Source organism: Argopecten irradians, chromosome 1 (assembly GCF_041381155.1).
Source record: "Argopecten irradians isolate NY chromosome 1, Ai_NY, whole genome shotgun sequence".
NCBI lineage: Eukaryota > Metazoa > Mollusca > Bivalvia > Pectinida > Pectinidae > Argopecten > Argopecten irradians.
In genome coordinates, this window is record NC_091134.1 from 32,606,690 (window position 1) to 32,662,380 (window position 55,691).

Consider the following 55,691-nt stretch of genomic DNA (forward strand, 5'->3'; position numbering starts at 1 on the left):
CATATTGTATTTTGGAATTGATCAGTCAGCAAGATGGCTGAGAAGTAGCGATCTTGGATTTTAATAATTGAAGTTTGTTACTGCAATACATCTCAGAAAGTACTGAAAGGATCGTTTTCAAATTTAATATATAGTATGTAGTAAAAGGGAGAAAAAAATCCCTCTTTCCGTTGTCAGACATAGATCATTCTTTGGTGGGCGCCAAGATCCCTATGGGCTCTCTTTTGTTAAGAAACAAAACAAACGATATATTAAGTTGTATCAAGTGACTTTTATTCTATTGAGAATTGTTTTCAAAGACCAGAAAAATGGAAGTTTGTATACAAAAGGGTGACACATATGCCAAGATACATTAAACCACACAGAAATAATTATGACTCATGAAAAACAGAATATATTACTATTGTCTACCTTCTCCACAACAAAATGCTGGCCATTCAAACATTTACTACAATCATGTTCACTTTATAAACCCTTAACTAGCTGGAAAATAGACACTCATAAACTGAGAGGTCTGTGGTAGTTACACTTTGTCATACAGCTATCAAGTCTGTGGTAGTTACAGTTTGTCACAAGGTTATCAAGTCTGTGGTAGTTACACTTGGTCAAACAGCTATCAAGTCTGTGGCAGTTACACTTTGTCACACGGTTATTAAGTCTGGTAGTTACACTTTGTCAAACAGCTATCAAGTCTGTGGCAGTTACACTCTGTCACACGGTTTTTAGTCTATTAGTTACACTTTGTCACACGGCAATCAAGTCTGGCAGTTACACTTTGTCACACAGCTATCAAGTCTGTGGTAGTTACACTTTGTCACATTCACTGCCAAGTCTGTGGTAGTTACACTTTGTCACACAGCTATCAAGTCTGTGGTGATTACACTTTGTTTCCCTGTCAAGTTTGTGGTTTTTACACTTTGTCACACAGCTATCAAGTCTGTGGTAGTCACACTTTGCCACACAGCTATAAAGTCTGTGGTAGTCACACTTTGTCACACAGCTATCAAGTCTGTGGCATTTACACTTTGTCACATTCACTGTCAAGTATGTGGTAGTTACACTTTGTCACATTCACTGTCAAGTCTGTGTTAGTAACACTTTGTCACAAGGCTATCAAGTCTGTGGCAGTTACACTTTGTCACATTCACAGTCAAGTCTGTGGTAATTACACTTTGTCACATTCACTATCAAGTCTGTGGTAGTTGCACTTTGTCACACAGCTATCAAGTCTGTGGCATTTACAATTTGTCACATTCACTATCAAGTATGTGGTAGTTACACTTTGTCACATTCACAGTCAAGTCTGTGGTAATTACACTTTGTCACATTCACTATCAAGTCTGTGGTAGTTACACTTTGTCAGATTCACTGTCAAGTCTGTTGTAGTTACACTTTGTCACACGGCTATCGAGTCTGTGGTAGTTACACTTTGTCAGATTCACTGTCAAGTCTGTTGTAGTTACACTTTGTCACACGGCTATCGAGTCTGTGGTAGTTACACTTTGTCACAAGGCTATCAAGTATGTGGTAGTTGCACTTTGTCACACAGCTATCAAGTCTGTGCCAGTTACACTTTGTCACATTCACTGTCAAGTCTGTGGTAGTTACACTTTGTTATAAGGCTATCAAGTATGTGGTAGATGCACTTTGTCACAAGGCTATCAAGTCTGTGGTAGTTACACTTTGTCATACAGCTATCAAGTCTGTTGTGGTTACACTTTGTCACATTCACTGTCAAGTCTGTGGTAGTTACACTTTGTTATAAGGCTATCAAGTATGTGGTAGATGCACTTTGTCACAAGGCTATCACGTCTGTGGCAGTTACACTTTGTCATACAGCTATCAAGTCTGTTGTGGTTACACTTTGTCACAAGGCTATCAAGTCTGTGGTAGTTGCACTTTGTCACAAGGCTATCAAGTCTGTGGCAGTTACACTTTGTCACATTCACTGTCAAGTCTGTGGTAGTTACACTTTGTCACATTCACTGTCAAGTCTGGTAGTTACACTTTGTCATAAGGCTATCAAGTCCGTGGTAGATGCACTTTGTCACAAGGCTATCAAGTCTGTGGCAGTTACACTTTGTCACACGGCTATCAAGTCTGTGGTAGTTACACTTTGTCACATTCACTGTCAAGTCTGTGGTTGTTACACTTTGTCACACGGCTATCGAGTCTGTGGCAGTTACACTTTGTCACACGGCTATCAAGTCTGTGGTAGTTACACTTTGTCACATTCACTGTTAAGTCTGTGGTAGTTACACTTTGTCACATTCACTGTCAAGTCTGTGGTTGTTACACTTTGTCACACGGCTATCGAGTCTGTGGTAGTTACACTTTGTCACAAGGCTATCAAGTCTGTGGTAGTTACACTTTGTCACAAGGCTATCAAGTCTGTGGTAATTGCACTTTGTCACAAGGCTATCAAGTCTGTGGTAGTTACACTTTGTCACAGGGCTATTAAGTCTGTGGTAGTTACACTTTGTCACACAGCTATCGAGTCTGTGGTAGTTACACTTTGTCACATGGCTATCAAATCTGTGGTAATTACACTTTGTCACATTCACTGTTAAGTATGTGGTAGTTACACTTTGTCACATTCACTGTCAAGTCTGGTAGTTACACTTTGTCATAAGGCTATCAAGTCCGTGGTAGATGCACTTTGTCACAAGGCTATCAAGTCTGTGGCAGTTACACTTTGTCACACGGCTATCAAGTCTGTGGTAGTTACACTTTGTCACATTCACTGTCAAGTCTGTGGTTGTTACACTTTGTCACATTCACTGTCAAGTCTGTGGTTGTTACACTTTGTCACACGGCTATCGAGTCTGTGGCAGTTACACTTTGTCACATTCACAGTCAAGTCTGTGGTTGTTACACTTTGTCACACGGCTATCAAGTCTGTGGTAATTACACTTTGTCACATTCACTGTCAAGTCTGTGGTTGTTACACTTTGTCACACGGCTATCGAGTCTGTGGTAGTTACACTTTGTCACAAGGCTATCAAGTCTGTGGTAGTTACACTTTGTCACAAGGCTATCAAGTCTGTGGTAATTGCACTTTGTCACAAGGCTATCAAGTCTGTGGTAGTTACACTTTGTCACAGGGCTATCAAGTCTGTGGTAGTTACACTTTGTCACACAGCTATCGAGTCTGTGGTAGTTACACTTTGTCACATGGCTATCAAATCTGTGGTAATTACACTTTGTCACATTCACTGTTAAGTATGTGGTAGTTACACTTTGTCACATTCACTGTCAAGTCTGTGATAGTTACACTTTGTCACACGTCTTCAAGTGTGAGAGGTTGATGGTGTCTTAGCTGTCAAATGAGATGGTCAGTAGGCACTTGAGCTTTACAAGAGTTAAAGGACTGGTAATTATAATCAAACTAATTCTTGGAGGTTGACATTATTTTGAAAAAAAACCTGATGCACTTTTTAGTTATCGACAAAAATAAAACTATTCCAGTAATTCAATATACATAGCAACTTGCAAATCATAAAGAATAGTTTCCACAGATGTGAATGTCATCTTTTTCAAGTCTTAAAGAGTATGAAAATATGTTCAAATATCAACTGACACAGGAACTCGAAACTTATCTTTAAGACAAAGGATGACAACCTTAATGAAACTGACAAAAACTTCTTGTTTTAAAATGAAATTGAGTGCTACTGCTATTTAGTATATACCAATGGTTGCTATGGTTATAAAAGCTGTTAAAGAAAAACAGGTGAAACACATGTATTTCTTAATTGTTTTATGGTCTTAACATTTATACACAAGTGCTCTACAACAACCTCAAAAGACACCACAGAGTTTGTGATTCTATTCATCATGACAAAGTACGCGACTGACATTTCTTGGCTCACCTTGGTGACTTCAACCTTGACTACTTGACTAACATCAGTGACATGTGATACTAATAATTGAACTGGCCTTGGTGACCTATAACCTTGTCTAATTCCAGGTTTGTGACTTAAATGACTTGGGTCACGAACATGACATGTGACCTTAGATGACCTTGCTGAATTTGAGATGTCTTATCAAATGGTGATCTTCATAACTTTAAGGACCTTGGAGAAGATTGATATACATTTAAACAATGAAACATTGGAACGTCAGTCAATCTCAATTAGTGACAAAAATTTATCCTAATATGATTTTGGTTGCCATGACCTACATCATCCATTCATAGGATACAATTTCCTGTGAAAAGTAACTTATTCTGCAATCTATTAAGGAAAATTGAACTGCCCCTACATCAGATGTTTCAGCGTATGTTTTTTGATGTGTAACATCAGGCCACTTCCACATGGGAACTCTCACAGTGCCACACTCTGCGTACCACCACAATAAATCACAAAAAAAATGGAATTAAAATCACACAAGCCAATAGCAAATATGTACAATTGTCGGAGTTATGTTGAGATCTCACATATTGTTTCAAGTATGAACATGCTCACAACTTACATACATAAGGAAGATCATTTTCTCGTCAACAGATCTGGGTCAAAAAGGTGAAATTACAGATAATTCAAAAATAGAACAAAAATATCATAATTGTGAACAGTTTTTCATTCTGACAGATGTTTCGGTAATAATTGGATAAAATGTGTCAAGGTGCTAACATCATCGTTTGAATTTGACCGTTATTTTCTGTGAGTTAACATGTTCACTTGATGTTGAAAATGTTGGGGCAGCTCCGTGATTTAAACACGTTTATTTCTGTAGCTGCTTCTTGGTATCTGTCATGCACACAATAATTGGTTATTTCAAGAAAATAATAAAAGTTAATAAAATATTTAGCTAATAATGACCACACACATATTGGAATGACTGTGCGACGTGCAATCAATGCACATGAGGATGCACATGCAGCAACACAAAGTTTTGAAACTGTACGTAATATTACCAAAACTGTGGTTCTCTCTAGAACTCCTTCATTATAATATGTCATAAGAAAACCAATTAAATAAATTAGAACTTTTTCAGAATTTTCTTTATTCCACCAGGAACTAATTGAGATTTTTGCTGCTGTTTTCATTCTGGAGTGAACCCCAACTCATAGGTGACCTCCCTTGTCTATATTAACCAAATATTGTCAATAGAGTTATCTCCCTTAGTACAGTTCCACATATACAGCTTTGCTTGCTCATGTGCATCAATTGCCATTTAAGATTTTATATTATCTATGTTTTTTTCTGTATACATGCACTATCTTACAAAACCATACAACAGAAAGAACATTGATATAAGCATCAACAACATAAATATATCTTATACTAGGACTGCAAGCAACTATAAAAGACCCTGTTTTGTGAATTCAGGGATTCCTTTAAAACTGTGAAGCAATATAATCTTAACATTACACCAGACTTGGGTAAGTGCCGTCTAGATTTCAAGGGATGACAATAATCCTTGTACGTTTGACATAAATAAATTTGACTTGATAAAGTTAAGAAATAAGATGAACATACCCTGTATTAGTGTGCAGAGTTTAAATGTAAAGTCAGTGTGTAAATGTTTGTGGTGTAATGAAAGAGGTAAAGATAGAGATTTCAAGGGATGACAATAATCCTTGTACGTTTGACATAAATAAATTTGACTTGATAAAGTTAAGAAATAAGATGAACATACCCTGTATTAGTGTGCAAAGATTAAATGTAAAGTCAGTGTGTAAATGTTTGTGGTGTAATGAAAGAGGTAAAGATAGAGACAACGCCTTCTACATTGTAAAATTATAAAACAAACACTTACAACAAATCAAACTCCATGAAATGTTACTCTAGTCATTTCAAAAATCAACCATTGAAAAAAAAAGTATTCTTTTACATGTTAACATACTTTCAATCGACATTTAAAGCTTCTTTTCAAAAATTATTGATAAGATAATGGATATTTGTAATGAATTTTTTAAATATATATTAAAAATCTGAACAAGAGTGACGATACATGAAAGATAAAATTAAATAAGGGGGACTACATGATGATTGATTCCCTGCCACTTGATATAGTATAGTGAGACAGATTACAACGTATCAGTCAGGACTACTTAGCAACCGAAGCAGTATAACCCTATATATCACAGTTTGTGGTCTCTCATTCAGCAAAATTATACATGGATTCCTTATTGTACGAGAATGTCTCACTTAATTTTGCTGAAATAAGAGGCCTTTTCTACATACAAACTAAATAAATGATTCCCTACAATCCCAGCAATTACCTACATACTACATACAATTCTGACGTCTTCAATTTAAATGTGAAATTCACTTCATGTTTAAGAATAAGCATACATAAATGCCAACTTTAGAATGTATTATTTCAACAGGATATTTTTGCTTATAATTCTTGAAGACATCAATATTTTTTTTTCATTCTTCTAACTTGATGTGAAATTTGTTGTAAACATTTTCATAATAGAATAAGTTTCTCTAAATATAAGAATCAGTGGTACAACATGAACGCATAGGGTAAAAATACATGGCCAAAGCTGCTTGTAACGGAAAATATAGCAAAAATACATCTACATATTATTGCATCAAATGGGTTAAATAAAACTAAATAACTAAAAGTAATGTATTCCTTGTAATTAGCAACCCTGTTTTAATTCAATATACTCCCCTTTAGCTAAAACAACTGAAAGTTATAAAATCATGATTTCTGATAGAACTGCTTTTAGCAGATTTTATTCACCCCCATCATTTCTTAATGAACTGTTCCACATGTAGGATTGGAAGGGGTTAAATTTGAAGTAAGGGGTGAATGAATAAAATTTGCTGATACACATCTCGTAATACACACTGCCTTTATTAAGATGATAAAACTTTTTATGGCCCATTTAAAATTTTCACTGTGAGAAACACAGCTACTGAAACGTTTTAACAAATATTGGATTATTAGCTATGATTAATATGTGTGACTTAGTATTTCAAATATTGGAAAAAACACATCTGGAACTAAAAATTAACAAAATAAGAATAAATCCATAAAATTAAAATAGGTTTTAAAAAAAATATTTCAAATTCAATCATTACACTGATTAAGGCAAGATAATATTAATATTTTGTTGGATAAACTACGACTTAGAAACAAGAAAGTTGTCATTTGATTTGAGCCTTTTGAACAAGTATAACTATATATATTTCTAACTAAAACAAAAAACAACTGAAATATTATCATCTAAAATGACAACATAACAAAATGTCAGTTTTGGAACTGAAGGATAGAAAAGCTATAAGGATATAGATTACATATTTGTCCTGTGTTCAGTAATATACCTGTACACAAGTGATTGCATTTACCCGATATGAATACATTTCCAGGTGTAAATGACCTAGAATCTCATCCCTCGACATTTCCCTAACAACTTATCAACTGATAATATTCCTTTATTTTCAGTAATCTTACTTAGCTAAAGCAGTATTTGTTTCCTATAGTACACTCAGAATCTTTCATTCAATTTTTTTTTTATGATAGCTTGCGAAAATTCTAATCTTCCCACTAATGATAAAATAAAAAGTACTTTTTAATAAAACTGGTATAATTGATGCCAAAAAGTAAATGCCCAATCTTCATTAAAATGTCTGCTTTCCTTTAAATTTGACAAATTCACAAGTATGTTAATTTTAAAATAAGGGACTTGGCTTTCTAAAATTTATTCATAACGGTTCATTGTATGTATATTGCACTTTTTGAGATCTTTCAGTCAGTGTAATTAATGAAGATGTTGTTTAAAGGGAGATAACTATCTTAATTAAAAACATTGGAGTATTTTACCTAAGCATAAGCATGAAAGTAATGTTTAATTAACAATCTGAACCTCATAAGGGAGGAGGGGGGGGGGGGGGTTAGTTTGTCCATTTGAACTTAAAATCGCTCTTGAACTAAGCTTAAGCTGTTGCAGGGCTTAACAGCCACCTGAGGTCTGGCACAGCTAGTTAAATGTAAAAAAGAAATGTTGACCATTTTTGGTCATGGCGTTGACTTTACTTAATATTAATAAATATGCAATATTTCAATAAATGACCTTCAGCCCCTTTCATCTATAAAGTGTAAAGGATTGAGTTGAAAAATTAAATTTTGGAATTTTAATCAATTTCGTCCCATCCCCTGTGGCCCTAGGGTAGAGACCATACTAATTACCATCTTTGTTGACTCTTTCTCATGTTTTGAAATTGGCTCAGCAATTTGAAGGAAGAAATTTAAAATGTTAATTGTCTAATGGAAAAATAATGATGGTTGAAAGACAATTAGAACAGGTCCCTTCACACTTTGAATAAGGTGAACACTACCAAAATGCCTTATTAGGTAATTAATTTTATCTGTTAACAGTGTAAGTTTGTTATCATAAGACTTCAATTGAAAACAATAGAGATAAAATACTGGGCAACTGCACCACTAGGCTAGCTACATTATGCAAACTGCAAAATAAAAAGCCAAGAAATTTGCGACGACAAGTGAAAATATGTTGTAAAATGTTACACAATGTATTTGTACAGTGTATGATTGTGGTCCAAACAGTTTCCCACTCTGTCATTTAAAATGTAAAACGGTAAAAAAATGTCTGCGCAATAAAATTCTTGAACGCAATAGGTATTACATATATAGGGAAAACGAAATCCCTTAACATAACAAAAGTAATCATATTATGTCTCTTAAAAAAAAATTTTTCTCATGGTTAAGCAGAATCTCTGGAGTACAATAAATGAATGTGTAGTCTTAAATGGCGAGAATTTAAAAAAGGGAAATAACTTACATTTATTACGCAATGGAAAAAAATAGTCAAAGCTTCCCCTATTTAAACTGTAAAAACATAAGGAATCTGCTCAGATCTACGGTAGTAGCTGAGCGCTAGGACTCGGTGTGTCCGTACTTGTGCTCCACCACGAAATAGCACACCTCGCTATCCACCATTTCCTCGTCCTCGTCCATTTGGAGGTCCTGTGACTCGTGACTCGTACTCATGTCCATGGGCGTATCCACTATAGTGTCACTATGGATGATGTCACGTGTAACCCTAATGGGAGGAGTCCGTACCGGCTCTGACGCGGGCGATTCACTACGGCTATCTTCAGAAAACACACTATCCACATCTGACGAAATGATATCCAGTGCGGCTCCTTCTGACGATGCCTTAGTGACGGAATTCCCTGAACTTTTTGCGACAAGTCTTTCATGTTCACGGGTGTATTGTGGGAATGAGGTTCCTGATTGGCCAGCCGTCTGACCATTACTAGATTTCTGACCATTCCCTGGTCCAAGGAACCAATCGGATCTCTGCCGTAACCGTTCCAGTTGCTTACGCTTGACAGAATTGAAGCGGCTCAGACTACCCTTTGGTGGTGGTGCTTCTGCGGAACTACTGTCATTCAAATTGTCTTCTAGTGATTTAGGTCTCTGGAAAATAACACAAAAAATATATTATTTCATTGCATTGGTTTAAGTTTCCTGGCCCCGATTTCTCAAAATAAGCTGACTTAAGTCATAATTTTTCATATTAGTGAAGAAAGAAAAAACCTTTTGACTTAAGTCTACACTTTTATTTCAAGAATTCAGAGTCAGGTTTTGAGAGCGCATAAATCACAATCTTTAATCAATCAAGGATCAGTGAATTTCAATAGAAGTTTCAGAGTCAGTCATGGTCTAATTTTGCTTGTTACCGTTACTGTATTTTGAAAAACAGAATCTGAAGATACAAGAAAACATGTATAAACAGCTAAAGTGGGAGTCATTGTTGCCTATACATTGAGTCATCTTACCTATTTTATCAAGGGAGATTGACTCTTATCCCATATTTTACAGATTACAACACAAGACTGCTAGGGAATACATAATTATACAAGAGGCCCAGCGGGCCTGTATCGCTCAACTGGTTTGTAATGCCAAGTTATGCTCTGAATACAGGTTCATTGTTCCTTTTCTTTAAATATTTACCTCTATTTCCCTTATCAGGCCCCGCCCCTCCTACCTCCAGAGGGTCAGAGCCAAAATTTATACAAACTCTAATCCTTTTCTCCCAAGGATGTTTCTGGCTAAATTTCGTTACATTCCATGCAGAACTCTATAACTAGAAGCGTTTAAAGGATTTACCCTTTTTCCCCTAGTTGGGCGCCCTGCCCCTCCTGCCCCTGGAGGGGTCTGGGCCAAAATTTATACAAACTCTGTTTCCCTTCCCCCAAGGATGTTTCTGGCCAAATTTGGTTACATTCCATGTAGAACTCTATGACAAGTAGCAATTAAAAGGAAATGTTGAAGGACGGACAACAGATCAGCGGACAGAGGGACGGATGATGGACACCGCGCCATGACATAAGCTTAAAATCATCAAAGATAGGTCTATCAAGAAGATAGATATCTTACACAAGCGTGAGATTTTGGCTGGTGCTGACCAGCCAAAGTCTTTCACTTGTGTAGGGATATCACCATCTAATAACCTTAGCTATAACCATGGCCAGGAGAGGCTGTGCCAATGTTCCCTGGGGAAAATTACTCACCTTGTCAATGTTCCCTGAGGACATTGACTCACCTTGTCAATGTTCCCTGAGGACATTGGCTCACCTTGCCAATGTTCCCAGAGAAAATTGACTCCCCTTGCCAATATTCTCTGAGGAAACTGACTGGTCTTGCTAATATTCCCAGAGGTAATTGACTCCCCTTGCCAATATTCTCTGAGGAAACTGACTGGTCTTGCTTATATTCCCAGAGGTAATTGACTCCCCTTGCCAATATTCTCTGAGGAAACTGACTGGTCTTGCTTATATTCCCAGAGGTAATTGACTCCCCTTGCCAATGTTCCCAGAGGAAACTGACTGGTCTTGCTTATATTCCCAGAGGTAATTGACTCCCCTTGCCAATGTTCCCAGAGGTAATTGACTCCCCTTGCCAATGTTCCCAGAGGTAATTGACTCCCCTTGCCAATGTTCCCAGAGGTAATTGACTCACCCTGCCTGTCTTGACAATGTTCCCTGAGGAAACTGACTTGTCTTGCCAATGTTCGCAGAGGAAATTTACTCCCCTTGTCTGTGTGACCTGTATATTGACTCACCTTGCCAATGTTGCCAGGAGAAGGAGCTAATGACACTTCAGGTGCTGATATTGTAGAGGCGGCCATAAGGCGTGAGCAAGTAGAGTCACCATCCTCTTCATCGTCGTGTCGTGGGGAAAGCAGATATTTCGGGTCCAGCTGTGGCGAATGATCTGGTGTATGACTTGGTTCATGTACACCCTCTCTCTGGGCATGCATCTCGTAAAATCCTTCCTCAGATATAGCTGGTAACAAAAAGGTATCACTGTTAGTTCACTAACAGCCCTCTTTTTTTCTGAGATATTGATGTTCAGGAGTGAAACTTTTCTAACATGTTGGAAAAATTTCTCCTGTGAGTCTATGCAAGGGGGAGGGGAAGTAAAACTTTTGACGTAACAGATGTTTCATATTTATTTCTAAATAAAAGTAAGTACATGTAATGATCAATATAAGATTTAACCTCTTAACCACATTTAACTGATGATTTGACAATGATAAAACTTAATAAAATGATAAAACACAATAAATTGAGTACATATATAAACATCATAGTTACTGGCTACAGACATGTTAGGCTAGCAATAAGTAATGGGGAAACACAACACAACAAGCATGCAAAAAAAAAAAATCAAAAACATCAATTTTCTGGTTATATAGTTTCATTTTCCAGATGATTTCACTGTTAAATTGTGAAAATCTGCTGAAATCCATCCAAATGTTAGATAAAGAAATGTTTTAATCAGGAAAGATTCCATCTTTTTAACACTTATTTTTTACTTAATATAATTTTAATGATTTCAAATGATTTTTTTTTATTTTCTTTTAATGATTTTTTCAAAATATTTCTGATAATTGCAAATGATTTCTAAATATCTACCTGGTAATTGTTTTTAAATAATTTCAAATATTTTTCCAATTTAAACTATTTCCATATTTTTTTCTGTTGATTTTGATCGACATCTTTTTTTCTGCTACACCATGATTTTGAATGTTTATCCGTTTTTCAATAATTTCCATTGTTTTTTCAGATTTTTTCCTGTCAGTTTCCAATGTTTTTCGTCCGAGAGTAGATTAGATGCTGATTGATAAGTGCAGTCCTTACCATGCTTTACTGGGTGGAAGGCTCGTAGATGAGCCTCGTGGACCAGGAACAGGGAATACCACTGTACTGCCTGATCACCTGTAGGAACATGCACCAGACTGTCATGCAAACAACGACAATGTGGGGAGGGTAGTGGAGAGGGGGGGGGAGCCAGATACAGGGGTGCTACTCCCTGTGGGGTCGGGGGGAAAGGAACATTCAGTTACTGTTCTATAGGGAGTGCAGGGGGATACATGGGATAGGGAAGAGGGGCATTTTGTTACAGTTCTACAGGAACAGTGGGAATATTGAAGTCATTCTATTCAAAATGGGGGAGTCATTCATTTTACAATTGGAATTATGATGTTGGGACCTATAAATTAGATAAGGAATTTATTTCTTCTTTATTTTAAGTAATGTTATCTTCATTCAGTATGATAAGTTTCTATTTTCTTATTTTGAAAATCGACAGCATTCTGTATACAGTAGTTGGATCTGTGTACTCAACTGATCATGTTCCGGCATTTATAAAGTGTTCCTGACACTTTATTCTTCGCTAATTGTGAGCCAGGTTCTGATCTCTTGGTTCATACAGTTTTCATTGTTTTTTGACACCTGAACAAACCTATATAGAGAGGGTAGGTGTAGGTGCAGGAATATGGGAGTGGGTGCAGTAAGGGAGGAGGATGTCAGGAAGTGGTTAAACCAACACAATGAACATGGTGGTTGGAGGATGGGGTGCAACAAGGAAACAAAACAAAATGTGGGGGAGGTTCAAGGAGGGATTTAGTTGTATATGGCAGTTTGGAGATTGTGAAAATAATGTTGACGATGATTGTGACATCACATTTTGGATGGACATCACAAACACCAGAAAGTGGAACAATTCTTAAATAAAAGACGTCATTTTACAATCTCAAAACTACCATATTGATATTCAATAACTATTGGTTTATAGGGAAAGTTTAAAACAACACCCCTGTTTACAAACATGCAGAAAATATATTGAAAATTGGGAATGGGACTAAGATCAAAGGTAAACAACAAAACAAAACATCAATATCAACAATCCCCATACAGAGACAAACATTGAAAAAACAAGGACATAGTCATTCAGATCCCCCGCCAATGGAGATATCAAAGCTGAAGTAAGTTTGATTGTGGAGACTTATGTGTATGAAAAAAAACCAGGAAAAAGTGCAAAAAATGAAAACCTAAAAATAGCAAAAGGTACTACTAGACCATAAAATGAATGTGTCTATGAAGTGGAAATATCTCTGCTGGTTTTAGAGTTATGCTCCGGAAATGAACCTGCTACAAAAATATGATATTTTCAGCAATGTTTCTATGGTTACAGAAAAAAGCACAAAAAGTGAAAACCTAAAAATAGCAAAAGGCACTACTAGACCATAAGAACAATGTGTCTATGAAGTTTCATGGAAATATCTCTGCTGGTTTTAGAGTTGTGCTCCGGAAACGATTCTTACACAAAAATCTGCCATTTTCAGCAATGTTTCCATGGTTACAGAAAAAAGTACAAAAAGTGAAAACCTTAAAATAGCAAAAGGCACTACTAGACCATAAGACTAATGTGCCTATGGAGTTCCGTGTATATATCTCAACCGGTTTTCCAGTTATGCTGCGGAAACGAACCTGGTACAAAAATATGATATTTTCAGCAATGTTTCCATGGTTACGGAAAAAGTGCAAAAAATGAAAACCTAAAAATAGCAAAAGGCACTACTAGACCATAAGAAAAATGTGTCTATGAAGTTTCATGGAAATATCTCTGCTGGTTTTAGAGTTGTGCTCCGGAAACGATTCTTACACAAAAATCTGCCATTTTCAGCAATGTTTCCATGGTTACAGAAAAAAGTACAAAAAATGAAAACCTTAGAATAGCAAAAGGCACTACTAGACCATAAGACCAATGTGTCTATGAAGTTTCGTGGAAATATCTCTGCTGGTTTTAGAGTTATGCTCCGGAAACGAACCTGGTACAAAAATATGATATTTTCAGCAATGTTTCCATGGTTACGGAAAAAATGCAAAAAAAGAAAACCTAAAAATAGCAAAAGGCACTACTAGACCATAAGACCAATGTGTGTATGAAGTTTCGTGGAAATATCTCTACTGCTTTTAGAGTTATGCTCCGGAAACCATTTGTACGGACGGACAGACGGACGGACAGACAGGCAGAACCCATTTGTATATCCCACGCCAACTTCGTTGGGCGGGGGATAATTAATAGTAAATATCTTCTCTATATGCTTTTGTCTATCTCTTGGTTCTGCTTGCTTTTCATAATTACATGTTTCTTGAAATGTCTTATATATTGGTCCAAAGTATTTCTAACAAAATATCATAAATATCCTGTTGTCAAGCATAGAGATTTTCAGAAAAGTGTGTTGCCATCAACTTGTAGATATCCTTGATACACGGTAATTGCATAAATCAAAGATTGTGCTTAAACCTTTACAATCTCTCTGAACATAAAAATATGAGTGCCTATATCCTGACACATTAACACTCATTTCAAGGGAACTTTAATTTGGCTACATGCATTAGTAACTGGTGAAATGTTTTGTTGAAAACACAGACTTCGAGTTCACTTTATCACAATACTAACAAAGAGCTACATTAAACTACTACAAACATGCAAATGAAAATTCCTCTTCTAGTTAATGAATGAAAATTCTGAGCTTCTACAAATCTTGAGTCCGACCTCTACTTACTTACCATATATTTTGTAATGATAAAGCTCCCATTCCAAATATACAAGATATGTTAAAATATGCTAAAAATACCACCACCAAAGTTATTTGGCCAACTAATTATAACATTCTGCAAATTTTGATCAATTGTTTAGTGAGTCCAAATATATGCACTAAAATATTATGCATGTGAGAAAAAATGACATTTTTGTAAAACCTAATACCAATAGTGCAGATTGAAAAGTAAACAGCATTGAATGATACTAGCTGAAAAGTTCATCAGCTGGCCCTGTTTCAATACTTACGAGGTAGTATTTCCTCGGATAAGTACTGGAACTCATAGCGAAATTTTTCCCGTATATGAATCCCTGTGCGTGTGGTGTCAGCGAAATATTCTATATTCTCCTGGCCAAACATACTAGCCACACCAAAGTTCTCAATGAGCAACTGCATTATACGGCTGGCCTTCTCCACTTTGCCGGGGTCAGCCGCGCAGGAATGGAACACGCTCCCAGCAACGCTACGTGACAATGCCTCTGTTGTCATGAAATTGACATCACAGTTGTTGATCATCGTGAACCAGATGCCAAACAATAAGGACACTAGTTGCTGGTGAGCTTGTTGTAGGGAGGTAATGTACCTGGAGAAATAGACAAAAGGTCAAGGTCATTCAAAAATTACTTAACTTTGACAAAAGACAGGTAAAAAGCATTGTTAACCAAACAAGTCAGGTCAATATTGTCAAGGTCAAACATATCAACAAGGTTAATATACAACATCATGGTCATTCATACATTGCAAAATGTTACATGTTTTCTATAAAGGTCACACATACTGTCAAGGTCAAATATTTATCATCAGGGTCACCCATACAATGTCAAGGTTACACATATTTGGTCTATGGAAGACTTGTACATCAAGGTGACATCTGTACTGTCTCGAATACTGTATAAACACTGCCATGGTTTTTCAATTGCATGGTCACAATGGTCAGAAGTAAACTTTCTTGTCTTCCTGCCATTACAAATTCATTACTTTATTACCAATCAAAGATTCCATTCATATTTTAAACACCTCAGCCATGAATTTTATTTTGTTTACACCATCCAATCGGCAATAATTTCTAGTACATACTCATGCACGGCCTCGTACTGCTCCATCTTGTGGCCTAGACTGAGAACACTCAACAGTGTCTCCTCTCCGTTCTGACCAAATATTCCATCAGGCAATCGCAACAGGAACTTCTGGAAACACGAATTAAACATTAAATATTGTTCTGTAGCATCCAATCATATATACCACTGTATGTTATATTACATAGTTCAATAAAATATTTTACAGAAAATTTGAATTTCCACAAAGTTTTGTTTAATTTTTATTCTATAGTTCAATAAAATGTTTTACAGAAAATTTGAATTTCTACAAATTTTTAAGGCGTGATTATTGGAAATGCATTTTTTGTGGTCTACATACCTTGACGACTGAGGCAAGTGTGTACATGTTATAGTTCTGATAAATGACAGGCTTGCCCTCAGTCATTCTCTTCACTATGTGGCGTGTGTCTGAAGGATTCCCTGGACGTCGGAATAGGTCAGCCGTGCTCATGCCTTCATGGGCGATATATATAAGTATTTCCTAGAAAACAAAATGCAAAATGTACTAAAAATGATCAAAAGGTATTGGTAGTGTTGATAATGCTTAATTAGGCGTAGCTAGGGAACAAGGCGACTTACATATTGAAATTCATAAAGATCACTACAGAAATTTCTTAAAATCTGAAAATAAGTATTGTTTTGTTTACATTTAGATGATGCAACAGGGGTCGCAAAATAATGTAATTTTGAATAGCTCACCATCTGAGAGTGATGGGCTAATAAAACATGTTTTGAGATTGGACATTTCCTACATGAATATGGAGGTATTACCATTTTAAGACACCTGGTCCGTGGTGAAGATATACGTACCACCAAAGGGACCGGCAGGTATCCATTTTTTATGTTGTGGGAGAGTGGAGCTCCAAACTTGATCCTGAAAATAGCAATTATGTACACATTATAAAATGTGTAGGATTTCTTGAAATTTTTAATATTTACAATTTGTTATTAATCAATTGTTATCAATTTTTTTCTTTATTTAAAAAGTCTGTATGCCTAATCACTCTATAATTTATTTACCCCTAAAAACCATTTTCATTCAAAAGCTGGAACAGTCCATTATAATTTTTCAGGGAGGAATAAGTTAATAACAGTGACCTTCACCTTAATAGTAAATATTGGTATACGATTTCCTCCACATTCTAAATATCTCAAGACATACATTGACATGTCCAATAGGATATTTAACAAAAGTAGACCACCAAATCAGCATGACCTTGACCTCAAGGTCAAACCTATAGATTCTTAAAGCATGCATACACTGTATCTTTTGAACAGGACTTACTTTTGGTTGCGCATGGACTCGGTACTTCTGTCAGATACACAGCCTCCAAAAACGTTTCTCAACATGGCCATGTTACTGTGACATGATCATTGCCATGGTTACTTGAACAGGCCAGCAACCTCCATCCAGGACTGCAGCCTCACATTTCACCCCAAAGTTGAGGTCAAAGTCATTTAGGTCATGGACTCTCTTGTCATGGCAACATTGCCGATTCCTGTTGATTCAGAGACCTGCAATGGATAATTACGAAACTTTGTTAAGATTCACATGACTTCAGAACGGGATACGAAAGGTCAATATTGCACCGTATTGTATATGCTCCACAGAAACAACAGTGGCTCCCTTGTGAAGAAACAATGGAGGACAAGTTGTGTACACTCTCAAAAGTTTTAATGAATGGACGGGCACGCAAGATTACATAACTTGATATTTTTTTTTAGGATTATTGCAAGAGACAGGCCTACATACCATGCACATTATACGCGCACACAAACACACACAAACAGATATACACTTTACGTTTTTACTACAAAGACAGCATATGCACAGAGGCATGACCTTTGACCCCTGGTATGCTTCCAAAACTGCTATTGTTTATGTAAGGCCTTTGACCTGCCCTTTATATGGTTTCATGGCACTGCTGCATAATTATATATATATATTGTTATATTTCCTGGTCTAAGGTTGCGGGTGAACCTCCCTCCCTATCAATTGGCAGAAGCAAGCTGTAGAACACTGGCAGGGGTACTACACCGAATAGTTTAGCTTGCTATTCTTGGTAGCTGCTGAAGGGACTCCCGGGGAGGAAGGGGCACAGCTGTTTTCTATTCTCAGTCCGCAACATATGCATAAAGAACTGGTAATTAAAATGGAGCATTTACTTTTTTTGTCTGTATAGTTCTCCACTAGGTATATACATTCCATGGTAATGTCCGTACATTCTTTCCCACATTCTCCCAGACACTAACCAGACAATACAAGCAAAGCTATCTCTAGCTAATTCTAATATTAATATGAACATGTAACCTAAAAACCATTAAGAATTAAATTTGGTCACTGCTGACCTTTTTAACTAGCAGGTGCTCTGGCTGATATTATGTACACTGTTTTGATTGATACAATTGTTTGCATTAAGTTGATCATAGCTGACAGATCCATCTAGGTTTAAATTCCACTTATGCTGAAGTCACTTTCAATTTAACCTCAAACCCATCATGGAATGTACGAAATGCAGGTAACCTGCACCTGTCAGCATATGAGACAATATTCATATATATTGTGGTCAGCTCACTGGACAGGTAGCGGTCTGTATATATCTGACCGGAGAGGCGTACAGCTGTGCTAAGATAAGGATATGTGCTACTCCTGCTGCTCATTTACCAAAGGATATGTGCTACTCCTGCTGCTCATTTACCAAACGGCCTACGATGGAGGATATTTTTGTTTTCACCATCTTCACATTCTTATTTCAAAGCTTTGTTAGCTTTACCATGGGTTATAACACAGATAAGTTAGCTTATTCCTATATTTATACACAGACATGTTAGCTTAACTAATTGTTGATGAATCTTTACTAGTGGTTGAAAGATATATAACAGAAGACCAGCCTTTACAAGAAATTTGGTATTCAGAAATCATAGTAAAGGAATTTGATTTGCTGACTGATACTATTTAAGTAGCTACCTGCATGGTTCTTACCTGTGTAGCTCAGAAAAACATGTACACATGTATGACATTTGCATATAGATTTTGACTGATCAATTTGACCTGATTTTCGATTAGATCAATATAGGGAAATATCTGCTCAATCAAACCTGTCTTTAAAGACCACCCAAGAGCCCAAGAAAAATTGTTTTTATAACCAAGTGGTCTTCATGAACATAGGTTGAATCATGTTGAAATTGATCATTTGGGACACTGAGAAAGTGGCCTTATTAAGCAGATGGTCTTTATACAGAGGTGGTCGCTAAGGCAGGTTTGACTGTATATATATCATAAGACGCTAACTTGTAGGCCCCAAACAAGCTGAGTGTTTTAACATCCTAAACACTAGTTGAATCCCGATAATTGACCTGTTGGCTATTGACACAGCACTAAGATACCTCCAGCTGTCTATAAATAAATCTACACACCTTTTTTCTTCATTAGCCACACCTCTGTCTGCCGCTAACGAAGCTTTTATTAACGATGATAACTGTACACACATCTAACAGCAGGAACAGTAAATAAGCAGTAATACAAATTACACAGATTTGTGAATGTGAAAATCTCCACATAAAAATTAAATGCTTTCCACTATGAACTAATTGCACTTACGTTATGAGGCAGCAGCAGTTATCTCCCTCGGAAAAATTTCCTCAATTTCAGAAATTATACATCATAGATTAGGGAGAAATTTGCACTCAGTTTCATCCGAAAAATTCTAATTACTTGAGTGGCGAATCAACATTTTTGTTTGCTGAAGTAATTTCATCGTGTCTGACTAAAGGAAAATTATTATCTTCATAGCTAAGAGTATGTGAAACCACTAATTTGATATGATTGAGTGGTATCATATTTAAGTTTTAGATGCTGAATAATTTTGTCTAATAAACTAGATGTTGAATAATTTTCTCTTAAAGACTTTTTAAGAATATTTGCACAAAATAACTAAGTTTGCAACACGAGGAGTTTATCTGGGGCTGGTTATAATCACCTATGATAAACCAAATGTCTATCTATACATATATAGATCAAAATTTTTGAATCAACAGCCATAACAATGAAATGTTTTACAACATCCTGAAATAAGAGTAATTTTTACAAATCATTTCATTGTAAGTTTCAAGGTCATATATACAGCTATACATACTTTATACAAGTCATTTCATTATAAGTTTCATGGTCATATATACAGCTATACATACTTTATACAAATCATTTCATTATAAGTCTCAAGGTCAGAGTAATTTTTACAAATCATTTCATTGTAAGTTTCAAGGTCATATATACAGCTATACATACTTTATACAAGTCATTTCATTATAAGTTTCATGGTCATATATACAGCTATACATACTTTATACAAATCATTTCATTATAAGTCTCAAGGTCAGATACGCTGAGATATACCTACTTTTATACAGAGAAATAAATCCATAGCAGAGGAAGCAGTTAGGGTACTAGAGTGGGGCTATAGGGGGTCAAAGTCTGTGTGTTTTGTGGTGTGTAGGGAATGTAAGTGTCTATTGACCCCTATTATCATACCAGGGGGTGATTATCACCTTAATTGTAACATGATCTACAAGCTTCTCATCCACAAACATCTGTCACCAATTACACACACTATTGTACCATGAAAACTCAAATACAACTTTCAACTGATGACAAAGCACCATGTATGGACAATCGAAAATTAGAACATGACTTATTCCTAAAGAAAAGCCAAGGACCAAAGCAAGCCTTAACAGAAAATCAAGTGAAAGCAAAACCTAGTTAAAACACAGCTTAAGTTTTATAACAAAACCTTTAATCCATTAACATATTTTTGGTTAGCGACCTAGCTATAGGACAGGTTTTCGGAAATTATCCATTACATAATATAGCTATAGCTAGTGGTTGAATTATTTGAACATCATATCGTTAACAACTAGCTATCTTTCTATAGACTGGAAGTTTGAGGCCTACATGCAACAGTTGACAGCTGTACAGACTAGTACTGTAGGTCAGTGGGTTTTCTATGGGTACTCTGACTTTCTACATGCTGCTGCCTCTTAACCCTGACATGTACATGTCCTAAAATGGACTTGGTTAGTAAAGGATCGACATAAAACAAAATTTATAATTTATCTATACAACTGACTATGAATTCTTCTTTCATATGTTTACTAAGATTTCCTTTTGAGATCTACACATATGAAATCTTGTGATATGTTTGATAACACGCAGGCAAAAAGGTATAAAATGTTACAAAATATCCAGTCTGAAAAGTGAAGTTTACTTACTTTATGATAAGACTGTCAAAACTTTCTTAAGGTTCCATAAAACTTTTGTAAGATTTAATATACAGCAAATCATTATATATTGTATCTAATCAGAGATTTAAAGTTTGGATCTGCAGGAGACATCACCTAATCATAAATGACGCAAGATGACAAAACATCACAAGTTCATGTTTGTACTTAAAACTTCCTCAAGCAAAGTCTATTTTACCACAGAATTATGAAATGAATGTGATTTTATACATGAAGTAATCACATGATTATTTTAACAAATCTCACATGATTGTATATGATGTCATCATGAGAACCGCCATCAGAATATCGCAGTATGATTATATTATCATACCACATTCAACCCAATAAGCGACCTTCCAGGGATCCCCGGGTATTTAAAGCCTCGATTTCACTTATGTCGACTTAAATACAGACCAAAACTATTAAAACTGTAAGTTTCTCTAATTGATTTCTTTTGTACATTTACAAATGACATACTTGTGCAACAATTTTATGAAAGATAAGCCAAAATTTGGTCCTATTACCGGTACTTAATGTAAGCCCAAACTTGGTCTTATCAAGTGCCCCTTCATTTTTCCTTTTTAACTGCACTGGGCACTTATTGGGCCAAATTCAGTTTAACCCTGCCTGGTGACCTTGGGATGGCCCTTACTTTATATAGGTAATTACCAGTGAGTACTTTATGATTATCCATCAATTAGCCCTCCCAATCATTTCCTCAAACTTAATTTATGTGCTAGCTGTACACCTCAGAAACAGGATGGTGTGTAATAATCTCTTTATATCCTACTTACAGCTATGGTCATCATTTAAGGACATTTCAGGTTTTAGCGATACAGGGAAGCCAGAGTTTCCTGAGAAAAAGCATCAAACAACAACTGTGTCACAGGATTCAAATTAAAGAGTCAGAGAGTGGTATATATGGCTAGCTGATAAATCCATTATAGCATATGATTAAAACATATTTTGCCATATAATTGTACCTGTGAGTACATCTACAAAATCAAGATATTATTAGTGCTGAAAGGTCAAGCCATATCAGCCTAATCAGATATACCCTTTCTGACTCATATAGGACAGAGGTGCTTATTGTGTTGAATACAGTAATCTATTAAAGATAAATCAAACAACAAGCCAATTAAATATTACGATTTTGTCTTAACATTTGAATGAAGAACAACCAGAACTGAAACAAAATGTGAATTGATTTACTCCCAAACCCTTATATTCTAAGGATGGAATAGGAGGCATCATCTTCCTGTTATCAGGGGGAAAATGGGAAGTAATGTCTGCAATTACATACCCCTGCATCTAAGTGAAATGTGGACTACAGTTTGGACATGTGGGAGAGAATGGGCATGCAGCTAGGGTAACATTATTTTCCTCCAACTCCTCCCCCTCCCAATTTCATGGAGGAGACATGAAATCCACATTATTGTTTCAACTAATAAGTCTGGTATATTGTCAAATCAGTGTAGCTACAACATCTCCCTGATAGTGAAGCTACATGTCCCCATACCAGTAGAGTCAGTAATTACAGCCCCAAATTGTTACACTATTATAAACATCATGTACCATAACCTGGTACAGATTGAAGACCAACATCAATAATAGCTAGCAAATTATTTTTTCATTCTAAATTGACCTAAATTCCTGTTTTATTTAACATTCTTGGCATATCACTACTGATGTGATACAGTGTTTGGCCTGGCCTCTGCCCATTTCTAATTTGGTTCAAGGTCATGTACGGCTATTTATAGATATTGGTTGGAATACATACAGTACTAGGATGTATGAACAACTACAGCAGAACCATATAAACCATATGTACCCCAGAGATTTCAATAAACTTAAAGTGCTGATAAAGAAAGTCAGATTATCTTAGAACTTTTCTTGATATGAAATGGGATACTGACGTAAAATATGCATGAGTTTAGAAAATATATGCTACACTAAGGTACCACATTTTGAATTTCACCGTCAATGCATATCTATATTGTAACCAATGAAGTACAATTCCAGTTGGTACATTTGATGTACAGGTAAAATATTGAATATAAAGTACACAGTACATATTCTTTGCTGTAAATTTTGTAATTTTATCTGTTTAAGATTACCACCACAACTTATATTTAAATGATGTACATTTTTTTTAATAAAGATATATATATGATGCAGATTAAAATCATAAATATGATACACATGTGTTGTACAATAAAATGATTACCTCTTGGATGATAATTAAAGACATTTTGATGAGTACTTACTAAATGTACATACAGGTAAACAACAGAATGTATATATATAAGTAATCCCATCTCACCTGACACACCTGCACAGGTGCAGCAGCTGTTCAGGTACAAATCACACACCTGTATAACATCTACAGGTATCTTCAAACTCATTAATAAAGTATGATGTAATGAATCCCAATGATATATATATATATACAAAATAAAAATGTATACAGTAATATTGACTATACTTGTGAATCTTCAAACTCATTATCGAAGTATAATGTAAAGAATCCTTAAAATATACGTAATGAAATACAAATGCATAGAATGATGTTGACTATTTTAGATAATTACTTGCTCTGACGTCCTAATTACAAGTTCCACCATCAAGCATCATCTTGAACTTTATTTGACAAATTGCTACTTAAGACTAGGTCGGTTGTTTGTACAATGTTACTAATACGTCATCCGAAGAGCACCACAGGTAAAGCTTTAGCTAACGAATTATCACCAGGTGAAACAATGGCTGGTCTCACTAAGGTCATTAAATGGAAAAATACAAGTGCAATACCATTATTTATTACACCTCATAATGTCACCTGGACAAATAAATCTGTCACCAATATTTTATTATACGGTTAATTTTGAATTTACAAATGAGTTTTACTTTGTCTATATGGTTGAGATCAATTTGTCCACACTAATTATAACACTGTCACGTTTGTGGTCAGCATAACCTGGTTGGTGAATGAAACATCTTACAAGAAGAAGATAAACCAAGTTCAGATCCGGTATCCACTAATGGATACAGGGTTAAATCATGCATGCAGATTAACTTTTCCATGGTAGCATGAAATCCAGAGTTCCATGGGAAACATCACTAACCAATATGGAGCAATGACCACACAAACTGTCAGACGCCGTACAGGTTTTTTCATAGAAGAAATCCAGAGTTCCTAGGAAAACAATCATCTACGGTTGATTTCAGTTTTCTAAATACTTTAAATATTGCACAGATATAGAATAAGTGTAATAATTGGTCTTCTGCTGTATTCCTACAAATGATTTTTAGAAATTGAAATTCCACTATAGCGAAAAGTTTCCATATGACAAAATAATTAATATAGGCCTACCAATGATATCTCTAAATCAAGTTATAATAAATAGCTAATCTAGTTCCTCAAATCTAAGGAATAAACACATGTACACCTGACAGATAGACTTACGTTAATATCTGAATTCCACTCTCACCTTCCACAAACTAGTGCACATGTAAAGTGTGGAAAGACGATTCCCATCACAGCCACTGTGTCATAATATCACTAGTGGTGAAAAATAACTTTGCTTGGGAAGTTCAAATCCATTATCATTGAAAACACAAACATCAGAATTAATTCATTAGGAAATGTTTCTACGTAGTTTGACAGGATAAGTTGTAAACACATCTTCATCAACAGCATCAACAGCATCACGATCATCTGTCAACAATCCAGACATTATAGTACACACAGAAACAAAAGGGTAATTATATGTCAATAAGGAAGTACCTAGACCAAACAATGGTCCTATAACAATAGTCAGACCCAGCCTATACAATAGACCCAGCCTATACATGTACAATGGTCCTATAACAATAGTCAGACCCAGCCTATACAATGGACCCAGCCTATACATGTACAAAGGTCCTTTAACAATAGTCAGACCCAGCCTATACAATGGACCCAGCCTATACATGTACAATGGTCCTATTACAATAGTCAGACCCAGCCTATACAATGGACCCAGCCTATACATGTACAATGGTCCTATAACAATAGTCAGACCCAGTCTATACATGTACAATGGTCCTATAACAATAGTCAGACCCAGTCTATACATGTACAATGGTTCTATAACAATAGTCAGACCCAGCCTATACAATAGACCCAGCCTATACAATGGACCCAGCCTATATATGCATGTACAATGGTCCTATAACAATAGTCAGACCCAGTCTATACATGTACAATGGTCCTATAACAATAGTCAGACCCAGCCTATACAATGGACCCAGCCTATACATGTACAATGGTCCTATAACAATAGTCAGACCCAGCCTATACATGTACAATGGTCCTATAACAATAGTCAGACCCAGCCTATACATGTACAATGGTCCTATAACAATAGTCAGACCCAGCCTATACAATAGACCCAGCCTATACATGTACAATGGTCCTATAACAATAGTCAGACCCAGCCTATACATGTGCAATGGTCCTATAACAAAAGTCAGACCCAGCCTATACAATGGACCCAGCCTATACATGTACAATGGTCCTATAACAATAGTCAGACCCAGCCTATACAATGGACCCAGCCTATACATGTACAATGGTCCTATAACAATAGTCAGACCCAGCCTATACATGTACAATGGTCATATAACAATAGTCAGACCCAGCCTATACAATGGACCCAGCCTATACATGTACAATGGTCCTATAACAATAGTCAGACCCAGCCTATACAATGGACCCAGCCTATACATGTACAATGGTCCTATAATAATAGATAGACCCAGCCAATAAAATGGACCCAGTCTACACATGTACCATGTTCCTATGCAATGGACCCTGCCTATACAATGGACCCAGCCTTTACATGTACAATGGTCCTATTACAATAGTCAGACCCAGCCTATACATGTACAATGGTCATATAACAATAGTCAGACCCAGCCTATACAATGGACCCAGCCTATACATGTACAATGGTCCTATAACAATTGACCTAGCCCAAACAATAGAAGCCTAGCCAAGACAATGGCACTTTGATAAGAATGATCCTATGGTCACAAATTGAGATTAGGCCCAGCCTAAACTTAGACAGAAGTCCCACGACAATAGGCCCAGCAGAATTAAAGTGCTATGCCAATAGTTCCTGAGCTAGGTCCAATAGCTCTGAGATCTGTACCCAGTGACAGTGTATGTAAATATGGTGATACTAACCCTGTGGTCTTCCTTATCACTGCCATGTCAACTCGTACATTTATCCCACCGCCGACACCAATTATTACCACAAAACATCCACACCTTTTATAATTCAATTTAAATTAATTTGGTCACACACATCTCAGTCAAAATATTCAATATGAATCGTAAATGATACAAACAGAACAAATTTTAATTGTTTCATAATTTTAATAAGGATTTTAACGAGATCTCAATTGTATCTTTAATTGTTTTGAAATCAGATATTTTTTTTTATTTCTATTGTGACAAATAAGGGTTATTCAGTACAAATGAACATTACATATACCGACCATTTTGTCTGAAACCTTTACCTCAGCCGGGTGAAGTTAACAAGATTTATATTTCTGAACCCCATCTCTATTCTGGTAACATTTAGTCCTTTTGAACACTTCAACCCAAGTGGTTCAGTTCTTAATTAAAGACTGTAACCCAGTAATTTCAATACAGGTCAATGTTACAACTTCCTGTCAGCCGGTACATCACAATCAAACCTCTTGGTGACCAAGGCTTCCCATCAATACCTGCAGGCTTTTCTGTACATGTAAATTATCTTCACTTATCTTAAATAAGCCACATTTTCACCTGTACAGGTGAGAAGAAGTTGTTTGACAGACCCAATTATCTCGTGACATAAGCCATTAAGAGGTAAACAGATAGCAGGATTTGTATACAGAGATTTTCTAGTTAATCGTGTATCAAGTGTATATATCTCTCCTTTATAATAATAACACTGTTTACTGTCAGAATTTATTTGCAGAAAAAGTATCTACAGTTTTAAAGCAAATTCAAAAAGGAATATAAATACTACACTAGACAGAAAAACACCCTGCCAAATATAATCTTTTTCATTGTTTATCATAGACTGTATTTTTGTATGGTAAATAAACTAAGCAAATTAAAGACTTTTTTAAAGCATTAAAACCACAACACAGACTTATTAGTCTCAAAGCAGTTCTTCTATATGCTGATTCACAAAAATAAAATTTGTTTTTTCTTGTCAATTAGATAATAACCAATAAAGAGCATACTGACTGAGCTGCCATTTTAGCTCAACCATTAGAGCTACATTTTCGTCAATAATACTTGAGCTGCCATTTAAGTACTACCACTGGAGTTTCCATTTAACCATGACACTAGTGGAGCTGCCATTTGGGCACTACAAATGGATCCGAAGCTGCCATTTAGGTACTACTACTGTAGCTGTCATTTGAGCACTACAACTGGATCCGAAGCTGCCATTTAGGTAATACTACTGTAGCTGTCATTTGAGCACTACAACTTGATCCGAAGCTGCCATTTAGGTACTACTACTGAAGCTGTCATTTGGGCACTACAACTGGATCTGGAGCTGCCATTTAGGTACTACTACTGAAGCTGTCATTTGAGCACTACAACTGGATACGAAGCTGCCACTTAGGTACTACTACTGAAGCTGTCATTTGGGCACTACAACTAAAGCTGCCATTTATGCACTATCACTGTAGCTGTCATTTGGGCACTACAACTGCAGCTGCCATTTAGGCACTACTACTGAAACTGTCATCTGGCACTAGAATTGGAAGCTGCCATTTAGGCACTACCACTATTGCTGTTATTTGGGCACTTCTACTGGAGCTGACATTTAGGCACTACCACTGTAGCTGTCATTTGGGCACTACAACTGCAGCTGCCATTTAGGCAGGTAATATCACTGTAACTGTTATTTTGGCAATATCACTGTAACTGTTATTTTGGCACTTCTACTGGAGCTGCCATTTAGGCACTACTACTAAAGCTGTTATTTGGGCACTTCTACTGCAGCTGCCTTTTAGGCACTACCACTATAGCTGTTATTTGGGCACTTCTACTGGAGCTGCCATTTAGGCACTACAACTGTAGCTGTTATTTGGGCCCTACAACTGAAGCTGTCATTTGGGCACTACAACTGCAGCTGCCATTTAGGCAATATCACTGTAACTGCCATTTAGGCAATATCACTGTAACTGTTATTTGGGCACTTCTACTTGAGCTGCCATTTAGGCACTACAACTGAAGCTGTCATTTGGGCACAACATCTGCAGCTGCCATTTAGGCACTATCATTGTAGCTGTCATTTGGGCATTTCTACTGGAGCTGCCATTTAGGCACTACAACTGAAGCTGTCATTTGGGCACAACATCTGCAGCTGCCATTTAGGCACTATTATTGTAGCTGTCATTTGGGCATTTCTACTGGAGCTGCCATTTAAGCAATATCACTGTAGCTGTTATTTGGGCACTTCTACTGCAGCTGCCATTTAGGCACTACTACTGTAGCTGTTATTTGGGCACTTCTACTGCAGCTGCCATTTAGGCAATATCACTGTAGCTGTTATTTGGGCACTTCTACTGCAGCTGCCATTTAGGCAATATCACTGTAGCTGTTATTTGGGCACTTCTACTGCAGCTGCCATTTAGGCACTACCACTGTAGCTGTTATTTGGGCACTTCTACTGCAGCTGCCTTTTTAGGCACTACCACTATAGCTGTTATTTGGGCACTTCTACTGGAGCTGCCATTTAGGCACTACAACTGTAGCTGTTATTTGGGCCCTACAACTGAAGCTGTCATTTGGGCACTACAACTGCAGCTGCCATTTAGGCAATATCACTGTAACTGCCATTTAGGCAATATCACTGTAACTGTTATTTGGGCACTTCTACTTGAGCTGCCATTTAGGCACTACAACTGAAGCTGTCATTTGGGCACAACATCTGCAGCTGCCATTTAGGCACTATCATTGTAGCTGTCATTTGGGCATTTCTACTGGAGCTGCCATTTAGGCACTACAACTGAAGCTGTCATTTGGGCACAACATCTGCAGCTGCCATTTAGGCACTATTATTGTAGCTGTCATTTGGGCATTTCTACTGGAGCTGCCATTTAAGCAATATCACTGTAGCTGTTATTTGGGCACTTCTACTGCAGCTGCCATTTAGGCACTACTACTGTAGCTGTTATTTGGGCACTTCTACTGCAGCTGCCATTTAGGCAATATCACTGTAGCTGTTATTTGGGCACTTCTACTGCAGCTGCCATTTAGGCAATATCACTGTAGCTGTTATTTGGGCACTTCTACTGCAGCTGCCATTTAGGCACTACCACTGTAGCTGTTATTTGGGCACTTCTACTGCAGCTGCCTTTTTAGGCACTACCACTGTAGCTGTTATTTGGGCACTTCTACTGCAGCTGCCTTTTAGGCACTACCACTATAGCTGTTATTTGGGCACTTCTACTGCAGCTGCCATTTAGGCACTACCACTGCAGCTGTTATTTGGGCACTTCTACTGCAGCTGCCATTTAGGCACTACCACTGTAGCTGTTATTTGGGCACTTCTTCTTGAGCTGCCTTTTAGGCACTACCACTGTAGCTGTTATTTGGGCACTTTTACTGCAGCTGCCTTTTTAGGCACTACCACTGTAGCTGTTATTTGGGCACTTCTACTGCAGCTGCCATTTAGGCAATATCACTGTAGCTGTTATTTGGGCACTTCTACTGCAGCTGCCATTTAGGCACTACCACTGCAGCTGTTATTTGGGCACTTCTACTGCAGCTGCCATTTAGGCACTACCACTGTAGCTGTTATTTGGGCACTTCTTCTTGAGCTGCCATTTAGGCACTATCACTGTTACTGTCATTTAGGCACTACCACTGTAACTGTCATTTGGGCACTATTTCTGGAGCTGCCATTTAGGCACAGCTAATGAAACTGTCATTTATTCTGATGTTAAGCATAATGATAAAGAATGCTAAAAAATCTTCAGATCATTTTTTTTACATATCATTCGGAATATTGCTAAAAGAGTGAAAAAAAAACCAAGGACATATATATATTTATATAAAAGATGCCTTCCTACCCATAGTGTAGCTATACATAGCACCAATGTGTATTTTCCCTACAGAAACCTGATAACAATGGTATTTAATTTGGTTTGGATGCGATGATCACACTCCACGCAATTTCCATCAAAATTCACACACACTTATAGCAATCTTATTATAACTTGTATTAAAAATAAAATTACGATACTATTTTGACACAATAGCTGATTAGAAATTTATGTTAAACGTGTGGCATACATATTTTTAGTAATGTACACTTAATGACTTCAATAGAGGTTATCATAGCCTCTTGAGAACCTTGGAGGCCTTCCAACTTGTCGGATAACGGTTCCAAGTAGACCAAGAGTAAACGTCTGTCTGATAAGTAGGTAGAGGGGGTTGGAATCCATGCACAATTTGCCGTTGCAGCAAACCTGATTTTTTAACATTTTTAACTTTTCACACTTTAACTGCAAGTCTATAATCGGGTAAACTATCACATCGCCAGCGTTTCAATTCTTGAAATATTCACGTTAAACCCTATGCAAATGTGAAACAGCAGCAAGTCTCCGTAGTGGGCCATCGTCGGCACTCTTGCCTTATCATAACAATATAGAAGAGCTAGCACCTGCCTTCGAATCCAGATTACACTCAAATTTTTACCATGGATATATTTAATTTTGCACTCAATTTCCCTAGTGGCCTTTCCTATGAGACTATATACTTGTCAAGCCGGTATTTATAATCCCCCAAATTGTAATTAACATTAACGAGCTTAAATAAAGATAAAATGGTATCGTGTAGCAAACCTCTCTAAAAATCAGACTTTATCTCATTCCATCCTAAAGTTCAAACACACCATCAATCAGCAGGCATGCACTATTTTTGTAGGATAAATATTTCAGCCAGATTTCCACGAATTTAAACAGATTTTAACCAAACATTTATGTAACTGCGAGTGTTTTGATTGGCATATCATCTGATAGATTGGACCAAAATAATACTCATTTTAATACACCACACTGCTGCTTTTTGCCCTGCCACATGCAACTGATACCAAACTGACCATGTGAACAAATAAAATCTATTCAACACTTTGACTTCAGTCTGTTAATTTTGAGGTGGAACCAGGTTTCAAAAAGAGCTTTTTGAAAGTGTAAACTTATTTTGGCAAAATTGCATTGGTTATGTCATGGACTAGGTAGCTGTTTTAATAATTTGGTTTGTTTAGGTTTATTTAGTTTCAAGAACCTATAAACATGCTAGACCTTACATTAGCTGAAGTACAAGGAGGAAAACCACCAACTTACAACCAGTAACTGGCAAACTATGTTTAAAATAAGCAATTTTGTGATGGAAAATTAGTGATAGAATGTTGGACACCAGTTGTCTGTAGGCTAATACTGCCAAATCAGAATGGTGGTCATGTATAATCTGCCTATATATAGATCGATCTTTGTAGACCAAATACGTCTACAATACAGATATTCATTTTTTTTCAAATTTTAGAAATTTCATGGCTAAGACTTACATCATTTCTAAACACTAACTTTTGTCTTATAAGGAATTATCTGCAGCAGGAAGTTGTAACTGTAAGTGGCGACCTATCAGTTTGACTATATCGGTAAAGTTATCAAAGTGAATTAGATGTATGCTTTTATACTAAGACTCTCTTAGAACTCTAAATAGACTTTCCTACCTATACAACATAGGTGACAATTGTCTGGCTCACCTGGCTCTTTCTCACCTGTAATTACAGCCACTCTGCTGTATAGTCCACCAGTTACAGCACCTTTACATCTCGTTAACACCTGTATGTCTAGGATTCCCAGACGTCTCATTCCTCAGACACAACAGGATAGCCCTAACCCAACACACAAATGTATACAGCAACTAATCCAATAAGTGTTCTAGTCAACAATTCAAACTGTCAAAAAGTCATTCAAACATTTTTCATTTCAGAAAACTTTCACACAATTCTGTACACGGACTGCACCAAGCCCTGCGGCCCCCACACAGTTCAACTTACCAAAACATGTTCAAAATTTGAATAATCCAAGATCTGCCATTTTTGAAGTTCAATAATTCCCTACACGTGTATCTAAAGGTTGTAAACAGTCTATAACTTTCTGATATTGTCCCACGAAAAACGTTTGAATCTTTAAACTATTCAAACATTTACCTACAAAGTAATGCACAATGGTGACTCACCCTCTATTATACATCTATATGTATTGGGCCAAGTTATAAGGGTGCAAAGACATGTATGCTTGTTACCAGACAGACATTAATATTATTCTGCATGAACCTCACCTGTGTGTAAACATTTACTCTTCCACTTCCTACCTGTCATTAACAACTGGGAGACAGAGCTGGCGCATTCACAACTAGGTTGTACACAGTCACACAGGTACAATGTGTAGTTATACTGATACAGTCTCACAGGTACAATGTGTAGTTATACTGATACAGTCACACAGGTACAATGTATAGTTATACTGATACAGTCTCACAGGTACAATGTGTAGTTATACTGATACAGTCTCACAGGTACAATGTGTAGTTATACTGATACAGTCTCACAGGTACAATGTGTAGTTATACTGATACAGTCTCACAGGTACAATGTGAAGTTATACTGATACAGTCTCACAGGAACAATGTGTAGTTATACTGATACAGTCTCACAGGTACAATGTGTAGTTATACTGATACAGTCTCACAGGTATGATGTGTAGTTATACTGATACAGTCTCACAGGTACAATGTGTAGTTATACTGATACAGTCTCACAGGTACAATGTGTAATTATACTAATACAGTCTCACAGGTACAATGTGTAGTTATACTGATACAGTCACACATGTACGAAGTGTAGTTATACTGATACAGTCACACAGGTACAATGTGTAGTTATACTAATACAGTCTCACAGGAACAATGTGTAGTTATACTGATACAGTCTCACAGGTATGATGTGTAGTTATACTGATACAGTCACACAGGTATGATGTGTAGTTATACTAATACAGTCACACAGGTACAATGTGTAGTTATACTGATACAGTCACACAGGTACAATGTGTAGTTATACTGATACAGTCACACAGGTACAATGTGTAGTTATACTAATACAGTCTCACAGGAACAATGTGTAGTTATACTGATACAGTCTCACAGGTATGATGTGTAGTTATACTGATACAGTCTCACAGGTACAATGTGTAGTTATACTGATACAGTCTCACAGGAACAATGTGTAGTTATACTAATACAGTCTCACAGGTACAATGTGTAGTTATACTGATACAGTCACACATGTACAATGTGTAGTTATACTAATACAGTCTCACAGGTACAATGTGTAGTTATACTAATACAGTCTCACTGGTACAATGTGTAGTTATACTGATACAGTCACACATGTACAATGTGTAGTTATACTGATACAGTCTCACAGGTACAATGTGTAGTTATACTGATACAGTCTCACAGGTACAATGTGTAGTTATACTAATACAGTCTCACAGGTACAATGTGTATTTATACTGATACAGTCACACATGTACAATGTGTAGTTATACTGATACAGTCTCACAGGTACAATGTGTAGTTATACTGATACAGTCACACAGGTACAATGTGTAGTTATACTGATACAGTCTCACAGGTACAATGTGTAGTTATACTGATACAGTCTCACAGGTACAATGTGTAGTTATACTGATACAGTCTCACAGGTACAATGTGTAGTTATACTGATACAGTCTCACAGGTACAATGTGTAGTTATACTGATACAGTCTCACAGGTACAATGTGTAGTTATACTGATACAGTCTCACAGGTACAATGTGTAGTTATACTGATACAGTCACACATGTACAATGTGTAGTTATACTGATACAGTCTCACAGGTACGATGTGTAGTTATACTAATACAGACACGTAGGTACAATGTGTTGTTAGATAGTCTCACACATTACACAGGTACAATATGTAGTTAGATATAGTCTCACACATTACACAGGTACAATGTGTAGTTAGATATAGTCTCACACATTACACAGGTACAATGTGTAGTTAGATATAGTCTCACACATTACACAGGTACAATGTGTAGTTAGATATAGTCTCACACATTACACAGGTACAATGTGTAGTTAGATATAGTCTCACACATTACACAGGTACAATGTGTAGTTAGATATAGTCTCACACATTACACAGGTACAATGTGTAGTTAGATATAGTCTCACACATTACACAGGTACAATGTGTAGGTAGATATAGTCTCACACATTTCACGGGTACAATGTGTAGTTAGATATAGTCTCACACATTACACAGGTACAATGTGTAGTTAGATATAGTCTCACACATTACACAGGTACAATGTGTAGTTAGATATAGTCTCACACATTACACAGGTACAATGTGTAGTTAGATATAGTCTCACACATTACACAGGTACAATGTGTAGTTAGATATAGTCTCACACATTACACAGGTACAATGTGTAGTTAGATATAGTCTCACACATTACACAGGTACAATGTGTAGTTAGATATAGTCTCACACATTACGCAGGTACAATGTGTAGTTAGATATAGTCTCACACATTACACAGGTACAATGTGTGGGTAGATATAGTCTCACACATTTCACAGGTACAATGTGTAGTTAGATATAGTCTCACACATTACACAGGTACAATGTGTAGTTAGATATAGTCTTACACATTACACAGGTACAATGTGTAGTTACATATAGTCTCACACATTGCACAGGTACAATGTGTAGTTAGATATAGTCTTACACATTACACAGGTACAATGTGTAGTTAGATATAGTCTCACACATTGCACAGGTACAATGTGTAGTTAGATATAGTCTCACACATTACACAGGTACAATGTGTAGTTAGATATAGTCTCACACATTACACAGGTACAATGTGTAGTTAGATATAGTCTCACAAATCACACAGGTACAATATGTGTAGTTAGACATAGTCTCACACATTACACAGGTACAATGTGTAGTTAGATATAGTCTCACACATTACACAGGTACAATGTGTAGTTAGATATAGTCTCACACATTACACAGGTACAAAGTGTAGTTAGATATAGTCTCACACATTACACAGGTACAATGTGTAGTTAGATATAGTCTCACACATTACACAGGTACAATATGTAGTTAGATATAGTCTCACACATTACACAGGTACAATGTGTAGTTAGATATAGTCTCACACATTACACAGGTACAATGTGTAGTTAGAAATAGTCTCACACATTACACAGGTACAATGTGTCTCACAAATCACACAGGTACAATATGTGTAGTTAGATATAGTCTCACACATTACACAGGTACAATGTGTAGTTAGATATAGTCTCACACATTACACAGGTACAATGTGTAGTTAGATATAGTCTCACACATTACACAGGTACAATGTGTAGTTAGATATAGTCTCACACAGGTACAATGTGTAGGTAGATATATTCTCACACATTACAAAGGTACAATGTGTAGTTAGATATAGTCTCACACATTACACAGGTACAATGTGTAGTTAGATATAGTCTTACACATTACACAGGTACAATGTGTAGTTAGATATAGTCTCACACATTACACAGGTACAATGTGTAGTTAGATATAGTCTAACACATTACACAGGTACAATGTGTAGTTTGATACAATTTCACACATTACACAGGTACAATGTGTAGTTAGATATAATCTCACACATTACACAGGTACAATGTGTAGTTAGATATAGTCTCACACATTACACAGGTACAATGTGTAGTTAGATATAGTCTCACACATTACACAGGTACAATATGTAGTTAGATATAGTCTCACACATTACACAGGTACAATGTGTAGTTAGATATAGTCTCACACATTACACAGGTACAATGTGTCTCACAAATCACACACAGGTACAATATGTGTAGTTAGATATAGTCTCACACATTACACAGGTACAATGTGTAGTTAGATATAGTCTCACACATTACAAAGGTACAATGTGTAGTTAGATATAGTCTCACACATTACACAGGTACAATGTGTAGTTAGATATAGTCTCACACATTACACAGGTACAATGTGTAGTTAGATATAGTCTCACACAGGTACAATGTGTAGGTAGATATATTCTCACACATTACAAAGGTACAATGTGTAGTTAGATATAGTCTCACACATTACACAGGTACAATGTGTAGTTAGATATAGTCTTACACATTACACAGGTACAATGTGTAGTTAGATATAGTCTCACACATTACACAGGTACAATGTGTAGTTAGATATAGTCTAACACATTACACAGGTACAATGTGTAGTTTGATACAATTTCACACATTACACAGGTACAATGTGTAGTTAGATATAATCTCACACATTACACAGGTACAATGTGTAGTTAGATATAGTCTCACACATTACACAGGTACAATGTGTAGTTAGATATAGTCTCACACATTACACAGGTACAATATGTAGTTAGATATAGTCTCACACATTACACAGGTACAATGTGTAGTTAGATATAGTGTCATACATTACACAGGTACAATGTGTAGTTACATATAGTGTCACACATTACACAGGTACAATGTGTAGTTAGATATAGTGTCACACATTACACAGGTACAATGTGTAGTTAGATATAGTCTCACACATTACACAGGTACAATGTGTAGTTAGATATATAGTGTCACACATTACACAGGTACAATGTGTAGTTTGATACAATTTCACACATTACACAGGTACAATGTGTAGTTTGATACAATTTCACACATTACACAGGTACAATGTGTAGTTAGATATATAGTGTCACACATTACACAGGTACAATGTGTAGTTTGATACAATTTCACACATTACATAGTACAGCTAGGTACAATGTGTAATTAACATAGTTAGCATTGAATTTATGTTATATAGAGCTATAAATGCTGAGAACACACATCTGTGTAGCCCATTTTGTAAGAAATTCCTTTATAATTGTTTTATCAAACGGAATTAATTGACTCCTAAATATGTGTGGGATAGCTGCCAAGGTATCTATAATTACACAAGATAATGGCACAATTACTCAACATTTTCGGGAAATGTGATAGAAGTATAATGTTTTCTATATATATGGCCTTGAATGAAGTCCTTAGGTAGGTATATAAAGCAAATTATATAATAAAGATCAGATTAAGTTTTCATTAAAATACTCCACATTACTGTTAGAAACTCAAACTTAAACACATGAACTATATGTATACACAGCTTTCCCCTAGCTTGTCCTTTTAGAATACTATGACCACTATACAATTTGAGAAGTTAAACAAAATACAAAAGTAAATTTCCTTAAATATGACTTACTGAAGATGTTATATCCATGAGGTCTATTCAGTGCTTTAAGAGTCTTCAATTTTACCAAAGGAGTTTTAGAATGAACCAATCCTGTTGACTGCTACCAACGGCTAGCGTTTAACTTCTAGTTTACAAGCTCACTTTTCAGGTCCCAGGCCAATTGAAGGGATTGTTACCTTGAAGATGCGGGTTGATGGTTTTCTCTCTGTACACTCTGGATTTCCCCGACTAAAAAAACCACAAGCCAGTAAAAGAAATAAAGATGTCACCACTCTTAAACTACCCTGAGGTATATGTGAAACAAATTCAAAAGCCAATCCTGCTTCCATTTTATCACATATACCCCCAGCAGGGTAACACAGATTATGATATACCTATCCCCTACAGCTACCTACCACCATTCCTAACTACATAACATAGTATTTGTTGTGTTTATAAGGTCAAGGTCAAGATCTAGACCTGGTTTATACACCACTTACAGCCTCTGTACCTGTATATTAGGTGTGGGTCCACACATGTGAGGATGGTCCTCTCTCTATAATGATATGTTTTTATTTTTTTATCTCTGACATATCCATCTTAGCAAAAGTGTTTTTGTCTGTATATATGCATATAACCAGTGTAAAGTGTACCCCTATTTCTCTTACTTTTCATATTTGAATATCATTTTTTAATTTCATGTTAGTATAATAAATATTGATAGTGAATTTTTACTGAAATACCATAAGTAACAATATAATTCACAATAGTTATTTTTTCTGGAAATTAAAAAAAAATTCTATCAGTTATTTGAAATGTTCTTGGCAACTAATTAACAAATAATTATAAATCCTATATTGTTTAATAAAAATATGCTATAATAAATGATGTTCACATATAGTCACCTTCTTAAGGGCCTCTGTACTTCCTCGGATTTCGTTGGATTTTACGTATACCTTGTTTGATAAATGTGTCACAGTATAGTGTACATGTATATATATGCATCCCATGTGTACAGATTGATAAACAGTTTGTATACAATTTTTACCTTGTGTCATCTTAGTCATATCAGACCTCCCGGAAAAATATCAATTATGTATTTATACACCTAAATCTGAGGGGAGTGTCTCGAGTAAATATCCGCAGAACAGCTGGTGTTTATGTATAGCTCATGTCAACTTAAGGCTACGTTAACGATCATATAAAGTGCTTAAAGAAATTTACATAAAATGTAATTAAATGCCATCATTTTTATAACATTGATAATAGTCAGTAATATGTTTTTTATGGTGAGTATGAGTTCGTGTTTGAAGTCTCTAGATTGATGTTTATTCATTTGTACTTATTCTTGGGTTGTTTTTTTATATTGTCATATGAACAGCCAGGTCGAGTCATATGTGTTAGACTTTGGAGGAACAACTAATTATGGTCAGTATCGGGCACTTAATATGAAATATGGACAAAACAGGATGGGACCCCATGGAACATGACATATACAAGTAACACTATATGCTTACCATCGCCCCACACCCCCAACCCCTATATTTCATTGGGAAAGAGGGGGGGAGAGCATATAACAATAGCAAACATAAATTATTCATGACAGCAATATTTTCTAAATTTTATATTTTTTTTACAATTGAAGCATAGCAGTATTTTATTTATTACCAATAAATTCACGTTTATAATGAAGTAGTTTTTGATCCCAGACAGGTACCCTATCATTAATACTTCTGTAATTATTTATGTACATATCAATACTAGCTGTATTTTTGTACAAAGAGATTTGTTGTAAGCAAAACTTTGTGTTCTGTTACATCAAGTGTATATAAGATAGAGGCACATAAGTACATGGTACATTTTTTAAAGAGACTAAATTGAGTTGTGTTGCTACTGGTGATCAACAACTTGGTGAAAATATAATATCAGAAGACCTCTTGATAAAATTTGACAAAGACAAAACCTGAATTTCTATCTTAAGATTTTCCCAGTTCCAGCTTAACCTTCGATGTTAGAGAAAAGGAGTTTTATCTTAAGTTAGACAAGTTTTGTGAGACCAATTACTAATGATGATACAATTCCAACCCAAATATAATAACAATCTGAGGAACATATTAAGGAATACCTTAAACTCATAACTTAGTCTTATGTCTCAAGCTGTTGTTAAAAGAAAAATACAATTTATATTCCATTAATCTGTCATTAAAATGGTGTTGAAGGAACTACCAGCAACATCCTTCCAGCAGAAACAGCCATTTACTCAACAATAAGATCACAGATAAAGTTTACTAGACACGACAATTGATCATGATTAACAATTTATAAACAACAAACCTAAATTGAAAACAAACTGTGTGACCTCTAAATATCACTTAAGCTGAACCAGAAGATCACTTGAATTTGTTACATAAGAAAAAGCTCACCTATAAGTGACCTTTGTTAATACTTTGTTTGGAGCTTTACCCAATGCAAGCGGCCTATCCAACGAACATAGACAAACTAAAGAGTTCACTTGAAATTGGTTGACCTAACTGACATGATATATGACCTTAATTATGAAGCTCACCTAAATGACCTTTACTAAGCTATATATTTATGTTTATCAATTACCAAATTAAGTGACATAAATAGCATAGTGCTTTAAGTCAATGTTACAATGAAAGCTCATTTGAATGACCTCAACTTCAAGCAACTAAAAAGTCTTTCTCTGTCATTCATGTTACGAAGGTCATTTTACAGTAATTATAATTCCTATCAATAATCATGATTGATATATTAATTCAACAAAATTGAATTATACTGGTATACATTATGTCACATCATGCATTTTGCTGGGAGTTTTATAAGCTCTAGTATTTTTTTTCCTGATATTTAACATGCTAATTATAATATCAGTCATATATAGATCATTATTTTGAACCATTAACAAAATAAGGGTAAGGGATCTGTATACATCTGCACATTTTATAAAAGTTTACAAACTTTTATTTAAACTTGTTCAACTTCAAACTGACCATGCAGTAATTCCTAAATACTTAGCACCAACATAATGTATGATATATATTACAGGTAAACAAAAGTTGAAAAATATATGAATATTCACATAATAGTGTTTTAGTTAATACCCTGTATAATATTACCTAATGGTTATAATTAAGTGGTCTCAGTATATAAGATTATGACATAACAATATAATAATACTTTAGTGTACCTACCAGAACTGATAAAGTATTCCAAATAAATTTGCTACAGTTTTCTCCTTTCACGGTACGAATACACTATCTCCTGTAAACTGAACACCAGTTAAAGTGTGACAAATAATCCAACCTGTACTACTACAAAAGACTGAACAAATGACAACGTATAAATTATAACAAAGGAAAGAGTCAGTCAAGCATGACCATAATTATCCTCGGGCAGAAAAGGGGCCTACAAGATTACAATTCCGGCTTTATGGTCCCAGTACCAACTATCACCACCGCCCGGCCCCCGGGGCAAGGCAAGACAATGGGTGGAACAGACAGATCATACCTCGTTCATATAACGCAGGATTATCTCCCTTAATCTGTGACCGTGTGATCGTAACGTTGATAAATCTATGACGATACATAATGCATTTCCTATTCACCGTGTTCTTCGAAACTCTGTTGTACAATCACCTGGTGTTAAAATCTATAAGTAGGTCAAAGAAAATTAATGTAGAGTGAAACCATAGACTGCCTTTTTTATTTAATTTGTCTGATCTCTAAGTAAAATATCTTCTTAAGCATTAAACAAATAACAACAGAACTGTAAAGCTTCTGTCTGAATTCTAGTTCTCCTGTCTACATTAATTTATACCTCGTAACACCTAACAGGCTATATATCTACACTTGCATTGTTTCTTTTCAAAAGTTTCTTTGTCTTAATTAAGATTGATTCTTTCTAATATTGAATTGTTTCATAAGTTTCTTTATTCTTAAAATTTATTTCGTTTAATATTGAATAATTTTAAATGTTAAGTACACATTTCATCATACTTAAATTTGAAACTATGAAATTAATGAAATTGATGTTATTGAAGATTTTCTCGTGATACTTTAATATTTCTCTTATAATTACTGAACTGGAATAATGATTAAAGTTCATATTTCTTTTTATCTTACAGGTAAGCAAGTTAACATTGTTTTTGGTAGTTTAAGGATAACACAAAATTTGCTTTACCCTATAAGTCTGACAATAGCCAATACTGTGTTGCACCTATCAGTAATATAATCCGTCCCTGGGTATATGCTAATTTCTTTTTTTTTTTATTTTGAAAATGAATAACAACTTTAATATACAATTTTTTTAATTTTTACCTTTCAATACATTGTATGTACAGTTGTACACCTTAACCACTCCTTTTCAACAAAATCCTGGTCAAAACCGAAGGATCCGTTACAATGTACTTACTACATAGGCAGTAAATGCAATTTCTCTATCAGGATGATTTTCAACATTGATATCAACACATTCATCAGTACAAAAGGATGAAGTTTCTACTTTTTGGAGAAAGAAAAGTTCGTTTTTTTGTAGTGCTGATAGAATATCTTGATTTGAAATCTAAATTTTACCCTAAGCATGACAACAACACCTTCCTCAGGTGAAATAACAAGGTGGGAAAACAGGATCTAGTATCTATATAACTCAACTTATCTTACACATCAAGTACTAGAACGAATATACGTACCCGGCCGACTATACCTTTTGGCCGGGTACGAATTGGTCCCTATGTGTCGTAGTGGAGCACTGCCTCCGAAAATCACTCGGGCACAGTTTTCTATACTTTTTTGTAGGTTTCCAATTATTTTATACGTATTCATGCATTTACATATTATTTTTCTCCAAAACAAACATAACTACAATTCTTAATATCTACCGTACCGCTCACACGACGTCATATTCACAATTTCTGGACTTGCCGTAAAAATCCCCTTCAGAAAGACCTTCATATGTATTACGTAAAAAAATAATGCCTCGGTGGGAATTTCATAATCTATGTGGTTCAAATTTAATGCCTAGTAAGTAAGCGATATCGAACAAGTAAGATAAAATGCAAATAAACGTTTTATAATGGTTTGCATAATCATTACTTTGATCCATTAGCAGTAATAGGCACCAATTGTAGCTCTAAAGACGACACCATTTTCTGTCTAAAATTCTTTTGAGCTACAATATTGCAGCTAATCAAGTACATGTACTACAGTCATCTAGATAGTAAAAATTCAATGTCAACAAACTCTAGTCCTTGATAATTACAAATCTCTGGAGATACAGCGTCAAGTAATCTATCTTTCCTTTTGTTTTCAATGAAGTATTTTGTTTGCTTTGAAAAGTACATGCTATATAAACAGTCTTGCATATGACTATTTAAGAGCAACCAAGCTTTAAGGTGGATGTAAGTTATAAGTTCTGATAACACAGATATTACTCAAATTTTTCAGCTTATAAAATTCATTTGAGAAAATGACAATATTGCTTTTCAGATATGCCCCAATTCAATGCATCATCATATATGAAATCAGGAAAATTAGGTGTAATATATGAAGTGACAAGAATGAATGGATATGAATTAAACATGTGATACGCCCTTATATTTAAAATCATTTACAATCAAAATAAGATTATATAATTTTATTATTCATGTACAGTAAAACACGTTCTAAACAAACTCATCGTTATAGGTATAAACATATTATACAAATATTACAGATATCCCATAGGAACCTTGAAGGGGAATGAAACTAATTACTGCCTTATAACCATGAATTTGTTACAAATATGTTTTACTGTATAATGTATCAAAGAAATTACATCTGCTTCAATGTTCAATCAATTAAAACAGAAGCCTAGAATAGTTCTATATTTGGCCAGTAATTAACAGCTGATAGAGATCCAACCCTCTAGTCTGAGAAGCCCCCCCCCCCCTCCCTCCCCCTTATACACCACCCATTCAAGTCTGGAGTCAAATCAGCACCAAACTTTGACACATTTACACTTAGCATCTGGGATATCAAACTTAACTAAATGTACTTGATTCAAAAGTTCAAATATAACAGTTTGAGAGTCTGGCTCGGTTTTAAAGTGCTTCCCAGGTTCAATCTTACACACGGTCTGGATACACATGATCAGCAAAAGAGTGTTCCTCTGATAACCTGCAGCATTCCAGGCAAATTAATTACATTAAAACAGCTCTGGCTCAACCGGTTTTATCTTCACTAGCTATTACTACAGCAGCCTATGGCCTATAGTATACAATACACCATATGGTCATAATTATATCAATAGAAATAGATTTCAGAATTTTTCACATTTGACAACTTAGTCTCAATAATTTTCTATACCGAGTAAGGTTAATATACATAAATAGAACCTCCTTGCTTGTTTTTGCAGAGATTCTAAAACTCTAAACTGCTGTTTGCGATCGGCATTGCCCAATTTCAGAGCAACTGCCCTTTTTTAAGTTACTCAATCAAAATCAATAAAGTTACTGCTTAGAATGGCTTTATCTCGTAATCCCAAATATTACTCCTTTGTGGCTTGTGGCTCTTCAGTACTATAAATCTTTGATAAGCTAACACCCTCATCCCCCATCCCCAACCGCCACCCTCAAGTGTGGCCCCTGATCATCCCAACCGCCACCCTCAAGTGTGGCCCCTGATCATCCCAACCGCCACCCTCAAGTGTGGCCCCTGATCATCCCAACCGCCACCCTCAAGTGTGGCCCCTGATCATCCCAACCGCCACCCTCAAGTGTGGCCCCTGAACAGACCGCCACCCTCAAGTGTGGCCCCTGATCAGAGTAGTTCCTTCTTAGTTACTGTTTATATTAGTTACAGCTAGGACTTTTAATTCAGTAGTTCCTATGTAAGTAACTCATACATTAGAATCTCCTTATCATGAGGAATACAATCAACAATACCTTACATTATTGGGTCCCTTTTCCTGCCTTTAATACTTTGGAGTACCTCCTTATAGTTTGTATCTCTGTAGTAAATTAGCTCCCTTGTTTACTGGTTTGAGAACCTAATTAGTTACACACACATACCTTAGTGTCACATTTTCCCAACTAATCCAAGTTTCTTTTAAAACCTCCATGTGTGACTGAATGCCCAGTAAATGGTTTAAATTCCTCACCATGTGCTCCAAGGAGAGAGTGCGGTAGGAGAGTGAGTTACATCATACAAGGGTCCCCTGGGTGAGCCCTATACATGTTTGTGTTGTGGGGCCCAGTAAGTGGGGCTGGGTAAGTAGCCCATTAGTACCGTGATAATCTCCCCCATCAACACTTTTTACAAGTGACTGCACCCTAACAACTCTCCACAAATCCACGGTCTGAGCTCTAATATTGTAGTACACCAAACTTCTCTACTTGGGGATACTATTTATATTCTCTTATCCAAATAGTAACTAACACAAGAACTTCATGTCTGGGTTTTTCACTACACACCTGTGAAATTACAGTAGTTTTTGTACAAAATGTTGTGTGCAAGAACTTTCCAAAGATAGCCTGATACAAATATATATATATATTATATGAACTCGAAAACTTTAGAAGGTACCAGAACTTTTATCAAACATAATTGAATCAGAAGTATTCAATGGGACAGAGACATTTTGTATGACTGAAATTTCTCATATATATATATATATATATATAATTATCATTGATCCTAATTACAAGTTTTCCACTGAATTGCTGACATTTCGTCAAACTTTCCACCTCAATTATAAGAAAGAATGCAGTTCTACATCTGATGGCGATGCAGTCCTGACATTACACTTCTCTTACCAATATGAAGTACTGATAAAAGCTGATTTGTAAAATAATTCCAACCTACTATAATCCTAACAATATCAACTCCTGTAAATAGGCTCAGCTAGCTGTCAGATCCTGGACCAGATCCATCACTAACTCAGGGTGGAGCAGGGCAAGGCATGCATACAGGTACTTGGTGAAGAATATGAGGAGGGGTGGGGTGGTGGGAGAGGTAGCCCAGACGCAGCAGGGAGTGGGGAGGGGAGGGGACAGGAAAGTAAGGAGGGGCAGGGAAGAAGGTGGGAAACAAGGAACAAGAAAATATATAGGAAAATGAAGTTTGAAGGGTAAAGAATTGGAACAGAGACATACAATAAAATATTTGGAGCTTGGTTTATTTTAGTTTTACGTCCTATTAACAGCCAGGGTCATGTAAGGACGTGCCAGGTTTTATGGGAGGATAATCGAAGAAACTGAGTAAAAACACCGACCAGCAGTTAGTATAGATCTGGCAACTGTCCTTTAAGGGATTTGAAATCACAACTCTGAGGTGAAGGACTTGTGGTACTCAGCCACCACCCTGAAATGCTGGACAGGACTTATAATTAGTGAACTATTAATACAAGATATGAAGCATACAAAAGGATGTAATTGGGGTATAGTATAGGGATGTGAAGGACAATTGCAAAGAGTTGGCAATAAGAACTATGGGGAACAGGTGAACAGCAGAGAGACGGTGACGAAGAAGGATACAGTAAAGGTGATAAGAATAAAAGAAATGGGACATAGAAACACCAGCTAGAATAGACAAGGCCAATGGGAAAGACAAGGACAAGAAGGGAGGTAACTCGGCTACAAGGGAGAGAAAAGGAGTAGATAGGTCGAGTGACTTGATATTATTAGGATAGGAACAAGTTAAGTTGGAGCAAATAGAAACTCAAATGCTTTAGGTTGTAGTGAGCTGGGATGAACAGATACAGGGGGAAGTGGGGGTAAGCTGGGGTACCAATATACAAATTTATAGGGTTTAGTAAATACACTAAGGGAGGAGGGGGTCAGTATCAAGCACTTGGAATATGCAACTCAGCATTTCTATTACTAAAAATCCTCTATGCTAAATACTGCAACAGTGCCAACAATAACTTCGTTTAATTGACTTCCTAATTACTTCATTATTCTTTTCCACTTAAAAGTGCATTTTTGTTATATACAGCAGCTTTGGAATAAACTGGTATTTACAACAAGTGCATATATATCAGATAGCAGAATCAAGGTTACTACCAAACAGCTAACACTTCCTCCACCGCTTTCTAACATTTTTTTCCAAATTAAATTTCATACATTCTGCAGCTGTGGACAACCAAAGGCATATGTTATAGGAATGAACGCAGTGTAATGGAATATCCTATCTGCACACACAGATAAGAGTCCTTTTCCAGACTTTCAAAAACACTCCAGTATAATTGGATTATGAAAAATGCACAATATGAATTGGAATGTTTGCAGAAAGCCCAGAACCAATGGTTTTAGCGTTTATCAGGGGAATGCCTTCCATAAACTAGCTAGGAATGTACACATCTGTGCAGATCCAGTTACACTGTTAGTTGTGCCCCATGCAAAACAATTACAATAAACAGATTTCAACTTTACACATTCCATCATAAATCTGCCACCATTTGTCAAACAGTATCTTTTACCATATTTCCCATTCTAAACTCCTAAAATATACCGGTAATGGCGGTATATGTTTTTCATCAGTATATATGCAATTTGCTTTAGATCTGAACCAACATAAGATTTCCTATTAAAACTATCAAAAAAATTAAAATGCAAATAAGACAAAATCTCCACAACTCCATATGCCCTCCTAAATCCAAATTCATGACAGACCGAGGCTTAAAAAGTAGTATAAATACACATCGTCTTGCATAAATTAGTACAAAGCATCTAAAGAGACTTAAAATAAACTGAAAGAACAACTTAGGCCAGTGTTTGTACATAATAAGGGATCCTGGATTGGAGAAATGGTTGTGGTCCATGTTTGTACACTAGAAGGGATTGGAGAAATGGTTGTGGTCCATGTTTGTTCACTAGAAGGGATTTGAGAAATGGTTGTGGTCCATGTTTGTACACTAGAAGCTAAGGGATTGGAGAAATGGTTGTGGTCCATGTTTGTAAACTAGAAGGGATTGGAGGAATGGTTGTGGTCCATGTTTGTACACTAGAAGGGATTGGAGAAATGGTTGTGGTCCATGTTTGTACACCAGAAGGGATTGAAGAAATGGTTGGGGTCTATGTTTGTACACTAGAAGGGATTGGAGAAATGGTTGTGGTCTATGTTTGTACACTAGAAGGGATTGGAAGAATGGTTGTGGTCAATGTTTGTACACTAGAAGGGATTGGAGCAATGGTTGTGGTCTATGTTTGTACACTAGAAGGGATTGGAGAAATGGTTGTGGTCCATGTTTGTACACTAGAAGGGATTGGAGGAATGGTTGTGGTCCATGTTTGTACACTAGAAAGGATTGGAGGAACAGTTGTGGTCTATGTTTGTACACTAGAAAGGATTGGAGCAATGGTTGTGGTTTATGTTTGTACACTAGAAGGGATTGGAGGAACAGTTGTGGTCTATGTTTGTACACTAGAAGGGATTGGAAGAATGGTTGTGGTCAATGTTTGTACACTAGAAGGGATTGGAGGAACAGTTGTAGTTTATGTTTGTACACTAGAAGGGATTGGAGGAACAGTTGTGGTCTATGTTTGTACACTAGAAGGGATTGGAGGAACAGTTGTGGTTTATGTTTGTACACTAGAAGGGATTGGAGGAACGGTTGTGGTCTATGTTTGTACACTAGAAGGGATTGGAGGAACAGTTGTAGTTTATGTTTGTACACTAGAAGGGATTGGAGGAACAGTTGTGGTCTATGTTTGTACACTAGAAGGGATTGGAGGAACAGTTGTGGTCAATGTTTGTACACTAGAGGATTGAGCAATGGTTGTGGTTTATGTTTGTACACTAGAAGGGATTGGAGGAACAGTTGTGGTCCATGTTTGTACACTTGAAGGGATTGGAGGAACAGTTGTGGTCTATGTTTGTACACTAGAAGGGATTGGAGGAACAGTTGTGGTCCATGTTTGTACACTAGAAGGGATTGGAGAAATGGTTGTGGTCCATGTTTGTACACTAGAAGGGATTGGAGGAACAGTTGTGGTCCATGTTTGTACACTTGAAGGGATTGGAGGAACAGTTGTGGTCTATGTTTGTACACTAGAAGGGATTGGAGGAACAGTTGTGGTCCATGTTTGTACACTTGAAGGGATTGGAGGAACAGTTGTGGTCTATGTTTGTACACTAGACGGGATTGGAGGAACAGTTGTGGTCCATGTTTGTACACTAGAAGGGATTGGAGAAATGGTTGTGGTCCATGTTTGTACACTAGAAGGGATTGGAGGAATGGTTGTGGTCCATGTTTGTACACTTGAAGGGATTGGAGGAAAAGTTGTGGTCTATGTTTGTATACTAGAAGGGATTGGAGGAACAGTTGTGGTCTATGTTTGTACACTAGAAGGGATTGGAGGAACAGTTGTTGTTTATGTTTGTACATTAGAAGGGATTGGAGGAACGGTTGTGGTCCATGATTGTACACTAGAAGGGATTGGAATAATGGTTGTAGTCCATGTTTCTACACTAGAAGGGATTGGAGGAACGGTTGTGGTCTATGTTTGTACACTAGAAGGGATTGGAGGAACAGTTGTGGTCCATGTTTGTACACTAGAAGGGATTGGAGGAACAGTTGTGGTCTATGTTTGTACACTAGAAGGGATTGGAATAACGGTTGTAGTCTATGTTTGTGCACTAGAAGGGATTGGAGGAACAGTGGTAGTTTATGTTTGTACACTAGAAGGGATTGGAGGAACGGTTGTGGTCTATGTTTGTACACTAGAAGGGATTGGAGGAACAGTTGTGGTCTATGTTTGTACACTAGAAGGGATTGGAGGAATGGTTGTGGTCCATGTTTGTACACTAGAAGAGATTAGAATAACGGTTGTGGTCTATGTTTGCACACTTGAAGGGATTGGAAGAATGGTTGTGGTCTATGTTTGTACACTAGAAGGGATTGGAGGAACAGTTGTGGTCCATATTTGTACACTAGAAGGGATTGGAGGAGCAGTTGTGGTCCATGTTTGTACACTAAAGATATTGGAGGAGCAGTTGTGGTCCATGTTTGTACACTAGAAGGGATTGGAGGAACAGTTGAGGTCCATGTTTGTACACTAGAAGGAATTGGAGCAATGGTTGTGGTCCATGTTTGTACACTAGAAGGGATTGAAGGAGCAGTTGTGGTCCATATTTGTACACTAGAAGGGATTCGAGGAACAGTTGTGGTCTATGTTTGTACACCAGAAGGGATTGGAGCAATGGTCATGGTCCATGTTTGTAAACTAGAAGGGATTGGAGGAACAGTTGTGGTCTATGTTTGTACACTAGAAGGGATTGCAGGAGCAGTTGTGGTCCATGTTTGATTTGTACACTAGAAGGGATTGGAGCAACAGTTGTGGTCCATGTTTGATTTGTACATTAGAAGGGATTGGAGTTGCTGTGGCCCATGTTTTTACACTAGAAAAAATAGGAGTTGCTGTGGCCTATGTTTGTACATTAGTATGTACGGATTGGACAACGGCTGTGGTCTATGTTTGTACACTAGAAGGGATTGATGCAATGACTGTGGCCCATGTTTGATTTGTACAGTAGAAGTAATTGGAGGTCCATGTTTGTACTATGCAGCAGTTCATTTTTACACTTTCTTATTACTTATGAAATATGTGCAATTTAATCGAATGCAAAAATACCTGATAAGTTGCTTTATAGAATACTTCAGCTTTGAGCTTTCTAAAGCAGATACATACACGTTTGTTGCTTTTTCTAGGTTAACAATTCCAATGTAGAACATTATCATAGTTAAGTAAATATTAAACATTACAAAATGCATTAACATCGAATTTAGTAGACCTTGTATCTCAAGCCACCAACCAGTTATGTGTATCACATATATACTTGTCTCTACCCTGTTTCACTTATGTACACACATACTCCTGATATACTCATATGCCCCTGGCAATATCCATCACCGGGTCATCAAACTTTTACAATTAGACACTTGATAAAATTCAGGGATTATTCAACAATCTTTATAGTCGTAAGAGTTTATCTTTCAATTGTCCAGATGTAATATGACAACATTGAAAAATGGACATGAGAATCAATCAAGTGTATCAGAGGAAGTTATAGGATTTAGCCATCCATGACCTTGTTCCATATACACATATACACTAAATGTATAAGGTTGCAAACAGCAAACAGTGATGTAATATCACACTTTTATATGGACATGTCTTTAAAAAATAAAAAAAAGTTACAAAAAAAAAAAGGTTTCAAACAGCTGAAACAAGGATCAAAGGTTAATTTCGATGTGGCCATTTTGTGTTTACAATAAATCTTGTAGTTATGATAATGTACAAATTTTGATTTCATCACATAATATCAAATGTAAATAACTATGTTTCATACACATATGTTGGTTATACCAGTTAAACAAAACTTCCTCAGATGTAAAAAAAAAAAGACTATTTTAGGCTTTAGTTAAGCACTTATTTGACTCCACAACATTCACAAATAAAAGCAATGATTAGAATATATATATATATATATATACAGTATGATATTTCATTAATCATACTGCATTTGGGGTTTTTTTAATATTCAAATATAAATTAATGTTTTGTTTAATTGTTTTTACTGCCTTTCATTTGCATAAAACTTGTCAGATTGTTCAGTCTAGAACTAGGTGATCAAATTAAATAGTAAATTACGTAACAATAATTTAATTTCTTGAAGTTTCATTTTTTTTTTTAATTTAACATATAGTCATTTACATTTTATTGACAGACTGCATTATATTATCAACAAAACATTAAAATGATAAACTGATAATGAAAAAATGTGTTTGCTCAAAAATGCATATTAGACATATGGTAAACACGAGCAGTAAACAGTTCAATTCCAACCTTGAATGAATACTCAAGGTATTTGCATTCAGCATTAGCAGCAGATGTGGATCTTATAGTAGACATCTAAGCTTAGTGGTATAATCATCAAAACATTTAATGAGAGTTTGCCTTAGCCTGTTAACCTTAATGTTTCCATGTTCTATACACTAATGGGTGGCCTTTAAATAATCTGCTGAGTTGCAAAAACAAACTGCACAAAAACTATCTAAGCCTATAATTTGGTATGATAACCTTATGCATGTAGTACCTGTAATAGTAAATGTAACTGCCAAACTCATTTTTGAGCAATACACTCACAGGTGTAGACAATGTGTGAGGAAGCTCATCATGTTGTAGCACTGGCCAATGGACTGGTGTGTCAGAGCTACTCTCAGACTAAATAAAGAACCCGACAGCACATAAATAGAACATTCTCAGATATTGCAGATATTTGACATACTATCTTCCACTCAACGGCTCAAGCCATCTTCGGTGCCATGACCGCATTCCTGGCATGGCTACAACATTTTATTACCAGCTTTAATGAAAGCAATACTCAAAGCATCTATGAAGATACTATCGTCAGTAAAATTCTGTTACACCACTTACAAATATAGTATCAACAATACTATCATAGTACACTGTCTAATGCAGCCTATTTCCAGGGTCGCTTGTTCGGGTCGACTTTGATTGAACAGCGTTCGAGTTGGTCTCCCGTAATCCAACACACACGGCAGATCTTTGTGTATAGAGTCCCATTGTCTGAGTCCCGAACAATACAAGCACCAGTGGATGAATGAACGAGTTATTGTTATAAATTATTTATCAATCTCACAAGAAATATGTATAGTAAGTAAGGCGGATATAGGCGAACACAGACAGAGGTGAAGCAGCCTGCAACACGGTGTTGATCGTCAAACGACTACAGCATTTGTATACCATTTTCTCCGCTTAAAACAACAATATTAAGAAAATATATGTGATCCATTTTGTTAATAAATAATAAAATGTCTTACCTATTACATATCGGATTCCCAATAATCTCACATTATGGTCAATAACAGCTTATTTGCATCCAACAGATGAATAAGATTACAACGCTTGCAGCCTCTCCGTGACCCGGAAGTACATGCATACACCGCAGGGAGAAATCGTTATTTCGGTTTCACAATTTACCTAACAAAAATGTATTTTCATAGATAGAATATTAATTATTTTTCATTTCTCGTTAGTTGATTGATTGCAGATATGTGTCATTTTCTCAATGGAATTCTCAGTATAAATTTCAACTTAAAGCATTTAAACTTATAGAACTCTATTTTACCTTGAAAGCATACAGTTACCTGTCGCGCGCTTGGCGCACCTGTGGAGAACAAAGGATTATGATAATAAGCGGAATTTAAAAAAAAAATGACATTCGGTATTGATTTTGCCCCGACCAATTTAAACAAAGAGTTTTAAATGATAAAGTTTTAAATCAATATTGAGTGAAATATTCAGTTCATGGAAATTTAATTAATCAAAATTTGAAAGCAAACTAAATAAGGAATTTTAACATTACATGCAGTCGGTCATTTATGCATTTGATATTTCACACTGGGACATTCAACTGTTACCGAAATTTCATATGTTTGATAGGAAACCAGCAACTGCTATTAATTGTTTTGTAAACTATTATTATTTATTTTAATTTCATATTGGACATGTATTTAATAATTGGTATTACTTGATAACCAGTTTGGTATGAACACAATGCACACACCTTATACAGCCAAAAATTTTTTAATTTGTTTGCGAATATTGAGAAAAAAAACACAAATAAGTTACAGACAAGGCTGCTACATTCACGCCTAGCAATTTGAATTGTGATGTATACAAAGTAGATATTACAATTTTGAATAAACCCACTTCTTTTGTATATAGACACTTTCCGTATTTTCATTCTGTCTTACCTTTTGTCTTTTTTCACTCTCTGATAATATTTCATCAATTATTATTATTACTAGTACTGTTGTCGATATTGAATAAAAGTTGTGCTGTTGAAAAAGGACATTACAGAGATGTGTAAACTTGTGTCTGATCAAATATTGTTTTATGAAACATATATATAGGAGTCAAAGAGGTAATATCAACAGAATTTTCCTGATAGTCTGTAGGATACGAATTACTTCCTGATAGTCTGTAGGATACGAATTACTTCAAAAGGTAAATATGGGACAAAGAAGTAATTCCAACCGTGTGGACAAAAAAATGTCAAATTGTCAAGGCGATCTGTTCCTTTATCAAGACACACAAAACGAACACGATTATATAATATGACACGAACAGTATAACGGGCCAATGAAAAAAGACAAATATTATAATATATATATATATATATATATATATATATATATATTAAAGCCTCAGTTTTATTTATTTATTTATTTATTTAATTTAATTTATGTATTTATTTATTTATTTATTTATTGTAACATAATTATTAGAGTGAAAAAAATACTAAATTTTGCCTACTGGTAGAGTTTATAATTTCTGGCAATATTTGTTGACGAAAATCAGGATTATTTTAAAAAGAGAAACAGACATTTTTCACGCCCCCTACATGTATGTAACAATGCGGTCAAAACGAATTACATTAAACGATGAAATCGTTTCTGATCGACATCATCTGTATCAAGTTCAAATCAATATGCATGTATATGCTTACCTTATTAGATAAACGTTCCTCTGTCACTAACCTGTTTCTGATTAGCTGTGAGTTTCCAATATTTTTTTTAGTTTATCTTCAAAATACTCAGTACAAATTCCATTGACCAGGTTGATGGCAGTTTACAATATAAGACCAAGGATAGCTCCTCTAATGCTCAAAATAAAAAAAAAAATGGACTTTGAAAAATCTGAAAGCTGATTTCTGAACTGTATAAGATAAAACATGGCGATCTAATTTCTCAGGCGTTAATTAACTTTCTCTGAATAGCTATATAAACAGTTGTTTATACATCCAGGGTCGATGCAAGACCACTGAAGGACCGAAGTGTTAATGAAGTTGATCGTTTTCTACACGGGTACAGAATTCTTTACTGTTTTTACATTGTAAAATTCACGGTTTTATGCTTTATGTATATTTAGGTGGAGACATACTGGCATGAACTAGAAATATTAGAAATAAAAATGTTAAATGAAAATTGTAGACAACAATTTGTCTTCACGGTCTGACCGTGTGTACTAGTTTTACTGCACTGTAGACGTTAATGTGATGATCTTGGCACTACTTCCAAAATCTTTTTTAGCCCTTAGGTATTTGTACGTTGTATTTTTAAAATTAAAAAATGTGCATTGAAAATATTGTAATTCTCAAAATGTTGGTAACTTTTGGTGATGAATAACATATAAAAAACTCATCTTGATTCATGAGTATGAAAATCACGGCACATATTACTTTAAAGGAAACGATGACCTCTTGTACACTTCACTTATTTGTTTTGTTTTGTTTTTTTTTTACATTATTTTCATCCCCAATTCCAGATCTTTCGCCTTTTTGACAGAGATTTGGAGTCTAGCAGTTTCAGCTTCTGGTATATCAAATTTTCCTTTCTCTCAACAGCGACATTTGCTGAGCGTATTGTCAAACCATTCACTGGCGATATTTTTTCTTTTTCAAAACTTACCAAGTAAATATGATATTGTTGATAAAGCAAAGGGAGATACACATTGCAAATCAAACTAATTTAATTATTAAAACAAAAACAAATAAAAGAAGAAACACAATCAAATCTACTAGTAAAGTCATTCTCTGCATAATTGCTTGGAATATTTGGCTTTCTTCTCTGCTCTTTTCCTTTCCCTGTTTTTCCGTGCTCGCTCGCTCCTGCTTTGCTTCCATAGTGGCTTTGTTGAGTCCAGACGTCTTGGAGGAAGGTTTCCGGACGGGAACGATGTTTGAGAATATGACACCAGGTATAATAGATGCTGTTGAGGGTTTTGATATATCTAAAACAAATGCAACGCCCCCGGTTCCTCGGGAACGATGCCCTCAGCTTTTAGTTGCATTAGTTTCCAACTTATATGAAGCCCTCTCCCTACAGAATTATAATTAAGTATATGACAAAGAACACAAAAATGACAAAAATATACATATTTGC

At 35.9% G+C, this 55,691-nt stretch overlaps 1 protein-coding gene across 10 annotated transcripts; it reads right to left on the minus strand.

Moving 5' to 3' along the window:
- Positions 1-251: 251 nt before the first annotated feature.
- LOC138324553 (rho GTPase-activating protein gacQ-like) lies at positions 252-52,678 on the minus strand. Of its 10 annotated transcripts, none has more exons than XM_069269609.1 (9): positions 52,566-52,678; positions 17,261-17,490; positions 16,786-16,849; positions 16,295-16,456; positions 15,956-16,065; positions 15,127-15,461; positions 12,129-12,206; positions 11,048-11,271; positions 252-9,399 (listed from the first exon to the last, which is right to left on the minus strand). In XM_069269609.1, exons 2-9 carry the CDS (start codon positions 17,329-17,331, stop codon positions 8,854-8,856), a joined length of 1,590 nt encoding a protein of 529 aa, XP_069125710.1. In that variant the 5' UTR covers positions 17,332-17,490; positions 52,566-52,678; the 3' UTR covers positions 252-8,853. The 10 variants fall into 10 exon arrangements, with proteins under 10 accessions (XP_069125710.1, XP_069125734.1, XP_069125763.1 ...); XM_069269633.1 differs by lacking the exon at positions 52,566-52,678 and adding an exon at positions 40,937-41,073; XM_069269662.1 differs by lacking the exon at positions 52,566-52,678 and adding an exon at positions 38,627-38,705.
- Between the last annotated feature and the right edge of the window lie 3,013 nt (positions 52,679-55,691).

Excerpts from the sequence above, each read along its gene's own strand:
- LOC138324553 (XM_069269609.1), bottom strand. The coding sequence starts at position 17,331 with ATGGCCATGTTGAGAAACGTTTTTGGAGGCTGTGTATCTGACAGAAGT. Across the intron at positions 16,457-16,785 it reads ACCTGCCGGTCCCTTTGGTG|GAAATACTTATATATATCGC; the intron begins GTACGTATATCT and ends TTTGTTTTCTAG. Across the intron at positions 15,462-15,955 it reads CAGTACGAGGCCGTGCATGA|GTACATTACCTCCCTACAAC; the intron begins GTATGTACTAGA and ends CTATTTCTCCAG.